This window comes from Somniosus microcephalus, chromosome 8 (genome assembly GCF_052327205.1).
Source record: "Somniosus microcephalus isolate GS21.2 chromosome 8, FLI_Smic_1.0, whole genome shotgun sequence".
NCBI lineage: Eukaryota > Metazoa > Chordata > Chondrichthyes > Squaliformes > Somniosidae > Somniosus > Somniosus microcephalus.
In genome coordinates this window covers 212843669-212915757 of record NC_140994.1, presented here as the reverse complement: position 1 = coordinate 212915757, position 72089 = coordinate 212843669, and the positions used below count along the sequence as shown (strand labels likewise).

The window sequence follows — 72089 nt, the reverse complement described above, 5'->3', positions numbered from 1 at the left end:
GTAACCCTGGCCTCTCATCTCTGACACTTTCCTTTACTCCCCCACAGGACCATCGCAAGCTCCCGTCTCCAGGACGCAGGAGAAGGTTCAGCCTCAGCACCCAGACTCCTCAGAGGAAGCTGCAACCTCTGAGGGCGCAGCATCAGCAGAAGGCAACGCACCCAGCACCAGCGCAGACACTCACACCTCGGTGGGACCTTCGGGACATATAGTGTTGTCACCTGGTGTATCACAGCTCACAAGTGAGCCTCAGCAGATGGTGGAGACAGGGACAGCAGTGGAGAGTCCTAGTCGGAGGGCGCAGCACTCTCCCAGCTCGGCTCAGCTGCATGTTGACCCTCTGCCTCTGGGTCCATCCACAGTATCAGCGGTGATGGCACTCCAGGAAAATATGCAGGAGTCTCTGGCAGGTTTTGTCTCCAGGGTTGCTGCGAGTGTGGAGCGAATGGAGGAGTCCGTCGCTAACATGAGCAGAGCCTTTGTGGAGTCATTGGCGCATCAACGCATTACCACGGAAAGGATGGCAACCTCCGTGGAAAGGCTGGCTACGGCCATGGAGGAGATACGTCGCGCGAGTGTTGAAAACATGGTGAGTGTTCAGACTAGACTGACATCTCTGGAGGAGCGATGGGCAGCTATTGAACAGAGAAACCAGACCTTCATGGCAGTCCCTCCGAGAAGGACTGCCAGTCCCGACACGGGTCCCCATGGCTCCCCTGATGTGCAGCAAGGTGCTCTCTCGCCACTTGCAAGCGCTGAGGGGGACCTGACCCATGAGAGGGATGATGGTGGCAGAGAACAAGGAGGTGGGGGCTCCTCTCCAAGCGCTCAAACTTCCATGCCACTGACAAGTCCTCGGTCAGAGCCCCACCTGAGTCAGCACCCAAGTGAGATCGGCGTCTCAACCCCTGCACAGCCGCAGGAGCAGCAGACTGTTGCGCAGCCCTTACAGGCTCGCAACCCCAGAGGACGCCCGCCAAAGGTGTCCAGACAGGAGCAGCAAGGAACTGAGCAAGGGGCCTCCACATCTGCTGATGCCACTGGGGAACCACTACGTAGGAGCACGCGTAAGAGAAAGAAACTGCACAAATAGTCACAAGGGTAGTCACTTGGGTGGAATTTAATGTGTTATGGTTGAAAGCCATCAGAATAATGGTAATAAATCATCTGTTGGCTACTGCTGTAGTTGTGGCGTGTGTCATTTTGCGAATGGAACTTTCACTTTGAGGTCAGTATGGTGGTCACATCGCTAGAAGTCAGCTGGTTCCTGGCTATTGTCAGTGCTCAGGTAAAAGGATGCGAGGCAATAGTCCCTCATGGGCGAGGCTCAGCAAATCTGCCCAATATGAGCGCGTTCCTTGCATGCCGGCCACCAATGTTCTCGCACACTGCTGCCGCTGGTTGATGAGCCTCTGCAAGATGTTAGTTTTCGCTCTCCTCCTCCCCCTCCTCCTCATCTGAGGAGGATATGTCAGGAGCCACTTGGTCCTCGGCCATCTGCAAGCCACGACGCTGTGCCATGTTGTGAAGCACACAGCAAACCACAACGATTCTGGAGACCCTGGCTGCTGAGTATTGCAGGGCTCCACCGGATCTATCCAGGCATCTGAAGCGCATCTTCAGCAGACCAATGGTCTGCTCGATCATGGCTCTGGTGGAAAGGTGGCTGGAGTTGTAGTTCTCCTCAGCTGCGTTGGCTGGCCTCCTCAGCGGCGTCAATAGCCACGTCCTCAAGGGATAGCCCTTGTCTCCAAGTAGCCATCCGTTAAGTTGGTGTGGCGGACTGAATAGCGAAGGCACAGTAGACTGGCGCAGTATGAAGGAGTCATGGCAACTGCCAGGGTGCTTGGCACAAACATGCAAAATTTCCTTCTTGTGGTCACACACCAGCTGAACGTTGAGGGAGTGGAAGCCCTTGCGGTTGACAAAAATACCAGGATTGCGATGGGGAGCCTTAAGGGCCACATGTGTGCAATCAACGATGCCCTGCACCCTTGGAAAGCCTGCAAGATTAGCAAATCCAACCGCTCTCGCCATGACACTTGCTCGATCCTTGGTGAAATGGATGTGATTGTGCGCGATGGCAAAGAGGGCATCGGTTACCCGCTTGATGCAGGTGTGTGCGGCCACCTGGGAGGTGCGCTGATGTCTGCCACTGATCCCTGGAATGAGCCTGAGGCAAAAAAGTTGAGTGCGATGGTGACTTTGACGGCCACTGATAAGGGGTGTCCAGCTGCTCCTCTGGGCTCCAAGTCTTGCTGCAGCATTGCGCAGATGTCAGCCACTATCTCTCGCGAAAGTCGGAGCCGCCTTTGGCACTGCTGCTCAGACATGTTGAGGTAGCTGACCCTGCGTCTGTAGACCCTGTTTGGGGGGTATCTCCTGCGCCGACGGCCTTCCATGCACTGGCCCCTTCTGGCCTGTGCATCCTCAGGTGGGGCAGCAGCAGCTTGGCGCAACTGTTGTTGCTGCTGCTGTTGGGCGGCCTCATGTAATATCCAGAAGGGCAGGACAAAAATGGCTCCCATGCTTCTGGTAGATGCCTCAGTTGAGGAAGCGCTCAGTGAAGGTGGCGAAAGGGGTTTCCCAGGAGGTCACACTGGAGATGGTTGTCAGGCTGCAAACTTCCAGAGCTGTGGGTATGCCTTCTGAAAGATCCCCCAGACCTGAGAGCGCAAAGTTATGCCACCTGCAATTAAAGCCTGTTCAAATCTGCCATTTAATGGTTGAGCTGCAGCTGCTACTCCGCAAGCCAGTTGTGCTCCCGCCACGTTTCAGATGTGTGTTTCCCACCAGGCGTGTTTCACGTGGGACAACGATTAAACTTGCAACTGGTTAGGAAATTGGGATTATAGAGCCAATTGAGGGCTTGTTAAGGGCCTTAAGGGCTTATCCCGCCTCCTGGAGGCGGGACGGAGTCGGGACCAACAGACACGAATTTAGGAAAATTGCGTGGAGGCGGGATGGAGGCGGGTTTGGGCCCGCACGCCAGTTTTGCGATTTTTATCCTCCACACGCCTCCAATCCCGCCTCCCCGGCCCTAGCAAAATCCAGCCCTTTGTCTTTGAACCAGCAATCATTCTGGTCGTGTGTTGATCTGCCGCAGCGATAGCACTTCTCTGTTCCATATGACATTTCGTTTGTGCCATATTCTTGCGGTCTCTGTTGTATCTCTGCAGCGCCCCGAGCTGCTGCTTCATATGATACTGCAATGCTGAAAGCCTTTTCTAGCATAAGGTCCTTTTCAGATAAAAGCCGTTTCTGGGTTCCTTCACTTTGAAGCCCACACACAAACTTGTCCCTTAAGGTATCTGCCAGTCCCGCTCCAAACTGGCAGTGTTTCGATAGTTTGCGCAGTTCTGTTAAATAATCAGCATTGCTTTCATCCTTATGCTGGTTCCTTTTGTGAAACTTGAATCTTTCTGCTATCAGCAGCGGTGTGGGGTTTAAATGTTCCTGTAGTATCGTTACTAATGTCTTCAAAACTCTTTTCCATTGGCTTCGTTGGGGTTACTAGATTTCGTAATAAACCATACACCTTTGCACCCATTAAATTTAACAATACCGACGCTTTCTTGTCATCTAACACCTCATTTGCCTTGCAGTACACCTCTATTCGTTCGACATATGTAGTCCAATCTTCGACTTCATTGTCAAATGCGGTGATACTGCCACTCTTCGGCACTTTGGGTGTGGTTTAAAATGGCGTCTCCCAATGCCTTAAAATGGCGTCTCCCGCGCTTTCCTTCCTCCCCCGCTGCTGCCAATGCCGCTCTTGGCGGTCCTCGTGGCAATGGCAGCGCCCTGTAGGTTACGCGCGCTTCTCCTGCGCTGCTGCCAACACCTCTCTCAGCGGTCCTCGTGGCAATGGCGGCACCTCGCGGGTTTCTGCACGTCTCTCTCTCCCTCTCTTCGACGCTGCTTGGCCCCTGAACACTGGCTGCGCCCTGTGCGCTCTGCCCTCTCTCTCTCTCCTCTCTCTCTCCCCCGTCGACGCTGCTCGGCCCTTTGCTGTGCCGCTCGGTCGGGCTCTAGCCCGTCGCTGTCCGGGAAGGGTCTGCGCACTACCTGTTGCCAGCCCGTTTCGCTGGACCACCTCGACTGGAAAGCCAAGCTTGGCTCTCGACAGCCTCCCCCGCAATTCAAGTCTCTGCTGGATGACTGGGCGGTTGCCCGTGGTCGACGCCAGAGTCTCTGGCCTTGACCTCCAATCCACTGATCTCCAGGAACGAATCCCCGGGAGGTGATGCAGAGTTGCAGGTAGGTTCGAACTTGCCTTGTCACCAATGTTGTGTCCGTGTATAATAAGACACAGACTGCAGGAGAACGGTACAACAGGTGTTTACTCAACGTGGCTCACACGGGAACTGATCTGTACAGATTACTACTCAGTGCTATATACAGGTGTGGCCACTGCCGGTACTGCAGTATACACGAGCTGTAAAAGATAGTTCCCCCCCTTAAAAGGTATATACATTACAGTTGTGGGTTCAAGCTCCACTCCAGAGACTTAAGCACATAATCTAGGCTGACATTTCAGTGCAGTACTGAAGGAGTGCTAAATTATCAGAGGTGCTACCTTTCCAAGGCCCTGCCTGCCCCCTCATATGGACATACAAAATGTCAGGACGCTATTTGAAGAGCAGGGGAATTCTCCCCAATGCCCTGACCAATATTTATCCTTCAACTAATAAAATTAAAATAGATTATCTGATCATTATCTCATTGCTGTCTGTGGGTCTTTGCTGTGAGCAAATTGGCTGTTGCCTTTTCTACATTCCAAAGTGACTATGCTTCAAAAGAACTTCATTAGCTGTAAAGTGCTTTGGGATATCCCAAGGTCGTGAAAGGCGTTATACAAATGCAAGTTCTTTCGAGAATATCATGCAACGGTCAGTAGAAAATAATCACTATTGTTTCATGAATTATGCATACAAATAAAAGAGGGTGTCTCACTCTCAGCTCCTCATAAATATTTTTTCAAATTTTTAAATTAGGACCTGGTCAGAGCAGTTTTTGTGTTTGTTATACAAAGATTTGTTCCCATTTTCAGCACCTACTGGCAGCATTGGGCACACCCAAGTCATCTATATGTAGTATGACAAGGAAAACTTACTATTTGAAATGTTGTCATTTTTTTTGTTTATTCCGACTGGATGATGTGGCTGCATTTTTATATATCTGTAACTGCAATATCTAAGAAAGAACACAAAATAAGAGCAACAAAGAAATTGTTAACTAGAAGGAGGAAAATCCTGGAAAGACTGATATTCAAGCTGGGAGAGAAAGTTCTGAATTAAAGTCCGGGGTGGGGGGGGTGGAAATTGGGTTACTTTGTGCCTCCAGTTAGCGGTAGGTTAGCGGTGGCGGTAGCCAGTAGCGCCCCGCGCCTCCGGCAATGACATCATCACCATGCGCAGCGCCCCGGCGGCAAACTTCAGTTGCGCCCCCTGACCTACTGTCAGACAATATGTCCGACAGGGTCAGGGTGATGTTTTTGCGGCTGCGGCGGCGCAAATTAAAGGGCAGGTGCCGGGCGGCCATTTTTTGGGGGCCGCCTGCCAGCGGCAGCCCCCTTTAGCTTCCTCATGCGAGTGCCGGGCTGTTTTCCTGGCACCCCGCTCCCTGGCAGTCCAGCAAGGCCCTGGTGCGCACTGCGCTAGGCCCCTCCCCAAGGCCTGTAATACCGCAGCGCTACGTGCCGACATGCTTGGCACTGTTGCACGTAGCGCTGCGATATTGAATGGTAGCGCCCCAGGAAGGAGGGGAAGCGCTTCTAGTAGTGCCCCCCCTCCTGCGTGGGGCGCTACCACTCAATTAACAGTGCAGGGGTGCTAACATTTTCAGGGTGCTAGAAGTAGCCCCCAGTGAAGTTAGCGCCCCAAAGGGGGCGCAACCAAATTTCTCCCCCCGGTATCTCCACGATGCAGGCCAGTTGTGAGCTGATGTAGGTCAACATAGGAATTGCTAGACGAAGAAAGACCAAGGTCCATCTAGTTCACCTTCTACAGTCCTGGTAGTCACATGATACAACGATAATGGAGTTGTTTACTAATCATAGTGATCAATCTCTATCAATGAGTCAACAACAGACCCAGACATGAGGCGAAGAAAACCCCAGTAGTGGAGAGCTTTGGGAGCCATAGGTACAAAATCACCCTTTTCCTCCCAAGCATGCTATATTTATCACGTCATGTCTCAAATTACTCATGTACTGTATCCCAACATGTTATCTTCTGAAAGAAATCTATAATTTAGAATGACAGAGGTGATGGGTGTGCAGGACCTGGTGCGGGATAGGATACGGGCAGCAGAGATTTGGATGAGCTGAAGTTTACGAAGTGTGGAGGATGGCAGGCTGGCCAGGAGAATATTAGAATACGGCCGGAATTTTGTGGGGGGTCAGCGGGCGCGATCGGTGGCAGGTCAGGTGGAAAAGTGTTTTTTTTTTCTCTCCAGCAGGTCGGGACTCCGCTGTGAATCCGCCGCCACGCGCCTTTCCTGATGTCAGGTCTGTCAGTGCTGAGCAGACCAGACATGCAGCGGAAGGGTGCCCAATTCAGGTAATCAGTGGCTTGTTTAGAGCTAGTTAAGAATGATTTTCAGCTTACTTTTGTATTTGACAGCTTGCCCACGGGGTCCATGTTGGTCGTGGACCACGTCTGTCAAGCTGAGGCAGGAGTTCAGTGGCCATTGAATTAGCTGTTGAGTTGACAGCTTCGAATGTAAAATAAAAGCTCCCACCTTAGAGATATCTTCCGTCAGGCACAAGCTCTTCCTCACTGCATTTCCACAACAGATTCACCATGCTGCAAGTCTCCATCCAGTCTGACCTCATTACCTCTCTGATCATTGACAGATCGCTTCTGTTATCTCTATTTCACTTGCCATCTATTCATCAGCATGGGTGCCCTTGAAACACTCTCACCTTGGTCCTCAAAATCCCACCACGATCAGCCCCAACATCATCAATCTTTGCCGCAATCATCTGATGCTGCACAGGACAGAGGGCATCAGCACCCGAGCACATTGCTGCCCGGAAGACCAGGGATGGCCTCACCATGGTCAGATTTACTTCACTTGACACTGTACACCCTGGCTGCCACATGAGGCGCCAGGTTGGCACCACCCCACACCAATACCATAAAGCATCCCTACAATGCCCAAGCCATTCCTTTCACACTCATGACCATTGCGGGGCGTAGCATTATGTCTCACCATTCACTGCAACTCACTAAGCCACTTCCAAAAGTGCACACAAGTCTGTCCAAGAAAGCAAAGTGTTGAAAATAAAGGTTTCAATGTTTGACAGCACATTAACAGAAACTTTACATGAACATTGGATAAAACACCCAAGTGGCTACCCTTGTGTGTTAGTTGGTATGATTGGACTAGGATGAGGGTGAGCATGAAGGGTGCCTCGTGAGATGGGGATGTGATAATGTAGATAGAGAGGAATGGGTGGAGGGCCAAGATAAGTTGGTGTAAGAATGTGCAGGAGTAGGGTAGGGAAGGCAGAGTGATGGGGATGTGATGAGAGGCACAGCAGGATGAGGTTGAGTGTGGCTTTGTACTAACATTTCATGATCTACTGAGATCATTGAAATGTTTGTGGCACTGCACCCAGGTCTTCCTGACCACATCCCTGCTTGTACCCTCCTCTGCAATGTGCAACCAGGTTGTATTGATGCTCTGGGGAGGTCTCTTACACCCATGGGAAGGGAGGAAGACCTGCCTGCGTGCTGTGACTCCCTCTATAAGCATATGGAGGGAATCATGGGAGAGCCTGGGTGCAACCCTGTGCCTTTGTGCAGTGTTTGTCAGTGTTTGCAGCACTTCAATGCTGTAGAACACTGACAGCACACATGTCAAAATAAAGTTGGCCATGATCCCTTTAAGGAAACCGGCTGATGACGTGTCAGCAAATGACATCACCAGACCCACTTCCTCTAATTGGCCTGGAAACGCGCTGGGCGGGCTTAACAAGCCCAATCAAGGGAAATTCATTTCATAGAGCGGAATGGAGCCAGCAGTGGGGTCGGGACCCGTCACCGACGTCGCTCGCCGAGGTCAGCAAAGTGGAGCCTGAAAGTGACACAGACAGATGAGAGTTTCAGCAGCAGATCGGAGGAGGCAGGTGATGTTACAGAGGTCGACGTAGGTGGTCTATGTTATGGAAAGGATACGGAGTCAGTAGCTCAGCTCAGGATTGAAAAGGACACCGAATTTGTGAACAGTCTATATCAAACTGAAACAGTGGGGGATGGTATCAATGGCAAGGGCATGGAGCTTCTGCTGGGATTGTAGTTTTCAATCAGCCTTTGTGGTTTGCCACCAGTCTGATGTGTTGTAGAGTTGTGATTTGTGTGGCTGAGCTACGAGTGGTTTAATTTCCTGTTGTCTGTGAACTATGTTGCTACTTGTCAGAAAATACCACATGGGTGAAACCTGAATTCTGGGCACCACACTTTAGGAAGGATGTGAAGGCCTTAGAGAGGGTGCAGAAAAGATTTACGAGAATGATTCCAGGGATGAGGGAATTCAGTTACATTGGTAGACTGGAGAAGCTGGGGTTGTTCTCCTTGGAGCAGAGAAGGTTGAGAGGAGTCATAGAGTTATACAGCACAGAAAGAGGCCCTTCGGCCCATCGTGTCTGCGCCGGCCATCAAGCCCTATCTATTCTAATCCCATTTTCCAGCACTTGGTCTGTAGCCTTGTATGCTATGGCGTTTCAAGTGCTCATCTAAATGCTTCTTGAATGTTGTGAGGGTTCCTGCCTCTACCACCCTTTCAGGCAGTGAGTTCTAGATTCCAACCACCCTCTGGGTGAAAAAGTTTTTCCTCAAATCCCCTCTAAACCGCCTGCCCTTACCTTGAAACTATGCACTCTGGTTATTGACCCCTCTACTAAGAGGAAAAGTTCCTTTCTATCTATGCCCCTCATAATTTTGTACACCTCATTCAGGTGCCCCCTCAGCCTTCTCTACTCTAAGGAAAACAACCCCAGCCTGTCCAGTCTCTCTTCATAGCTGAAACGCTCCAGCTCAGGTAACATCCTGGTGAATCTCCTCTGCACCCTCTCCAATGCAATCACATCCTTCCTATAGTGTGGCGAACAGAACTGCACACAGCATTCCAGCTGTGGCCTAACTAGCGTTTTGTATAGCTCCATCATAACCTCCCTGCTCTTATATTCTATGCCTCGGCTAATGAAGGCAAGTATCCCATATGCCTTCTTAACCACCTTATCTACCTGTCCTGCTTCCTTCAGGGATTTATGTACATGCACACCAAGGAGGTTTGATAGAGGTGTTCAAAATCTGGACAGAGTAGATAGAGGGAAACTGTTCCCATTGGCAGAAGGGTCGAGAACCAGAGGACACAGATTTAAGGTGATTGGCAAAAGAACCAAAGGCGACGTAAGAAAAAACTTTTTTACGCAGTGTATGGTTAAGATCTGCCTGAAAGGGTGGTGGAGGCAGATTCAATCATGGCTTTGAAAAGGGAGTTGGATAAGTATCTGAAGGAAAAAAAATTGCAGGGCTACAGGGAAAGGGCGGGGGAGTGGGACTAGCTGAGAGTCAGCACGGGCTTGACGGGCTGAATGGCCTTCTTCGGTGCTGTAACCATTCTATGACGCCCTCTGGAGCAGTGTTCAATTCTCAGCACCACACCGGAGGAAGGATATATTGGCCTTGGTAGCACAGATTCACCAGAATGATTCTGGGGCATAAAGGATTAAATTATGAGGGCAGGATGCATAAACTTGGCTTGTATACCCTTGAATTGAGAAGGTTGAGGGCTGATCTAATTGAGGTGCTTAAAATGACAAAAGGATTCAATAGGGTAGATACAGAGAAACTATTTCCTCTGGAGGGGGAATTCAGAACAAAGGGGCACAATCTTAAAATTAGACCTAGGCTGTTCAGGAGTGAAATCAGGAAGCACATTGTCACACAAATGGTAGTGGAAATATGGAACACTCTCTCCAAAAGGCTGGGTCAATTGACATTTTCAAGACTAATTGATAGATTTTTGTTACGCAAGAGTATCAAGTGATATACAGGAAACTCTTTGGTATCCGGCACCGACGGGACCGGGATGGTGCCGGTTGACTGAGAGGATTATCTACCGAGGCTATTTTTAACAAACAAAAATAAAAAAATCAGGCAATGTGCAGTATACAGTAATTGGGTACTCACCTACGGAATGTTGTGTTAAATGGATGGTGGAAAATGCTTGATTAAGTACAGTACTGCCAGGTGAGGGTAATCCATAACTCTTTAATGATTTCCGACAGCGCCAAGAACCTGAGTAGTGGCAGTTTGGAGAACTACCCCCACTGACTAACTCGGCCACCACGGGAGACTCTGACTCGGCAACATTTCCGGTTATTGAGGTGTTGTTTTCGGAGTATGAATTTTGCCGGTTAATAGAGAATTCTGGATATTTAGGTGCCGTTTAAACGAGAGTTTCCTGTAGATCAAAGGCGGGTAAATGGAGTTGAGATACAGATCAGCCATGATCTGATTGAATACAGACCAGGTTCAAGAGGCTGAATGGCCTACTCCTCTTTCTGTGTAACACAAAGTACTGTTGCAAAGATATTTGTTGGAAGAAGTTGCAGATGAGTTTCTAAGTATTATCCTTTATCTTCACTACAAACCCACACCTTTAACCCAATAGACTGTCTGCTTATTCAATATTTGCTCATTTACTGAAATCACTCTCCCTCCCCATTAATCTTTGAAAACAATCATTTATTTATGCTCAAAACAAGCCTCTATGAAGAAAACATAAAATTAACTGCAAGTCAGAACATTATTTAAAGCTCCTCGAATTGAAAGGCTTAGCTAAAACAGAGCAATAACCTGGTTCATTTGCTTTAGTTTGTATGAGATATGTTAGCTAAATGTACAACTTGCATTTATATAGCGCCTTTAACATAATAAAGTATCCCAGGGCGCTGGACACTGAGCCACATTAGGGCAGCAGACCAAAAGCTTGGTCAAAATGTGGGGGTAACAATACCCGAGTGGTTATGGTGCCGAGTTCAACTCTTACCGAGAGGGAAGAGAATTTTTTTTTTTTTTTTTTAAACATAGGAGGGCAAGTCTCATGTTGCAAAGTACAGTATATCTTTCACTGACTTGTTTTACAGAATCATTCCCCACCTGAGGATAACAGAAGATGATTAAAGGACAGTAACGGTTTCTCTGTCATCTATGGGCTGTGTAGAATACTGCACTAATAAAATTCTCTTAACTAAATTATCAATGAAAAGACATAACTAGAATACTTTTTACAGTCACAGCCATAGTTACAAAATCCAATGATTTCCCCCCCTAGGTTTTGAGATGTCAGACTGGTGAAGTTGTCCTGTGCTTTCCACTCAGCAGTTGGGCTGGCATAAGTGAGGTAAGCAGGCACTGCTCATCATCTCCATGATGCATTGTCTGGATCCAGAACCATTACCATAGCAGGCGCAAGAACTTCGGCCTCTGCCAGTGAGTCACACAAGTCTGACTGGTGGAAACATTCAGCTGCAGACCACAGCAGGTGGCCAAGATGCTGCCTGCCAAGAATTTTAAAAAAGATTAAGGGCTTCTGCTAAACTTTTATCGAACCTTCGTTAGACCACTTGGAGTACAGTGTACAGATCTGGTCACCATATTACAACATGTATTTATATAATAAAGACTTACATTTATACAGTGCCTTTCACGTTCACTGGACATCTCAAAGCGCTTTACAGCCAAAGAAGCACTTTTGAGTGTAGTCACTGTTGAAATTTAGGAAACGCAGCAGCCAATTTGCATACAGCAAGCTCCCGCAAACAGCAATGTGACAATGACCAGGTAATTTTTGTTGTGTTGATTGCCTTATGTAGCGCCTTTAACGTAGTAAAACGTCCCAAGGCGGTTCACAGGAGCGTCATAAAAAATATTTGACACCGAGCCACATAAGGAGAAATTAGGGCAGATGACTATAAGCTTGTTCAAAGAGGTAGGTTTTAAGGAACGTCTTAAAGGAGGAAAGAGAGGTAGAAAGGTGGGGGGGGGGCCGAATTCCAGAGCTTAGGGCCTAGGCAGCTGAAGGCATGGCCATCAATGGTTGAGTGATTAAAATCAGGGATGCTCAAGAGGCCAGAATTAGAGGAGCGCAGATATCTCAGGACGTTGTGGGGCTGGAGGAGATTAGATAGGGAGGGGCGAGGCCATGGAGGGATTTCAAAACAAGGATGAGAATTTTAAAATCAAGGCATTGCTTAATCGGGAGCCCTTGTAGGTCAGCGAGCACAGGGGTGATGGGTGAGCGGGACTTGGTGTGAGCTAGAATACGGGCAGCTGAGTTTTGGATGACCTCAAGTTTACGTAGGGTAGAATGTGGGAGGCCAGCCAGGAGTGCATTGAAATAGTGAAGTCTAGAGATAACAAAGGCATGGATGAGGGTTTCAGCAGCAGATAAGCTGTGGCGGGGTGGAGACGGGCGATGGTACGGAGGTGGGAATAGTTATGACGCGGATTATTATAAAAGGATATAGAGACACTGGAGAGGGTGTATCCAATAGATTATTCATGGGTCCCCAAAACATTACTGCATCACTGAATCGTCATAACATTGCTTAAGCATATGATCAAAATACTAAGGTCATCAGAACCAAGAGATTTGAAATTACATCAAGATGGTGACAACCTTCCTGGTTTCCCCTTCCACACTTGAAGTTTTAAATGATTTTTTCTCTCCAAAATAAGCTCCAATGCAACCTTTCACCCTAAAGGAGTGTTATATATTTGATCTGCCGAATGGCCTCATGTGCTGTAATCATTCTATGATTCTAAGGAAGGTAACATGAGCATTTATATAGCGCCTTTCATGACCACCAGACGTCTCAAAGCGCTTTACAGTCAATTAAGTACTTTTGAAGTGGAGTCACTGTTGTAATGTGGGAAACGCAGCAGTCAATGCAAGGTCCCACAAACAGCACTGTGATAATGACCAGATAATCTGTTTTTGTTATGTTGGTTGAGTGATAAATATTGGCCAGGACACCGGGAATAACTCCCCTACTCTTCTTCGAAATAGTGCCATGGGATCTTTTACGTCCACCTGAGAGCGCAGACCGGGCCTCGGTTTAACGTCTTATCCAAAAGATGGCACCTCCGACAGTGCAGCACTCCCTCGGCACTGCACTGGAGTGTCAGCCTAGCTTCATGAACCCACAACCTTCTGACTCAGAGGCGAGTGTGCGAGCAACCGAGCCACAGCTGACACTGACAAAACCAAGAAAGTCCACTAAATAATCACTACCTTTGTTTTAGATATGGTCACCTTCTGTATTGATTTGTAAAACATTTTAAAAAACATAAAATAATATACATTATGTTATCTCAGTAATGTGGAGAAAAAAAATAAAAAACTACAATTGTATCCGTTTTAGAAAGACAATCCAGCTAACAAATTTAAAACTTCAAGTATGGTACATGGAGTCACCATTTTGGAAAGGGAATTGCAAACTGCTGTTTTGATCTCAGCATTTTGATCAGTTCAAGCTAAAATTTGCAATAGTATTTCACTAACACTGGGGCCTAAAATTCGGGGGGTTTAGCGCCAGCCATTAAGGCCTACTTTGATGAAAAAATGGCGGCCGACTCGCTTCCGGTGGGTACCGTGGTGGCGGCCGCCATTTTGGGGAGGTTGGTCGCGCTGTCGCTGCCAGTGTTCGCTCCAGATAATTAGATTAGGCAGATCGTAACATCAATGAGTGTGCAACGTTGATTTGATGCACGAACTGCCATGTTGGATGTCGCCACTCCTTTTAATGCCCTCTTAATCACAACCTGCTGACAAGCATTCAGCAGCAGGAAGGAGCCCCCAGCGGCACTATTTGAAGGGATCAACAACTTGCAGATGACATGTTTTTTCAGTTCTACTGGCTCTGTCCAAGTTTCTGCAACCGTTTGGAGTTTTCTAAACTTGTTTAAATTTACTGACCTCACAGGGAGCGTTGCTGCAAGTATAGAATGCCTTGCTTCTCATTTAAAGGCTTCTACTCAAAATAATCACTCCCGGTCATAGGGCCTCTACTTGTAGTCCCCTTCGTGCTCGAGTATGATAGGGAGATGGAGCGGAGGCAGCGAAGAAGAGGACAAGATGCTCACAGAGGGAGGAGGGCGGCTCTCAGCAGGAGGCCTTACCCACCTAGGGTCTTCAAAGAGCACTTCTCGCACCTGCACTTAAGCCAGGAGCAGTGTATTAGGAGATTCACCAAGGAGGTGGTCACAGAACTCTGCCATCTCCTGCAACCAGACCTGCAACCTCAGAGCAGAGAGACGACGGCTCTCCCAGTGACCTTCAAGGTCACCATGGCCCTCAATTTTTTCACCACTAGATCCTTCCAGTCTGCAGCAGGAGGCACAGCTAACATCTCCCAGTTTGTCACCCATCACTGGATCCGGGAAGTCACAGAGGCTATCTACTCCAGGAAAAGGGACTTCATTGTCTTCTCTCTGAAGAGAGAAGCAGGACGAGCGCGCATGTGGCTTTGCCAGGATAGTGGGCTTCCCCGTGGTGCAGGGCATCATCGATTGCACCCGCATGGAATTGTGGGCACCATGCAACAATGCTGAGATGTTCTGTAACCGCAAAGGCTACCGTTCACTTAATGTGCAGTTGTTGTACGACCACGCCCATCACATCATGATGGTTAATGCCCACTATCCGGGCAGCGGTCATGATGCCTTCATCCTGCGTCAGTCTGGTGTGTCAGCAACCTTCCAGCCAGCACGTCAAACCCAAGAGCGGCTGCTTGGAGACGGGGGCTATCCGCGCTTCACCTGGCCGATGACTCCCCTCCTCAACCCCACCACTCGTGGCCAGCACTCAATGACAGCCATGCTACCACAAGGAACGTCATCGAGCAGATCATCGGGGTGCTCAAGCAATGGTTCCGCTGCCTTGACCATTCGGGAGGAGCCCTCCAGTACACGCCAGAGTGGTTGTCCCATTTTGTGGTGGTCTGCTGCATACTCCACAATTGGGCCATCATGAAGGTGCAGCCCTCGCCACCAGGGGTTCCAGGACCACCTCAGGTTCTGGGACCACCTCAGGAGGAGGAGGAGGAAGAAGAGAGAGAGGAGGCAGGCAGCACATCCCCGTTCCGGACAGGCTGTCCGTGAGCACCTCATCAGACTCTGATTCCAGTGAATGAAACCCCAGATCCCCGTTGCTTCCCACTTCCCCATCATACAATTCCTGTCACGGAACATCACAGCGACCTCGTGGGCACAAAGCTGAAATGAGAGCCACCACAAAACACACATTTCAAACATAATTCAGAAATTTATCAAATTCAAATCAAAATGACAATATCAACTATTCACCCTTGTGCATTCCCTTAGTGTCGGTCTTTCGTGTGCCTTTTCCTAGTCTAGTGCTCCCCCAGTGGCTGCAGCATGGCTGGTGGAAGGCTGCTGAGTTTCAGTGGGGGAGACTACAGAGGGCCTTGCAGGACGACCTCAAGCAGCTCTGGACCTAGAAGGACCGGCTATAGACTGGACCACCTCTGCATGGGTGGCAACAATCTGGGCTGGCTAGCTGGCATGCAGCAGCAAGGGGACTGGCGGAGTGGCAGTGGTGGGAGGACAAATGCTGTCATCCTGAGAGGACAGCAGGTTGTTGCTCCACAGGCCCATTGCCACTCCTCCGGGGCAGTGCCTCAGCATTCCTAGCAATCTGTTGGAGCACAGATTGCTGGACTGCGGAGACACCCTGCAAGCCCCTTTCGACACTCGTGGCAGCAGACCGAGACTGCAGGAGAGCAGTCTGCGCTTCCACTGCAGCAGTGAGACATTGGGTCGCTTCTGCCTGTGCTGCAATGGAAGCTGTGAGATCGCCCATCATAATCTGTAGGTCCACGAGGTCTCTCCTGGAGTTGTCCATCATTTCCATCCTGGAAATTATGGGCTCAAAGCCCTGTGCAATGTTGGAGCCAGACTCTTCCATTCTCTTTGACACTGCTAAGAGGCTGTCTGGTAGGCTTGCCATTGCACCTAGCATTTCCATGTGCATGCCATCACCCTTCTTCTGAAGGCCGTCCCATTGAGATCATCATGAGTCCTGCGGAGCAGAACTCATGCTCGAACCCACCCTCCGGGGAGCTGGCTCCCAAGCTACCCTTTTCCCCCTGGCCTGGCTGCAGCTCACTCATGCCTGGTGACTCAACACATGTAGATTCCGCCTCTATACTATGCTTAAGTCCAGGCAGTGCCATTTTCTGAGCTGGTGTCTGCGAGTGTCAGATGCATTACCAGTGTCTCTAGTGTTGGTGTCTCTTCTTCTTCTCCTCCTCCTCCATCAGTGTCTTCATGATGTTCACAGACAGGCTATGCTGGTAGCAGTCCTTGGGTATCTGAAAGCAGAAAGCCACAAGGGTCGGGTTGTGGTGAGGGAAGAGGGGGAAAGTAAGATATTCAAGCATACACCATCAGCAGCTTGTAAGTGAGAAGAGTTTGTGAGAGGAGGGTGAAGTGGGATGTGAGGAGGAGGATTAGGTATGACTTTACCATCATCAACAATGCTTTCAACTTCTCCGCTCGCCATGGACTCCGTCTCAGCCCCTCCAATAATTTGGAACACTGATTCCTCCAGGTCCGTCAGTGTGAATCCTCGCTTGGCTGCCTCCCGTCTGTTGTTGCTTGCAACTGTTGTGTGCCACCTTGAACTGCAAGACAAAGGGAAGTGTGTCAGTGAGTGCAGTGCAATGTGTTTAGGTGATGGTTGAATAGCTGTCTGTGTGTGCAAGGTGTGAGATTTGGGCGAGTGTTGCAACAGTGGCAAGTGTGTGAGGCTGAAGTGAAACCATGATTGTGAGGTATGAATGGTGATAGCTAGAGATTGTTGGTAGGTGAGTGATGGGGGTGTGGTGCATTGGGCAGTGCATGAGGCTTGTGGTGCAGATGGTGGGATATGGCATTTTCTGAAGCCTTCACTCACCTTGACCAACCGTGTGAGGTCATTAAACTTTTTGCAGCACTGGATCCAGGTCCTGGGGACAACTCTCGTCACCATTACGGATCATGCGATCTCCTTCCAAATCCTTCCGCCGATGATCTTTGAAGGCCTCTTGCCCCCATGCAGGTAGGTAAAGGGCAGCCCGCCGCGTTTGTACCCCCAGGACCAAGGCCTGCAGTGTGGCATGCGAGAACCATCTCACCCTTTCTCTAGACTGTTGCGCCATTCCTTCTTCTCAGCTGACAATGAGGCACTTCTGCAACAAAGCACCTCCCCTTTAAGTAGTGGAGCGTGCCTAGGCCAAATTTTACTAGCCGGTAGACTGCATCCGATACTGGGATCCCCGTTAAGCACTAAGCCAATCAGCAGTGCGTTTAGTGTGGAGATGAGCACTGCAATCATGTAAATGAGCAGGCAGCACAAATTTTGCGTGCTGCCCGCACCACTTTGAATGGGAGCAGGCAAATAGTGCTGGTCGAGGCCCCTGCCCATTTTTGGGCCTTATCCAGTTTCTAGGCCTAGCTGTCTTAAATGTACTTTGTAATACAATAATGCATTCGACTGCTATCACATCTAGACATATCTCAATGAAAAAGTACTTTTAAGCAAAAAAGTTAGCAAACACACAAGACAATGATATAAACTGCATCATATCACTCGAGTGTGATTAAAGTGATGGATGGCTTTCCTGCCCCCCCCGACCCAACCTTCAAAAGGAGTTTGGCAAACATTTTGAGGAAGACTCCCAGTATTTTTACCTCCAGGACATGCCCCCAAACACACCCAACAGAATAATTAGACTGATTAGTTCTGATGAAAAGGGTCCCAGACCTGAAACATTAACTCTGTTTCTCTCTCCATGGATGCTGCCTGGCCTGCTGAGTATTTCCAGCATTTTCTGTTGTTATTTCAGAATAATTAAACGACCTGCTTCAAAGTGAGAGATCGTCAATGCCAAATTGTAGTCATTTTGTGCTGTGTATCCATGCCTAGTAGAGACTGCCCCAACTCATTTCATATAGCATCCTTCCAGCTAGTAAGTGCCAAAACTTTCATTCCATCAGTCTGGAACAGATCTAAACTCAATGCCAGAGGTGAGAGGAGAATGTGCTAACCCTCTATGCCAGGGTGCTTTAATGACTCAGTGAGGTAATCAAGGGAATTGAGGAATATGGGGATAGTGCAGGAAATTGGAGTGGAGGTAGAAAATCAGCCATGATCTTATTGAATGGCGGAGCAGGCTCAAAGGGCCGAATAGCTTACTCCTGCTCCTATATCTTATGTTCTTATGTAGGTGAGCCACACCAACAAGGAAGACCTGAGGTATGATCCATGGTCTACACTAAATTAGCATATCCAGCTGTGACAGTAAGTATGCAGCAGTTTGAAGTTTAGGGAGGGAATTCCAGAGCTTAGGGCCTAGGTAACAGAAAGCACATCCACCAATGGTGGAGCAATGAAAATCAAGGATGCGCAAGATGCCAGAATTGGAGGAAAGCAGAGATTTCGGCAGGTTGTAGGGTTTAGGAGGTTACAGAGATAGGGAGGAGCAAAGCCGTGGAGGGATTTGAAAACAAGCAGTGAAATAAACTATTATAAAAATAAGGAAGGACTCGTCATTTAAGTTACTGGCTTTGATAATGTGAGTAAATGCAGCCCATGGTTGTGATACTGAGCCATACAGATCAGTTGATCTTACCTTGGGTAGCAGTAGGGGCAGAACTATTTGGAATCAATGTCACTGGGCAAGCAAGGAGGGAAAGAAAGTCTGAATTCTTGCTCCCAATCATCATCAAAATCCCTTGTGAGAAAATGCATCAGATTATGATCAAATAGCTTGCTGATGCTCACAGTCTAGGTTAACACAAATGCACAAGAGGGCAAGCAAATCAATGGGTTCATGAGAGGGAGAGAAAAAAAGTTTTTAGAAAAAGGAAACAGTTCAATTGCACACAAAAGAAGATTTATTGTATTTTCCAATATGTTAGCAGTTGTGCATCAGAAATTGTAACAAAGATAACACTCCCGTTACAACCTTTAGTTCTATTTTTGCATTAGAATTTAAACCTTTCCTCAAATACTGCAATTGCCAGAATGACACTGGGATGAAATACATGCTGTACAAAAGCTGATAATTCAGTTACATCTTAGTGTATGGCTCGTTTCTATAAAATTGATTGCATGACCACAAGAAGATATTTGAGTGGTCAGCAACCAGTATTGATGGAGGAGCCAGTATTTGTGCAGCATCTTCCAGAGGTACTGCAGCACTCCCATAGAAAGCATACACATGCTACAGGAAACTTTGTGCTATCCGGCACCGACGGGACCGAGCTGTTGCCGTTCCCTCAAAACTGCCGGACAAACCAGCGCTAATGTTGAAACATACGGAGGAGCTCCGTATCTGGCAACAAACCCACAGCTTCTAAACAGTCGGCCGTACTCTCTGTAGCTTAGCAACTGCTTCAGCGAGACCTTGCAGAGCTTGACTGTTGAGAAAAAAAGCAACGAAAAGAAAAAAAACCTAACGAAACGGCTCCTGATTTTTGCCGGTGGCTCGAGCTTGCCGGACATTTAGCCTCTGGATAACACAAAGTTTCCTGTAGTGTTGGGTATAACACTGTATGGTAATATACAATTCACCACTCTTTTTTTTGTGGAAAATTGATGTGAAATAAAACAAAGCAAGTCAGAACCAGGTAAATGTGAACCTCACCCACTTATGGATCAAGTCAGGTTTAGACCTGTGGCACTGAGGTGCAACTTTTCCCTGACTCATTAGATAGACTTTAAACAACAAGAATTAACAATGCACAGATAAATTACAGAAACAAAAAGGGCATGCCAAAGCACAACGTCAGATGACCTCACTTAGAGACATCGGACGACAGGAACAGAAAATCAATAAAATACCATTGTTAGGAGGCTCTCAGATTGTCTATCTGATTTGTATGGTTTTATTTTATTCCTGAATTTCAGGTTTAAAAATGTGTAAATTAAGCTACAAGCAACAATGTGCTTTTTAGGAGCAAAATATGTTGAGAAAACTTAGGGTTTAATTGGGAACTCAAGTGAAGAAGCAGTCTACTCAATAAAACTGTGGGCAATTAATTTTTGAATGTATTTAAATGAAATGTATTTTTTGCAAAAGGGAGGGGCTATACCACGTGCCATGAATCACCCTACTCATTTATGGCAAGAGGCAGGAATATTATCACAAAATACAAATCCTTGAACCTAAATTATAAGATTTGAGAGACAGGAAAGGTTTAGCAATTCACCTTTTGGGGCAATTATTGGGTTTCATCGGGTCAGACCCTAAAATCGGTAGGCCTAATTGCTGAAAGGAATAAATGTGCACTTTATCATCTCCTGAAATCTAGCCAATAATGTTCAAAAGTGACATTATCATTCCGATTTATGAAATTCTACATTTATACCCATGTTATTTTAAACAGCTTTAGGATAACTGTTATTTGGAATAAAAACAGTAAATGCTGGAAACACTCAACAGGTCAGGCAGCATCTGAACCGGTCATGCGTCTCAAATATTAACCCAGCCGTCCTCTTTTTACAGATGCTGCCTGAACTGTTGAGTGCTTGCAGCATTTTCTATTTTAGATTTTAGATTTCCTGCATCTGCATTATTTTGCTTTTTTACATTATTTGGAAATCTTAACAGTTGTAGCGTGGGAAGGAGTTACTAAAGATCATACACAGAAGGATCTGAAATAATGTACGGTTATAGATCGTTACTTTACTCACAGAAGAGGGAATTATCATTCAATAAGCTAAATATGCAGATTAATTGAAAAATTTAATCTATCGGGTACCTTATGGGAAATTCTCTACTTACTGGAGAGAAAGGATGTTCAATACCACATTATTTGAGCTAAAGCACTTCCAACTGCCTGCTATACAGTTTTAACTTAGCTGAATTTTAATATATTTTTTGGCTGCACACCACCACAGAAATTCAAAGCCTAAAAAATTACCACAATTATACCAATAGAAAATGGAAAGCATAAGACTTTAAGCAAAGAACCAGAGTTAGTCATTATCTCTAGATTATACATTACAATGGGACTGACACAGTAACTCAAATGGTTTCCATACAAAGACTGCATGCCATTTTAAACGGTTTTATCATGAGAATTATGACAGGTTTTTTTTCCAAACAGTGCTGCAAAAAAGAAATTAAGTTAACGTGTAGCAAAGCAATTTTGGAATTTAACTTGCCCATTCCAAAGAAAACTCATTTGGAACCATTCATGACAGTTTTAACTTGTGTAATAAGGGAAATGTTCTTACATAGTTTAGGTCAGCCACTGTATGAAAACTATTCGGACGTATGTAATACCTTCTTCCAGTCCCAGAGTAATGAATTCAGAGATGATCAATATTTAAGCACATGGAGCTGTCACAGAAGAAACTTTTGTAAATTGTAAAATTATACACCTGGGGTTGGTGGGGGGAAAATGTAGTGTATTGGAGTGATCTCCACATATGTTGCATCAATGAGATGGGCAACAAAATTAAGACTTTGCTTTAAAGTACCTAGTTTTAAAAGAACTGCTTCTGCTAAAATGAAATGCAGACACACATGCATGTGAATTCATTACAGTACTTCTTTTCACATTTTCATGTCTGATTAAAATAATCTTTGCATACAGATTACAAATATTGTAAATATTTCAACTACAACTAAAGGAACAGATAACTTCAGATAAGGATAACCCCAGATTACACTGACCTGTGTTTTTTGGAGCAAGAAAGTAGATTTAGCCAAAAGGTATGCAGGGGCCAAAATTCCTCTACTTCAACACCACTCCTGTGATGCAAACTGAAGACAGCGGAGTCTCCATGCAGAACCCCTCTTGCATCAAATTTATAAAAGCTCTGGACGGGTGTAAATTCCATCCGCCCCAAGTATGGCCTCCAACATCAGAAAGGGTGAGGCCAGGAATTCCCATACTGGGAATTTCCTCAGTCTCAGCCTCTCTATTGTTTAAAAACTTTGACACAGGTCCTTTGATCGGTTGGAAGTACCCCCCATCCCAGAAGGCCAACAGTGTAATCAATATTGGCCCTTATAAGAGAGGTTGACTGGTACAGAAATAAACTGATGTGCCAGTGGCTCTGGCCTACCAGTGAGTGGCTTGCCAGTATTGCTCCCCCGGCGAGTGCCCAAGATGCACCCACATTGACTTTGCTCTGGCCTTGGATACTTGGGGTAGGCTGGGGAGTGGAGGTCACTCCTGTCCTCTCCACTGCACTTCTGCAGGAATGAGGAACTTTTGACCTAGTGTTTAAAAGATCCAGGAAATTAAAGGCATGTTCAAGCTAAATGAATATGGCCGATACCTGTAGATGGGTCCTCCACCATTTTTTACATACTGAATGTCAACGGTAGTAGTTTCTTTTGTAGACTTCAGTAAGACCACCAGTCACAAGGTAATGTTAAATACACCTCTATTCAGGGCTGATAAACTGGTCAAATTAGACTACATAATTTCCCTTAACTTCAGGCCCAGAACATGGAAGACAATATTTATTTCAAGCCAAGAACTGCACAACAGGGAAATTTTCAAAAAGACGGTACACTAAAATTTCTTTTGTGTGTTTTTTTTTTTTACTTTCTATTAAGCCCAACCATCACAAATACCAGCTGGAAACATACAAATCTCTCCATATGGCTGTGTCGCATCAACCTTTTCAGAAGGTGCAGGGGTTAGGGACCACAATTTCAACCAACAGTAATAAAGTGTGTAATTTTGTTTTTACGCCACATACAACCAGTCTTCACCAGGAAAAAAAAAGACATGTATAGGTGAATTTCAAGTGTCTAAGGGATACAATAAATAGTCGTAATGACATGTTTTGATAATGCATTCTGTTCTTCAAAGGATAATATCCGGAGAACACAATTCGATTTTACAACATTGTTTGGACACATGGCTCAACAAAAAATTGAACACCAGATTCTTCGGGTCGTTACACTGGAAAATATTTGGGATTTACTGATTGTAGGTTTTCCCCATTTCCGGGATTATGCTTCAAATTCGAATCCAAGGCCGAGTTTATGACCACCAGCATTAATATTCTTGCCATCCAGCAGCGCGGACAGGTTTAACTTAATACCTAAGGAGGAAAATGATAAGCCACATAATACTGATTGCATACACCACTCATCAAAAAAAAACATACAATGTGGATAATGAATTTTTATCCAAATAAGCATATTCACAAAATGATCAGTACAAATCCCACAGATAATAAGAATTGGGTTGATACCAATTGGTTTTGCTTCTGTAATTGAGAATTCCTTTAAACCCAGGTAAACTCCAGTATTATTGCTGCACCTTTACAACCTTCTGTTAAATAACATCTCAGGTCCTACATTCCCTATAATGTACAGAATGTAACCTCCACCCACTTCCAAAGTAAAATATTTTTGCTTTGTACTTATTAGCAGGCTGAGAAGGATAAGCATTGATCAGTGGAAATATCCACAGATGTACCCTGTGACTATTTAAAATCGAGGATCGAGTAAAGGAGCCAAAAGTAGGAGACTTGAAGTTAGAGTTGCAGAGAAGAACACTAGAATGAATTGAATGAGAAAAGCTACCTAGCTTATTGATCCCACTCGTACAATGGGCCATGTACAATTTGCACCATCAAAAACATTCCCAAACTTATTTAATCTCTCAAGAGAGGAGAATGAGCAAAAAGGAGCAAATTCTGGAATTTCTCCCTGAATACTGAAGGTGATCCAAAAAAATAACTTCAGGATTCAAACTAACATTACAATCCTCATTATTACAACTCATATTATTAGTTATATTTCACAGATGGTTCAATGGCCTAAGAAGAACCGAAATTATAGTATCCCAGAACTTTCAATTCTATTCTGAACAACACATTCATCCAACTTCTTTTAAAAACAAAGAATCAACATAACATTCTCACCTCACTCCTCCCATTTGTCCTCTCTGCTGGAGGCACTGATTCTTGCTAGTGTACAATTCAGATTTACCAGTAGCCCACCACTACCTCGTCAAGATAGACAGCTTTTACATGTGACAGGAACTATCAGCAGATTATTTGGCAGTCCATACACAACAGAGTTCATTGGATATCAATTAAAGGCAGGAGCGCTAATTGATGTTTTCTCTTCCTGGACACTTAAGGTGCAGAAGCCAATTATAGAGCCCCAGCTGCTGCCATCCTGAGCTCGACTGACAACCAAACCTGGGATCTTCTGATTGGGTGACTTAGATCTTACCTATTAGACCCTGAGGATTATGACATTTTAAAATTGCAAAAATACAAACCAGCATCCCCAATAGCTAAGTGGATGTAAATGCACTGCTTGGTGTGGTACTGAGCCAAACTGACCAGTGAGGCCTCAGGCACAACCCAAGTTTGCATTGTTATCTCAGCTGGGTGGCAGTGAGGACATAAAGTGGCATCAGTGTCACTGGCTATCAGAATTTCATGGGAGTGGTTATTAATATAAAATGTTGACGGATGCCAACTAAGCACAGGTTTGGGTAGGGTCTCCAAGGATAAACACAAGGTGCAGACTCACACATGAAGATTGGGGGGTACCAAAGGGATGCCAGGACTTGTGGAATGCCCTACATGTACAATAGCTTTCAGAAGAAGGGAGGAGGGGAAAAATCCACAATGGAAAGCACTTTCCGGAGAGAGCAAAAAATACTGCAAAATCCTATTTTCCATCATCAATATTACTTTAGAATACTTGCAAAGTTATTTTTAAACAAGACTACATTAGTTTAAGACTAAATGTGGCTCACCTGGTTTCAGCGTTTGAGAGTATCCAAGTCCAATCAAACTCGAATTGTTCACTTTAATCTGTTGAATAAAAACAAATTCCTTCTAAAACAATTCTCCAAAAATTACAGTAACTGTCAACTTTGTATTATTTTATCAGCGGGATATGCTTTGGACTGTAAATACATTAGAATTGTGCTTCCACCCCATTATATAAATATACGTACTCCAAAAAAAAATTATTCAGTATACACTCACCGAGCATGTTGCATCATCATCAATCATGTATTTTGCTGCAATACCAAATCGGGTATTACTATTCCCAGCTGTCCAAGCTAGATTAATGCCAGTTTCAAGATTTTCACTGACTTTTTGATAAACGGAGCCTCCAAATTCTGTACCATCATTCCTGTAATGAGGAACATGCACGTCATTCAGGAGAAATTCACTGATTTCACCATTTTCACAAAAATAAAAAAGTATGAAAGGATTAATAACCGAGGCAAACTTTAATTTTCTTCTCCGATTGTTTATATATCCCACTTTAGATCACCCAGCACTGTAGGTTATTATACAACCACGGCAATTATTTACTGGCCTCTACTAATGTCACTCTGTAATCCAGCCCCGAGAAAATATGGAAGAGCCTGGGGACCCACTCACCCTCTCTCGGAGCACAGTCTTCACTCGAGAAAAGTATAAATATAATAGGCTCATAAGCCTAGATTAAGTGAAGCAGAAAAATAATTGCATTGTCAGATACCCAGTTTCTTAGCAACTTATTGTGGATGTCTTACAGAAGCCAAAAATACTTACTAATCTACTCTGATTAGTTCACTAGTATACACGTACTAGACTTCAAGGGCTAAAAAATTCCTAAAACACCACTGCCCAAACCCACTCACATTTGTAGAAAAACCCAACTGTGTAATTAGCTACTGATCATAGTTGTGCCTCATGGCTTATTTCACTCACTACCCCTCTTAGTCCATCATAATTAACAGTGGATTACTCATTATATTAAACTGAGTTTTGACTTTTAATTAATCAAGTGGAGTCAATATTTCTAACTTTGTAGAAATACTTTATAGTCTAAAAAGGTACAGCATTCCTCAGACAAAGCAAAATAAAATCGGTTCAAATCATGTGACACAATAGCACTTTAGTTCAGCCTACAAGACTCACCATGTAGAACACCAAATGAATTGTAAAACGCTGAATTTTAAAGGCTTCGATACAAAATGTTATGGGTAGCCGTATGGTTATAAAAGTGGATTCAAGCCTGGACCAGCGGCAGGAGTGGGAAGGCAGAGGAATAGTGATGGCACCAGGTAAAAATTAGACGGGGCAAAATACCCAAGAGGGGAAACATAGAAGATAGGTGCAGGAGTAGGCCATTCGGCCCCTCGAGCCTGCTCTGCCATTTAATGAGATCATGGCTGATCATCCAAATTCAGTACCCTGTCGCGGGGATCGGTCCTGGGGCCCCAGCTATTCACAGTGTATGTTGGTGGTCTGGACGAGGGGGCTGGATGTAGTGTCTCCAGGTTTGCAGATGACACAGGGCTGGGTGGGCGTGCGTGCTGTGGGGGGGGTGCCGGGAGGCTCCGGGGTGGTTTGGGCGGGTTGGGTGGTTGGGCGGGGGCATGGCGGATGCAGTGTGGCGTGGGTGGGTGCGGGGTTGTCCACTTTGGTGTCGGGGGCAGGAAGGCAGATTGTTGTCTGGATGGCGGTGGATTGGGGGGGGGGGGGGGGGTGCGGCGGGGCCTGGGTGTCCTTGTGCACCGGTCGCTGGGGGTGGGCGTGCGGGTGCGGCGGGCGGTTGGGAGGGCAGGTGGTATGTTGGCATTCGTAGCGGGAGGGTTTGAGTGCAGGGGCGGGGGTGTCTTGCTGCGGTTGTGCGGGGCCTTGGTGGGACCGCACCTTGGGTGTTGTGTGCAGTTTTGGTCGCCTTGTCTGGGGGGGGGGGGGTGTTCTTGCCGTGGAGGGGGTTCGGCGGGGATTCACCAGGCTGGTGCCTGGGATGGCGGGGGTGGCGTGTGGGGAGAGATTGGGTCGATTGGGCTTGTGCTCGCTGGCGTTTGGGGGGGTGGGAGGGGATCTCATTGAAACTTGTGGAATTCTGGCGGGGCTGGGCGGGCTGGGTGCGGGGAGGGTGTTCCCGGTGGTCGGGGGGTCCGGAGCCAGGGGTCACAGTCTAAGGATAGGGGGTGGGCCGTTTGGGACGGAGGTGGGGGGGGGTTTCTTTGCCCGGGGAGTGGTGGGCCTGTGGAGTTCTCTGCCACGGATGGCGGTGGGGGTCAGTTCGTTGGATGTATTCGGGAAGGAGTTGGATGTGTTTCTTGGGGCTGGGGGGATCGGGGGGTGCGGGGAGGGGGCGGGGACGGGGTGCTGAGTTTGGGTGGTCTGCCGTGGTTTCGTTGGGTGGCGGGGCGGGCTCGGGGGGCCGGGTGGCCTGCTTCTGCTCCTATCTTCTATGTCCCTGCTTTCTCTCCACATCCCTTAATCCCTTTAGCCTTAAGAAATATATCTAACTCCTTCTTGAATATATAGGAGAAATGAAGGGGAGGAGACAGAAGGGAAGGGTCTCAAGAGGGGGAAAAAAAGGTAGAAATAATGGCCTCGGGTCTGGAGTGGCAGTCAAAGTGTGCATGCAAATGGACACAGCTAATTCAGCACAAATCAAAGATCACATGTGGCACCTTCTTGGTTAGTATAATGAAGATTCCACACGAGACAGTGAGCTTACCAACCTGACCATCAGGAGAGCGAGAGTTTATTTTAACAGGAGTGACAACAGCTTTATTGTTGGCAACTGATTTAGAGAATGCCTAGAGTCAAGCAAACACATCTATTAGTAAAGAAAAAGAACTTGCATTTATATAGTGCCTTTCACCACCTCAGGATGTCACAAAGCGTTTTACAGCCAATAAAGTACTTTTTGAAATGTAGTTACTGTTGTAAAATGACACAGTCATCTTCATGGTGACTGACCCAAGTCAAATTCTATGTTTATTATATTGAATTCTGGAGTTCTTACATCAATATTTTACGGATTGTGGTCTGTGACTGTCCTTTTCCCCATGAAAATCACAAATGAGCAGTCCTAGTTATTATCTTTCATAATAGTTTTAAGGTGCAAAGGGATATAGATAGGCTAAGTGAGTGGGCAAAAATTTGGCAGATGAAGTATAATGTGGGAAAATGTGAGGTTACCTACTTTGGTGGGAAAAATAAAAAATCAAACTATTCAAATGGAGATAGATTACAAAATGCTGCAGTACAGAAGGATCTGGGGGTCCTTGTACATGAAACACAAAGTTAGCATGCAGGTACAGCAACTAATTAGGAAGGCAAATGGAATGTTGGCCTTTATTGCAAGGGGGATGGAGTATAAAAAGTAGGGAACTCCTGCTACAACTGTACAGGGTATTGGTGAGATCACATCTGGAGTACTGCGCAGTGTTTTGGTCTCCTTATTTAAGGAGGTATATACTTGCATTGGAGGCAGTTCAGAGAAGGTTCACTAGGTTGATTCCTGAGACGAAGGGGTTGTCTTATGAAGAAAGGTTGAGCCTATACTCATTGGAGTTTAGATGAGAGGTGATCTTATTGAAACATATAAGATTCTGATGGGGCTTGACAGGTTAGATGCAGAGAGGGTGTTTCCCCCCGTGGGGGGAGTCTAGAACTAGAGGGCATAGTTTCAGAATAAGGGGTCGCCCATTTAAAACGGAGATGAGGAGGAATTTCTTCTCTGAGGGTCGTGAATCTTTGGAATTCTCTACCCCAGAGAGCTATGGAGGCTGGATCATTGAATATATTTAAGGTGGAGAGAGACAGATTTTTGAACGATAAGGGAGTCAAGGGAAATGGGGAGCGGGCAGGAAAGTCAAGTTGAGTTGATCAGATCAGCTATGATCTTATTGAATGGCGGAGCAGGCTCGAGGGGCCAAATGGCCTACTCCTGCTCCTATTTCTTATGTTCTTATTCTTAAATTCAGCTCCTGCATACTATTCAATGCACTATGCACCTCCAAAATCAGTTTCTCCTTTATCACATCAACATGTGCTACTGAAAGGGGCATCCTCTTCACAAAGTGGCAAGGTATATCTCTTATGTTTATGGACAAAGATCGCATCATTTTAATGAAAACAAATCATGGCTATTTTGCCTGACCAAACAAGAAAAAGAGCTCTCATAAGAACACTCTTCCTTTAAACAAATTATTCTTAAAACGCTACAGAAATAAATTGACAAGAGGATAACCAGGGAAAGGGTAGGGCCCATTAGGGACCAAAGTGGCAATCTGTGTGTAGAGCCAGATGATGTAGGCGGGGTTTTAAATGAATTTTTTGCATCTGTCTTCACTATGGAGGAAGACGATGTAGACATAGAAATCAGGCAAGGGGACTGTGATATACTTGAACATATTAGCATCGAGAGGGAGGAGGTACTAGCGGTTTTAGCAGGCCAAAAAGTGGATAAATCCCCAGGCCCGGACGAGATGTATCCCAGGCTGCTGTGTGAGGCAAAGGAGGAGATTGCAGGGGCTCTGACACAAATTTTCAGAACCTCTCTGGCCACAGGGGATGTACCAGAGGACTGGAGAACAGCTAACATAGTACCATTATTCAAGAAGGGTAGCAGGGATAAACCAGGGAATTACAGGCCAGTGAGCCTAACATCTGTGGTAGGGAAATTATTGGAAAAAATTCTGAGGGACAAAATTAGTCTCCACTTGGAGAGACAAGGATTAATCGGGGATAGTCAGCATGGCTTTGTCAAGGGTAAATCATGTCTGACCAATCTGATTGAATTTTTCGAGGGGGTGACTAGGTGTGTGGATGAGGGAAATGCTTTGGATGTGGTATACATGGACTTCAGTAAGGCTTTTGACAAAGTCCCGCATAGGAGACTGGTCAAGAAGGTAAGAGCCCATGGGATCCAGGGTGCCTTGGCACGTTGGATCCTAAACTGGCTGAGTGGCAGGAGGCAGAGGGTGATGGTCGAAGGTTGCTTTTGTGACTGGAAGCCTGTGTCCAGTGGGGTACCTCAGGGATCGGTGCTGGGTCCCTTGCTGTTTGTGATCTACATAAATGATTTGGATGAGAATGTAAAAGGTATGATCAGTAAGTTCGCAGATGACACGAAAATTGGTGGGGTGGTAAATTGCGAGGAGGAAAGCCTCAGGTTACAGGATGATATAAACGGGTTGGTCAGATGGGCGGAAAAGTGGCAAATGGAATTTAACCCTGAAAAGTGCGAGGTGATGCATTTTGGACGGACAAATAAGGCAAGGGAATACACAATGAGTGGTAGGGCCCTAGGAAGCACAGAGGGTCAGAGGGACCTTGGTGTACATGTACATAGATCCCTGAAGGCAGCAGGACAGGTAGATAAGGTGGTTAAAAAGGCATATGGGATACTTGCCTTCATTAGCCGAGGCATAGAATATAAGAGCAGGGAGGTTATGATGGAGCTGTACAAAACGCTGGTAAGGCCACAGCTGGAGTACTGTGTGCAGTTCTGGTCACCTCACTATAGGAAGGATGTGATTGCTTTGGAGAGGGTGCAGAGAAGATTCACCAGGATGTTACCTGGGATGGAGCGCCTCAGCTATGAAGAAAGACTAAACAGGCTGGGGTTGTTTTCCTTGGAGCAAAGAAGGCTGAGGGGGGACCTGATTGAGGTGTACAAAATGATGAGGGGCATAGATAGGGTAGATAAAGAGGAACTTTTCCCCTTAGTAGGGGGGTCAATAACAAGGGGGCATAGATTCAAGGTAAGGGGCAGGAGGTTTAGAGGGGATTTGAGGAGGAACTTTTTCACCCAGAGGGTGGTTGGAGTCTGGAACTCACTGCCTGAAAGGGTGGTAGAGGCAGGAACCCTCACAACATTCAAGAAGCATTTGGATGAGCACTTGAAATGCCATTGCATACAAGGCTATGGACCAAATGCTGGAAAATGGGATTAGACAGGGCTTGATGGACGGCACAGACACGATGGGCCGAAGGGCCTCTTTCTGTGCTGTATAACTCTGACAAAAGTAAAGGTTGACAAAATCTATTGTAATTATTTTTTGAAAGAAATATTGAAGGCAGGATTCCCTCTTTAAGAATCATGCTTCACTAATCTATATTTTTTATACAAACTCTCAGTTTTTCCCTTATTAAAAATTCATGCTTCTATTTAGCCCATCACTTAGGCTAAAGCAAACAAGTCAACACCAAGGTGTCAGCCATGGCTCAGTGGTGGCACTCACTCCCACTCCAGAGACTTGAGCACAAAATCTAGGCCAATACTCAAGTGCAGTACTGAGGGAGTGCTGCACTGTCGGAGGGGTCAGCTTTCGGATGAGACGTTAAATCAAGGCCTTGCCTGCCCTCTTAGGTAGACATAAAAGATCCCATTGCATTATTCGAAGAACAGCAGGGGTGTTCTCTCTGATGTCCTGGCCAAAATTTATCCCTCAACCAACATCACTAAACAGATTATCTGGTCATTATCATATTGCTATTTGTGGGACCTTTCTGTGTACAAATTGGCTGCCGCGTTTCCCACATTACAACAGTGACTACACTTCAAAAGTACTCCATGGGCTATAAAGCACTTTGGGACGTCCTGAGGTTGTAAAAGGAGTTATATAAATGCAGGTTCTTTCTTTACCCAACTACTCTTCTGCACACAAAAAAGCTGCAAGTTGAGAAAGATATTTGTAGTCCTCCTCCCTTTTCATGGGGACTAATGTAGGCTCAGAGGTGAGCAATCTTAGAGGTGGACAACAAAACTGCTTCCAATTTGTCAGGTCAACATTGTATTATAAGCATTTCAATGCATCAAGAGCTGCATGAATCAGTAGAACTGTGACGTGACTTTGGAAACTTATCATACAAGACGCATTTTTTTCCAAGACAGTTCTTTATAACAAGTTTTAAGCATGCATCTCCTATCTTTAGAAATGTACTGGGTGTATACCTACACGTTTGTATGGAGCTGGAACTCCTCTGTCTTGAAACCAACAGCAAAGTTACTCTGGGAGACCCTAGATTTTGCAGTTTCAAAGGTCATTTGATATCCTGCTAGCCATCCATCAAAACCAAACACAAAGGCGCCACGTATAGCAGGACCAGCAATGTCAAAGTCGACATCAAGTCCTAAGTTGATGTGTTCCCTCTTGTAACCGGTCTTGATTTTTCCACTTTTCTTTCTGTATTAAGAATAAAATTTAAAAAATTACAACTTATTCTATTCTTTACATTCTGAAGTACAGCTTACTTGATTATTTTCCCAGTTTCAGAAGTACACAATTGACAAAAAAGTTCCCACAAATTTTTTTCTAGTCAGTTTTTTTTTAAAAAAAGGTTAAGTATGTTTTTGCTTCCATTAAGCCAATAATTTTAAATACATAAAATACTGAGCAGAGCATTCAAAACTCATTACATTGTACTGCAAAACAAAAGGATGTAGGACTCATGGACCAGATTCTAGCCATGCTGCTGCAGAAAGATGTACCGCTGAGGCCAGGTGCTTCCTCGAGAGAAAAATTGAAGAGTCATCTCAGGTTGCTCATGTACCTCTGATTTGCTGGTTATACAGCATCATTGGCACAGCCTGGGAGGATACTATCTACCCATCTTCTCAACCAGGGACAGTGGGTGGTTAGGAAAAGCAGGAAGGAAATAGTTTTTAAAAAAGTACTGAATGCACCAGATTAATGAAAATTATATTATGGCCCAGAAATTCGGGTCGGGGGCTTCCCGCGGGTGCAAGCCCCCGATCTGCACTTACCTTACGCGCCGGCCGTTGAGCTGTGGGCCCCCGTGGAATTCCGATCCGGGGCCTGGTCCAGCTGCCGGCGCGCAGTGCTTGCGTATCCCAGGGGCGCAGTTAGTTCGATGCGTCCCCTGGGATGCCAATCGGAGCAGGGAATGCTCCATTCATAAGTCTGACAGGAAGTGCTGTCAAGACTTATAAATACTACGGCCCCAAAACAACACAATCTTCAAATAAATTTTTAAAAAACATCACATTTTTAAAATAATAAACTATAAATTACATGAAATAACTATTTTAAACAATAATTTAAATTTTTGAAAAAAAATAATTTTATTTTCTAATGGGGCTAAAAATAAACTTACCTTGCTTTAAAGTATTTTAAAATAATAAACCTGTGGAAAAAATGTTTTAATTTTAATTAATTCACCACTTACCTTGTAAAAAACAGGCCTTACGCCTGCTTTTTAAATGTCTAAATTCTGCAGGCTTACCCTCCCGGGAAAACCTGTAAAAAAAAAACACGAAGTTCGATGCGCACCCTCTCCCGCGCACGCGTTCGACCTCTGAACCCCTTCGTTCAGAGGAACGGAAGTGCCGGTTTCCCGCACATGCGGGAAACTGGCACTTCCATTGGGCCTACGGGTGAGTATCCCGTGCGTACTCACCCGTGGAGACCCGAATTTCTGGGCCAATATGTTGAAAGAAATAAAGCTATTGATAGAAGTTTAGAAAAAGTAATTTGTCAATTTGTTTTGGCTTTCTTTTTTTTTACTCACCCAGTATTAGGTGAAAACGAAGAGTCAAATCCAATCTTCAAACCTTTCAGAAGCTAAACAGAAAAAAAGTGCAGTTTGCATTCTGGTTGAAAAGGCAAAATAAGCTTACTATGTGTCATTTTTGCTTAGTTACCTGATCTTCAATGGTAACTTCAGTTCCCAAAATATTATCGGTGTTCCATTTCTCTGTGAATGTCAGTCCATAGTCCACCCACTTGAATTTTGTTTCCAGACTGCCAGCGACTTTGCCAGTATCCATGTTGGCAGACCCAGAACTTGTGAACTCCTACAATAGGAAAAAATTACTTAGAAGGCAGCAAAGAGCTCCATTTACAGAATTGTCATCAGTGTCTTAATAGCTTAAAACAACCATCATTTCTGATTAAAGATCAACTTTGCATGAGCCTAGACAGTGAGCGATAGCAGCCTATTCAACTACAGGTGACATTACAGCTATGCTTGATCCTATCTTCACTTCATACAAGTATTCCTAACGTGGGTTTTTGGACAGGAGTGAGGAGCAGGAACCCTGGCTGATTTTTCCCTCCCTAACTAGGAGCACCAAAGCCAATTACAGTGTCCTTGCCACAATTCAGCTGTTATCCATACACTTCAGATAACAAGTAGTTATAAGAAAAGGATTTTGAGCCTTTCCTCAAAGTCTCAGCACAGACTGAAGATCAAACCCAAAACCTTCTTGAGTTGTATGGCTCAACTACTTATTGGGTAAACTCTACAGAGGCTCAAAATCCCTTTCAATACTTTTCAAGTGAACACATAACACATGGGCTCCCAACACAAAACCAGCCTCAGCATGAGACGACTAATACTGTGCAGTTCTTGTATTTAGCCATTACAACACTACATTTTCATACTTTATTGGCCCAAAAGTATTTGTTTGATCTTATTTAACAGGCTTGCATCTTATTTTTTAGCAACAAAAATGTTAACTATTGCAGTTTTTGTTTAATGTTGATCATTCAGGTATCTGCTTATTGGAACACAATTAAAAAAGTTGCATCTATGCTATTTCCTATAAAACCTTGTAATCATTCCAGGAATGGCAAGGAAGACTTGCTAAGTCAGAATTTAACAGACACTCAAACACTTATATTTAAAATGACAAAACATCCAATTATAATTGGTACAATTGCACTTTACATAGAAAAATAGAAACAGGAATAGCTCATTCAGCCCCTCAAGCCTGTTCCGCCATTCTGTAGCTCAACTCCACCTACCCACCTTTGGTCCATATCCCTCAATACCCTTACCTAACAAAAGTCTATCAATCTCAGTTTTGAAATTTTCAATTGACCTAGCCTCAACAACTTTTTGAGGGAGATTGGTCCAGATCTCCACTATCTTGTGCGTGAAGAAATGCTTCCTGGCGTCACCCCTGAACAGCCCAACTCTAATTTTAAAGGTTATGCCTCCCTGTTCTGGACTCCTTCACTAGACGAAATAGTTTCTCCCCATCAAATCCTTAATCATCTTAAACACCTCAATTAGATCACCTCTTAATCTATCTTGATCTTCTATACTCAAGGGAATACAAGCCTAGTCTATGCAACCTGTCCTCATAGTTTAATCCTTATAGCCCTAATATTATTCTGGTGAATCTGTGCTGCACCCCCTCCAAACCAATGTATCCTTCCTTAGGCGTGGTTTCCAGAACTGAACGCAGTACTCCAGATGCAGTCTAAACAGGACTTTATACATCTGTAGCATAACTTCCAACTCTCTTTGCAATTGCCCTTTAGTTAGAATATAGCAAATTAAAGCAGGTAGGTGAATCAGCCACTGTGGAATATTTTCCTCTTACCCTCCTCAGTGGCCAATATGTCTAACAACCAGATGTATTGCCTCATGCAAATCAAAACTGCAATACACAATTCTTAAGAGGATACAATATTCTGACAGACTAGACACAGACCTGAAAGATTGTTTACCAGTACGACATTTAAAAAAAAGCAGATTCAACAGAATGGAATTAAATGAAATGAGGTTATCGGTTACTTTTCTTACTATGATACTTACTAGTCCATTTTCTGACTTAGTTTTCAAGTCAAGCTTTACTAAACCAAATCCTATCAAGAGATCAAAGATAGATTTAAAATGCTCAGATTCCACAAATTTTTAATTGGTCATCCACATTATATGCAGTACATTTACCAATTAAACAAAATCCAAACTTCAACAAATTATAGCTAGAAATGTAATTAAGCATAATATAACCACATTGGCCTATAAATTGCGATCGGAGGCGAATCCCCGGAGTATACCTCCGACCCACGAAACAATTCCGAAGTTACCTGCTGGCGGTCAGGCTGCGGAGAGTTCCGATCTCGGGTCTCCAGGTGGACGGCAGCGTAAAAGCCCATGTATCCCAGGGGCGCAGGCAGTTCGGAAGCGTCCCTGGGATCACGTGGACCCGGTCCTCCAATGACAAAGGAGAATTCCATTGCAATCATTTACGAAGGGAATCCCCCAATGATAAGCAATGGAATCCCCAAATAATTATACAATGTACAGCATTCTAAAATTATACAATGTCTGAATTGCAATTTTATTCACAAGTTCCTTCATTGCACCACCTCAATAAAAATTTAATTTTTGATAAATAATTTTATAGCTAGAAATGTAATTAAGCATACTATAACCACATTGGCCTAGAAATTGCGATCGGAGGCCAATATTTGCATAAACTCATTTAAGTGTTATGTGCATAATTTTGGATTTTTTAACTTTTATTTAAGCGTTATATAAACCCTTTTGCTGATGCAAGCAGGCCTTGTGCCTGTTTTTACCAGCCATAAGAGTTGCGTGGCCAACTGCTGGACAGTTGTTAAGCAAATAGCCCAACTCTGCCCCAGCAAACGTTTTCAGGCAGTTTGGGTGATCTGTCAAGGCGTACCATGACAGATTGCAAGTTCTGGATTTCGCACATGTGGAAATCCGGGACTTCCGGAGCTCTTCAAATGGATTATGACGCCGTACTCAGTACGCCGTCACAGACACTGCAATTGCAAGGCCATTATCTTTAAACAATGACTCATCACAGAAAAGCTTTGCTATCAGTTTGCAACACAGCCACATCAAAACTCGTACGGATGTCTTTTAGCCCAGTTGACTCAACTAAGGAAACTGGATTTCAGTGCACAAAGCTGTTTTACACAATGGAAGTGACCCTACGACCATTCCCCTCTCCCTCAAAAAAAAAATCTCAGGGGTGATGCCAAACCAATTATAGCGTGTTTCATTATGTCACCAAAAGTGAGCAATGCCATATGGCAAAGTGCACTGGACAACACCCTGCTTTCAGTGTAAAGATCCACACACAAACGTTAGAAACAAGCAGTTGCTGCGGACAGTGTCTGGCAAAAACTGTACCATACTTTTAAATATTGAATTCCTTACCATAGCCTTTGGTGAAAACATCTCTGGCTGCTTTTCCAAGGTCTGCGTAAGTTGGTGGAACTGCCATTTTATCTGGAAAAGGAACACAACAGTGATGCTCATCTCAGTGACCACTGTCTAACAATCAGATGTCCTTATGTCAGTTACAACCACAATTTCAACCTGTTGTTTTTAATCTACTAACAACTGTCATTTGAAACTTGCCATTGATTATGACCAAGGCATGATCTTAAACCATAGCCCCGGCTACCTAATCCTGGTGGGAAAATACCATAACATTAACCACAAAAAGCAGGTGGTAATGCAAGGATCCTAGTCAACATTCCCAAGAGCATAATACATTTTGATTTGCAACTGAAAGTGTAGTTTTAGCATGTCCCTATGGTTGGTTAACTAGTGCATAATATAATTTTTGATGTATGTTATTACTTCTTGGTAAACTGCAAGTTTTTCCAAAATAATTGTTACAGAATCACTGCATATTACCTCCTTCAATGTGAATCAAATATCAATCCAGAGGACACTGGTAAATCAACACAGAGGGGCACTAAACTAAATACCTCATTGCAGTTTTTTTTTAAATAAGCTCTCCATATTGATTTCACATCTATATCATCAAGGTTTACATAAGTTAGAAACTATTTATGTATCATCTGAATCCCCTTGATTAGACCAGTACAACAGACATCTTTTCATTTGGGAAGCAAGCAACAAATCAGCTAATATACGAGCAGCTTGTCCAGTTTAGGCTCCCATAACTGAAGGATATCAAGACTCTGGCAACCAAGATAATACGAAATATTGAAGTTTTTAGTTAAGAAGATAGAATTCGAAAGTTAGTTACTTACATTGGAGAAGCAAATGACTAAGAGGTAGGATTGCCAACCATCCAGATTTCCTGGGAATTACCAGGAATGGGGTATCAATCTCCCGGGCACTGCTGCCAACAGCCCGGGAGAACTTTGCACTTTAAAGTTTCTGTTGCAGTAACGGCCCTCCCCTGTCTGTTACATCACTGACCGCCGCCACAGAGTAACCTCCGGCACAGTGCCATCACAACCTCCCCCTCAGAGAGCCACCCCCTCGCCTTGGGGCAATGGGAAATGGAACCAGCTAGTCGCCAGGAGTCTGGGCGGGAGACAGAGACGCAGCGGGGAGAGGTGCAGGACTAGGGTGCACAGGGATTAAGGAGCAGGGAATTGGGGCTCAGTGGAACACTTAGGAAGAGAGCTCAGGGAGAGAGGGAGACTGTGGAATGGGGTGCTGGGGATTGGGGGTGGAATTAGGAAAGAGGGGGAAACTGAGGAATGGGATAGGCTTGTGGCCCAGCATTTCCTGCAGAGGTGGGAGCAGCAGCAAGGTGGCGAGTGGGAGAGACACCAGGAGAGGAGATAGAGAGGGAGGTGGGGCCTGTTAAAAATACATCTACTGGGAAGCCTGACCGCACCTTGTGTGGTGCAGGGGAATTCTGCCTATAATTACAGGGTGAGGATCAGCGAGTTGTATGATTACTACTCGTTACAGGTAGGTTTGACTATAAATACAGGGTGAATATCTACAGGTTACAAGATTACTACGAGTTACAGGTAGGATATTAGGGTGTTACGCCCATTATTACCAGCTACATATAGACCATAAGAAATAAGAGCAGGAGTAGACCTGGACAACAAGTACCAACACACTATTTGACGATGGAAGCATTACACCCAAAACTGACCTTGCTTTCAACTGACATCTACACATACACCCATCTAGCACGTTGCTGATCTGATGAGAGTCTGCAGATTACAATAACAGTATTTTTAAACTATAAGTTTAAAAACTCAATTTTTCCTTCTACTCCTGAAGCCATTTATTTATAGTGGCGTGCAGTTGCCAGCAGTTCTTTGGCACTCTACTTCAGTGAGCATTCATGTGTAAACTGCAAAAGTTATGGGGACATCACAGCTGAGCCCAATTTTGTCCTCATTCACCAACAACATATCTGCATTTTCAGCAAGCAGTCACTGGATAGTAATTACGAAGGGGCAGCCTATTTGTTCGCCTTTTTAGCCCGGAGGTGCCGAGGTGAACAATAGCATCCCTGCTACCACCTTAGTTTAAATCAGCCAACTAAGCATATAAGGTTCTGGGATAAAAACAGAAAGGAGACACTCAGCAGGTCAGGCAGCATCTGTGAAGTTGAAACAGAGTTAACGTTTCAGGTCGATGACCTTTCGTCAGAACTGGAAAAAAGCAGGAAATGGAACAGATTTTTAAGCAAGTGTAGGGGCTGGGAAAGGGGAGGGGGGGGGGAAGGGGATAAAAGAACAAAAGAGAAGGTCTGTGATAGGATAGAAGGCAGGAGAGGTTAAGAGACATTAAGAGATATTCAAGGCAATTCAAGGCAAAAGGAGATGGTAATGAGACAGGTTAAGAAACAAAGGATGGCTCTAGACGAGGTGTAAATTGCGCTGGCAGAATGAAAGACAGCTGCCATGTGGGAGAGATAGTGGTTCTGGGCCCTGGTTTATGGAGCCCAGTACCACACGGAGCACTGCATTTACTCCGAGCCACCAAGGAAGCGCCACACCTCCCTTTCTAGCACAGCAGTGGACAGAGATCTTTCCAAATGTACATTCTGGTTTCTAGAGTATAACCATTACTATTAAAACAGAAGCATGCAGCACAGCAGAATAAATAATCATCTTGCATCACTGGTGCAATGCATGGTCACTGAATCATCAGTGTTATTGCAGCTCAAACTCCGATTGCATCATCAGAAGAAATACATTGCAAAAGCATGAATCGCCATGTATTTAAATCATCCAAATCACCAAATGTACTATAGCTCATTAATATCATTGCTCAAGATATTTCTTTCATAGTGTTCCACTATTCTGCCCCTGCACATATTTGCAGATACAGGAAACTTTGTGATATCCGGCAACTTTGTGATATCCGGCACCGACGGGACCGAGCTGTTGCCGTCCCATCAAAACTGCCGGACAAACCAGCGCTAATGTTAAAACATACGGAGGAGCTCCGTATCTAGCAACAAACCCCAACAGCTTCTAAACAGTCGGCCGTAGCTTGCAAGCGTCTCTGTAGCTAAGCAGCAGCTTTAGCTAGACCTTGCAGAGCCTGACTGGTGAAAAAAAAGCAACGAAAAGAAAAAAAAACTTACTGAACCGACTCCTGAATTTTGCCGGTGGATCGAGCATTCCGGACAGTTAACCTCCGGATAAACCAAAGTTTCCTGTATTGTGAATGCTATTTCTTAGTTGAACTGCCAAATTGTCTGCTTCAGCAAAGCAGCTCCACCCAGCAAAGAAATAGTAGGTTTTTCCTAGAAGTTAAGTTCTATGCGTCAATATCAGTTGAGCCGGGAATGCAGACTAACATTCAGATCTCTACAATCTGGAGCACTTTTAGAAATTGCAGTATGTAGAAGGATAAAATTCTTCAGCAAATTGGAACAAAATTCCAATTAAAGGCAGTATATACTGTCTATATCCAAACAGGAAATGAAACTTGTCATAAGGATTTTAATCCATGAACATTTGCAATGTTTAGAGATGAGCCAAAGGCTAAACAGCAAAATCAATGAACTTCAGGACTGTATGCTGCAGATGAGCATAAAGAAATGTCAATGCTGTAACTTCACATTTTTAGTTGACATTCATAGCCACTTTTATACTATCCTTTTAATTTGTATTCCTGGAGCCAGCTCACTGCATTGATGCTATTAGCCAGTGGCAGACACGTAGATCAGAGTTAAAACTAGATTTGAGGCTGCCACTGGGCAACGGCCAATGCGGAGAGCTTGCTCCTGGAATTTAAACTTACACAGTATTAAAAGCAGCTGTAGTTGGGTGAAGAGTGACTCTCTTGGTTTAGAAATCCACCGGAACTTCTCTATTACAACATTTTAATCACCCTCTGCTATCCATTATTCTATATATCGTGTATATGGCTTCATTAATGAAGAACTTTATATAGCACCTTTCACAACCTCAGGACTTGCCAAAGTGCTTCATTTAATGAAGTACTATTGAATTGACACCCAGATGTGCTGAACCTTAGTGTACTGCTTGACCCTGAACTCCTCTTCCTTCCCCACGTTTAATCCATCAAAACCACTTTCTTCTGCCTCCGCATAACGTGCATCTGCCCCTACTTCAGAAGCCATTATCCACACCTTTATCAGCTCAAGGCTCAAGTTCTCCAACATTCTCTTCCCAGTTTCCCGGTCTCCACAAACTACAACTCATTTAAAATGACACGACTCACATTCTCATCCACACCAAAATCACCCATGTCTTTACCAAGCTCCACTGGCTCCTTGTGCCCCATCCAACTGACCAAGATTTTCATTCTTGCCTTCAATTCCATCCATGGTTTTGCCCCATCCAACCTCAGCTATCTCCTCCAGCTGTACATCCCTGCAGAGATTTGCCACTCATCTGACACCAACTGTCTCCTTGTTCCCAACCCCCTCGGTTTCTTCATCGGTGGCCATCCCTTTAGCCATTGTGTCCCCATCATCTGATATTCTCTCCTCCAGCATTTCCACATTGTCATCTTTGCCCTTCAATCAAGTCTTCCACAAACCACTCTGTTCAGCAATTTATTCATGTCCCCTAACCTTGCTTCCTCTCCAGCTTGCTATCTACTCTGTAAAACACTTTGAGACATCTCTGAAAGGAGGCGACAGAAATATGAACTGTTATTGTTAAGAGCATGTAGACTGTAGGATTAGCATAACAGAACTGTACAAAAGCACCATTAACAAATGCCGTGAGCTATCCATGCTGGACTGATGAACCTCAGTGCTCTTCAGGGGAAACAAGCTCATGTAAGAAAAGGTTTTTATGTTGAAATATTTGACTAAAATGCTACAAGCACACTGTAAATTAAACTACCCTAGTAGCCAGCATCTGAAACTTACTGCTACAGGTGCAGATTGGCTCAGTGGCAAACTAGCAGCATCAACTAGATTTATCGAACTGTGACAAAGTGCAAAATACATTATCGAGCATAATAGAGGGAAGCTCCCCAGTAGATAATAGAAATTGATGGAAAAATCAAGAGTTCCCTAATTTTGTTCTCTCAGACGCTCAATCAATACCTTAGGAGCGTGAATGAAGACAAATGAAATACAAATAGAAAACTGGCTTTAATCTTTTTTGGGTTGTTCAATTGATTTGTCAATCAGGAGATTTGCATCAGTGAGTTCTGCAACAAGCTATTTACCATTTGTTTCTAACCCCAAATTCTCATTTTACTATTTCTGCCCAGGATGACAGGTTGGTGATTTTTTACTTTGTACTCTCCCACTCTAAGTGGCCATTAGGCACATAAAAAACACCAGGGTTGATTCATGCTCAGGCATTCTCCCTTCATACAATCATTTATACCCTAATACAATCTCATGTCTCGTACCTGCTGCATTAGTCTGAAAGACTTTAAGAGACATGCCTAATCATTTCCCAGGAATGGTAGCACAGTGGTTATGTTACTAGACTAATAATCCAGAGGCCTGGATTAATGATCCAAAGATGTTCAAATCCCACCACGGCAGCTGGGGAATTTAAATTCAGTTAATTAAATAAATCTGAACTAAAAAGCTAGCATCAGTAATGGTAACCATGAAACTACCAGATTGTTGTTAAAACCAATCTGGTTCACTAATGTCCTTTCGGGAAGGAAATCTGCCGTCCTGGTCTGGCCAATATATGACTCCAGACCCACAGCAATGTGGTTGCCCTCTGAGCAAGCCACTCAGTTGTAATAGACCGCTACAGAAAACAATGGCCCAGAAATTCGGGTCTCCATGGGTGAGTACGCACGGGGTACTCACCCGTAAGCCCAATGGAACTGCCGGTTTCGTGCATGCACTGGAAACCGGCACTTCCGTTCCCCTGAAAGAAGGGGTTCAGCGGTCAAACTCGTGCACAGGAGAGGCTGCGCGTGCGCATCGAACTTACCCTCCCAGGAAAACCTGCAAAAAAAAAAGTAAGTCTCCAGAAGTTAGACATGTAAAAAAGCAGTCGCAAGGCCTGCTTTTTACAAGGTAAGTGGTGAATTAATTAAAATTAAAACATTTTTTCCACAGGTTTATTATTTTTAAATACTTTAAAGAAAGTTAAGTTTATTTTTAGCCCCGTTAGAAAATAAAATTATTTTCAAAAATTTAAATTGTTTAAAATAGTTATTTCATGTAATTTATAGTTTATTTAAAAAATGATTAAAAAAAAAAAATTATTTGAAGATTTAGTGATGTTTTGGGGCTTGTAGTATTTATAGGTTTGACAGCCCTTCCTGTCAAACTTATGAATGAAGCATTCCCTGCTACCATTGGCTCTCCATAGCCCACGTGATCCCAGGGAACGCATCGAACTAACTGCACCCCTGGGATACGCAAGCACTGCGTGCCAGCAGTTGGAGGAGGCCCAGGATCGGAATTCCACGGGGGTCCACAGCTCAACGGCCGGCGCGCAAGGTAAGTGCAGGTCAGGGGCTTGCACCCGCGGGAAGCCCCCGACCCGAATTTCTGGGCCAATCAAAATAAAACTAGACGGACCACCCGGCATCAACCTCGGCACCGACTTCGGACACAACAATGACACACACAGCCCAGTCGACCCTGCAAAGTCTTCCTCACTAACATCTGGAGACTTATGTCAAAAGTTGGAGAGCTGTCACACAGACAAGTCAAACAACAGCCGGACATAGTCATACTCTCAGAATCATACATTTCAGCCAATGTCCCAGACTCCTTCATCACTATCCCTGGGTATGTCCTGTTCCACCGGCAGGACAGAGGTATGCAGCACATGGTATGCAGTCGGCAGGGAATCCTCAACATTGACTCCAGACAGCATGAAGTCTCATGGCTTCAGGTCAAGCATGGGCAAGGAAATCTCCTGCTGATTACCACCTACCGCCCTCCCTCAAGGCTGATCAGTACTCCATGTTGAACACCACTTGGAAGAAGCATGGAGGGTAGCAAGGGCACAGAATGTACTCTGGGTTGGGGACTTCAATGCCATCACCAAGAGTGGCTCGGTAGCACTACTACTGACCGAGCTGTCCGAGTCCCAAAGGACATAGCTGCCAGTCTGGGCCTGCGACAGGTGGTGAGAATCAACACAAGGGGAAAAACCTGCTTGACCTCGTCCTCACCAATCTACCTGTCGCAGATGCATCTGTCCATGACAGTATTGGTAGCAGTGACCAATGCCGTCCTTGTGGAGACGAAGAATCGTCTTCACACCGAGGACACCCTCCATCGTGTTGTGTGGCACTGCCACCATGCTAAATGGGATAGATTCAGAACAATCTAGCAGCTCAAACTGGGTATGCATGAGCTGCTGTGGTCCATCAGCAGAAGCAGAACTGTACTCATGGCCCAGCATATCCCTCACACTACCATTACCATCAAGCCAGGGGACAAACCCCAGTTCAATGAGGAGTGCAGAAGAGCATGCCAGAAGCAGCACCAGGCGTACCTAAAAATGAGATGCCAACCTGGGGAAGCTGCAACACAGGACTACATGGATGCTATAGACAGAGCTAAGCGATCCCACAATCAATGGACCAGATCAAAGCACTGCAGTCCTGCCACATTCAGTCGCGAATGGTGGTGGACAATTAAACAACTAACGGGTGGAGGTGGCTCTATGAATAACCCCACCCTCAATGATGGTGGAGCCCAGCACACGAGTACAAAAGACAAGGCTGATCCATATCAGCTGCCTCCTGACATCCCCACCATCACAGAAGCCAGTCTTCAGCCAATTCGATTCACTCCACGTGATATCAAGAAACAGCTGAGCGCACTGGATACAACTATGGGCCCCAACAACATCCCAGCTATCGTGCTGAAGGCTTGTGCTCCAGAACTAGCAGCGCCGCTAGCCAAGCAGTTCCAGTACAGCTACAACACTGGCATCTATCCAACAATGTGGAAAACTGCCCAAGTATGTCCTGTCCACAAAAAGCAAGTCAAAGCAAATCCGGCCAATTACCGCCCCATCAGTCTACTCTCAATCATCAGCAAAGTGATGGAAGGTGTCGTCGACAGTGCTATCAAGCGGCACTTGCTCAGTAATAACCTGCTCACCGACGCTCAGTCTGGGTTCCGCCAGGACCACCCAGCTCCAGACGTCATTACAGCCTTGATTCAAACATGGACAAAAGAGCTGAATTCCAGAGGCGAGGCGAGAGTGACTGCCCTTGACATCAAGGAGCCCTATTAAATTTGAAGGCAATGGGAATCAGGGGGAAAACGTTCCACTGACTGGAGTCATACCTAGCACAAAGGAAGATGGTTGTGGTTGTTGGAGGTCAATCATCTCAGCCCCAGGACATCGCTGCAGGAGTTCCTCAGGGCAGTGTCCTAGGCCCAACCATCTTCAGCTGCTTCATCGATGACCTTCCCTCCATCATAAGGTCAGAAGTGGGGGTGTTCGCTGACGATTTCACAGTGTTAAGTTCCATTCGAACTTTCCAGATAATGAAACAGTCCATGCCCGCATGCAGCAAGACCTGGACAACATTCAGGCTTGGGCTGATAAGTGGCAAGTAACATTCGCGCTACACAAGTGCCAGGCAATGACCATCTCCAGCAAGCGAGAGTCCAACCACCGCCCCTTGACATTCAACAGCATTACCATCGCTGAATCCCCCACCATCAACATCCTGGGGGTCACCATTGACCAGAAACTTAATTGGACCAGCCACATAAACACTGTGGCTACAAGAGCAGGGCAGAGAATGGGTATTCTGCGGCAAATGTCTCACCTCCTGACTCCCCATCTACAAGGCACAAGTCAGCAGTGTGATGGAATACTCTCCACTTGCCTGGATGAATGCAGCTCCAACAACACCATCCAGAACACAACAGCCCACTTGATTGTAACCCCATCCACCACCCTTAAACATTCACTCCCTCCACCACTGGCGCACCGTGGCTGCAGTGTGTACCATCTACAAGATGCACTGCAGCAACTCGCCAAGGCTCCTTCGACAGCACCTCCCAGACCCACGACCTCTACCACCTAAAAGGACAAGGGCAGTAGGCGCATGGGAACACCATCACCTGCAGGTTCCCCTCCAAGTTACACACCATCCTGACTTGGAAATATATCACCGTTCCTTCATCGTCGCTGGGTCAAAATCCTGGAACTCCCTCCTAACAGCACTGTGGGAGAACCTTCACCACACGGACTGCAGCTATTCAAGGCAGCAGCTCACCACCAACCTTCTCGAGGGCAATTAAGGATGGGCAATAAATGCTGACATTGCCAGCGACGCCCACATCCCAGGAACGAATAATAAAAATGTAATGGCTTCTCTCACCTGATCTAGCACTGCATTCTCTTTCTTAATCTAGATTTGTTTCCACCTGCAATCAGACACTTTCTGTGAAGGTCCCACCAGGTCTGAAGAGACCGGTAAACTTCTACTAACATAAAAAGGGGGTGGCATTTTCTGATTTTTTTTTTCTTGCACTAGTTTGACCAGCTCCTTTAATCTGTGCCCATTATTACGCTGTGTCTGACATCTTGTGGCAGTCACTTTTTGTGATGCCTGCAGAGTTCTTCTCAAGTGTCTCTATGTATCACCTGCTTGGTTAGAGATCTTGGGTGGAGTATGATTTTCTCATCTACATTATTAGCTCAAGTCATCCTATCCAGACTCGTAAATTTGCATAGCAATTGGAAAAATACAAGCACTGCATATCCTAGCAATACCAGATTTCATGTATATTTCATACATAACTTCAAAGAAATTAATCTAACAGTAAATATGATGGTCTAAAATTCCACCAAAGTATACATCAGGCTCTTAATTCTCTTAGAACTGCAGAATAACTCCCATTTATTCTGTATTATTCTACAGCGGATACATCAGCCTTGGCTTAGTGGTAGCTCTTTTGCCCGAGTTAAAAGATTCTGGGTTTCGAGACTTGAGCACATCATCTAGTCGGACACTCCAGTGCAGTAGAGGGAGTGCTGCACTGTTGGAGGTGCCATCTTTCGGTTCAAGCATTAAACCGAGGCCCTGTCTGCTCTCTCAGGTGGACATAAAAGGTCCCATTGCACTTTTATGCACTTTGGAGCCGGTTATAGCGTTATACTGACATAAGCCTGGGAGCAAGTCACCTGCCTGAACTCTTGGTTGGCAGCACGAAAGTAGAAAGAGAAACAAATTTAAACAGAGAAAATCAAGAAGCACATAAGTACTTTTCTAAGAAAAGCTGCCAAGTTGCATGTGCATTATATTCCTTTTTTGTTTTAAATCCTGAAATTACTAGAGCAGTAACATATCTGGATATGGTAGTCGAGTAGTTATGTTACTGGACTAGTAATCTAGAGAATGCGAGTTCAAATATCACCATAGCAGTTTGAGAACATGATTTCAGAAAACAAGGAATTAAAAAACTGGTATCAGGAAAAGTGATCATGTCGCTGTTGTTTTGTAGTAAAAATTTAATTGGTTCAGTAATGTCCTTTAGGGAAGGAAGCCTGCTGTTCTTACCTGGTCTGGCTTATATATGCATCTCCAGTCCCACACCAATGTGAGTGACTCTTAACTGCCCTTGAAGTGGTCTAGCAAGTCATTCAGTTGAATCAAACTGCATGCAGCGGTTCAAAAAGGCAGCCCACCATCACCTTCTCAAGACAATTAGGGTGGGCAATAAATGCCAGCCTAGCCAGTGACGACCACACCGGAGAATGACAAAAAACTAGCGTTGCAACTTGGTTAGTCGCAACATGAAATACACCAGCTAATCACAAGCATCATCTAATGATTTGGATGCCAGCTCTCAGTGACATTACTCCTCAAATCCCTCTGCTCACATGAAAATCACATGAAAATCAGTCTTGAGGGCAGCCTATGGAGTAACGCCACACAAAATTCTAAAAATTTCAAATAGCATTGCGATGTCTTAAGGAGCAGATGCAATGGAGGACACAGGTACAGAAAACTAACAATATTTGAATGTATTCATGAATAAAGATGTTATAATTGTTTGCTGAATCAAAGCCTAGTATCTCTTGCCAACTTAAATGCTTATCTCAGCTTTCAGAGAAAAATACAACATGCAATGATGGAACATCACAACACTGCAAATAACCAGTGTAGGCTGCACTTCCTAAATAAAAAATAATCTGATTTGTTAAACAAACCTAAACATTAAAAAGGACATGTGTATAGGTATTGATGCTTGCTATTTCCTCCCTTTGTTAATATTCTGTATTTCAAAATTACAGGTTAAAGGCAGACATTTGGAGGACCCACCCCACCCTCTTGACGCAAAACCATGAAGGTCCTTTCCGGTGACATTATGAATACTGGGCTCTTAGCAGCATTCCTCATACTTATCACACCAGGAACAGGTTCTAACTGAAATGTTTAGGTGTGAGCAATTGGAGACCTTGATCACAAATTGCTGACATAAATACACCACCAAAGGAAAGTTCACTATCTGTATTGAGCAGTCTCAGGACTCATCATCACCCACATTGGAATTAATGCAGGGGAGAAAATGTTAGGCTTACAAGGGGAGTGTTCTTTACGAATAGCATTTTTATAGTTTTTGTACAATAACAATCTCAACGTTTCAATCGGAGATTCAGACATGGATATTTGCAAATGTCATCCCACTCCTACCACATCGGAGAAGCTACTTGCCCATTCCAAGCTGGAATTCTTCTCCTTTTACGTGTAGCAAAATGAGATGCAAGGCTCAACACGCTGGGCAAACGAACAGGATCGAGTATATTTACAGTAGAACTTGTAATAAATGTAAAAAGAAACTAAATCGTTAAACTCAAGGGTAGATTTTACGAAAACAGCAGGAAGGACGTATATTTACAAATACGGCGATACTTAAAAACACTTACAATGTTACAAAGCCTTTTGGCCAAGGGACATGCAATAGCTGTCAGCGTCCCAACCTTCTATGCTCTTAAAGGTCACACGCCAGCCGCCATACAATAAAGCCGCACATTGACCCTCCTCCAAAATTACACAGCCAGCACCGTGAACCAGCTCTGCTCCTCCATGGCGTGAACCTCGAGGCAGAGGGAAGGGTTAGGGTTAGGGTCACGCCGGGTAAAGCGGGCGGGCACGATGCCTTCTCCTTACTCATGGCCCCGGCCTTTTAAAAAAAAATCGACTCAGCAACCTCCAGAGTAGCACGGGCTTCCCCCACTATCCCTGAATATAAATGTGTGTGTATATGGTGTTTCGGCCTTGCTCCAGTGTAGAGGCTGCGCAAAGGCCCATACGTACCGCTGAAGAGAATACACCGACTGGGGGATCCAGCAGACGGCAATCTCCGACCAACCGAGCGAGCGAGCGACAGCACACACCGGCCCAGAGAGGGAGAGCGCTACTGCCCATGCGCGGGACAGCTGTGGAGGTCATGGAGGAGCGCACGCGCAGACAGGGAGCGGCGGCGGCGCCTGCGCTGCACTTTAAACAGGCGAAGCGCCAGCCACTAGTTTGGGGTGTTGGAATGCTCCCCCTTTACATAGGATATGCAGCACACAAAACAGGCTATTCGCCCCAACCTGTCCACGCTGGCGTTTATGCTCCACTCGAGCCTCCTCCCGTCTTTCCTCATTTAACTCTTATCCGCATTTAACTCTTATCCGCATAACCCTCTATTCCCTTCTCCTGCATATGCTTATCCAGCATCTGCTATTCGCTTCAACCACACTCTGTGGTTGCCACAACACAGAGTAATTTATGATGAAAAGATATTTACAGATGAGCTCAATCGACCTATTGGCCCATATTTGCTGTATATAATTGTTAGGCACTTTACAGCCTTCTGGACTCAATATCGAGTTCAACAACTTCAGATCATAACCTCGGCCCCTATTATATTTTTATATTTTTTATCCACACTTTTGGTTTGTGCCTTTTCCTTTTTTTCCTCTCTCTCCCACATGGTAGCTGTCTTTCACTCTGCCAGCGCATTTCACACTTCATCTAGAGCCATTGTCTGTTTCTTTACCTGTCCTATTACTATCTCGTCTCACCTTGAATATCTCTTAATGTCTCTTCTTTCATCCCCTCCCCCATTTCCCAGTCCCCAAATTGCCTTTTGTTTCATTTCCTGCCTTTTCTCTCAGTTCTGTAGAAGGGTTTCGACCGAAACGTTGACTCTATTTCTCTCTCCACGAGAAACTCCAGTATGATTTGGACAGGTTGGGTGATTGGGCAGAAGCATAGCAGATGCAATATAACGTGGATAACTGCGAGGTTATCCACTTTGGTGTCAAAAACAGGAAGGCAGATTATTATCTAAATGGCAATAGATTGGGAGAAGGGGAAGTGCAACGAGACCTGGGCGTCCTTGTGCACCAGTCGCTGAAAGTAAGCATTGCAGGTGCAGCAGGCGGTTAAGAAGGCAAATGGTATGTTGGCCTTCGTAGCGAGAGGGTTTGAGTACAGGAACAAGGATGTCTTGCTGCAGTTGTACAGGGCCTTGGTGAGGCCACATCTTGAGTATTGTGTGCAGTTTTGGTCGCCTTATCTGAGGAAGGATGTTCTTGCCATGGAAGGAGTGCAGCGAAGATTCACCAGGCTGATACCTGGGATGGCAGGAGTGACGTATGAGGAGAGATTTGGTCTATTGGGCTTGTACTCGCTGGAGTTTAGAAGAATGAGAGGGGAATTCATCGAAACTTATAAAATTCTAACAGGACTAGGCAGACTAGATGCTGGAAGGATGTTCCCGATGGTCGGGGAGTCCAGAACCAGGGGTCACAGTCTAAGGATAAGGGGTAAGCCATTTAGGACAGAGATGAGGAGGAATTTCTTCACCCAGAGAGTGGTGAACCTGTGGAATTCTCTGCCAAAGAAGGCAGTTGAGGCCAATTCATTAAATATATTCAAGAAGGAGTTGGATATATTTCTTAAGGCTAAAGGGATCAAAGGATAGGGAGAGAAGGCAGGAACAGGGTACTGAATTTGGATGATCAGCCATGATCTCATTGAATGGCGGAGCAGGCTCGAGGGGCCGAATGGCCTACTCCTGCTCCTATCTTCTATGTTTCTATGTTTCCATGTTGCCTGGCCTGCTGAGCTTTTCCAGCATTTTCTGTTGTTATTTTGGATTTCCAGCATCCGCAGTATTTTGCTATCGTACTAGTGTTCCTTTCTTTTCCTTCTGCCCTCTCAGGTGGACGTATAAGATCCTATGGCACTATTTCGAAGAGCAGGGGAGTTAACCCAGGTGTCCTAGCCAAAATTTATCCCTCAATCAACATCACTAAAACAGATTTATCTGGTCATTATCATATTGCTGTTTGTGGGAGCTTGCTGTGTACAGTTTGGCTGCTGCGTTTCCTACATTACAACAGTAACTACTCTTCAAAAGTACTTTATTGACTATAAAGTGCTTTAGGACATCCTGAGGTCGTGAAAGTCTTTTTCTTTTTTTTTCCACTGTGCCCACGAATCCATTCCAAGTTTTGAAGAAACATTAACTTTCCTGCTCTCAAGTGCTGCCTGACACGTTGAATGTTTCCATGATTTTCTGTTTTTTAACATCTGCAGTTTTTTTGCTTTTTGTTTAATCAAGTACAAGTATTCACTCTGTGTGAAGAACTTCCTGATATCAGTCCTAAATTTACTTTTTACTAGTTTGAACCGGTGTCCCTTTGCCCTACTCTCACAAGTTAATTTAAAGTAATATTCCAGATTTACCTTTTCCAATCTCTTGACTGTCTTATAAGATCACATCACGACCCTGCCCCCTCTTCATACCCAACCCTCTTTAAAAAACGCCTCTGTGACCAAGCCTTTGGTTACTCCTCCAAACATCTCCTTCTTTGGCTTGGCATCCATTTTTTGATTATGTCTTTGTGAAGTACCTTGAGACACTTTTCTATAATAAAGGTGCTATATAAGGGCACCTTGTTGTGTGGTCTAACCAAACAACAACAACTTGTATTTATATGGTGCCTTTAATGTAGTAAAACGTCCCAAGGCACTTCACAGGAGCGTGATCAAACAAAATTCGACACAAAGACACATAAGCAGATATTAGTACGATAGCAAAATACTGCAGATGCTGGAAATCCGAAATAACAACAGAAAATGCTGGAAAAACTCAGCAGGCCAGGCAACATCTGTGGAGAGAAAATAGAGTCAACGTTTCGGATCAAACCCTTTGTCAAGAAGATATTAGGATAGGCTTGGTCAAAGAGGTAGGTTTTAAGGAGCGTCTGAAAGGAGGAGAGAGAGGAGAAGAGGTGGAGAGGCTTAGGGAGGGAATTCCAGAGTTTAGGGCCTAGGCAGCTGAAGACATGGCTGCCAATGGTGGTGCGATTAAAATCGGGGATGCACAAGAGGCCAGAATTGGAGGAACACAGAGATCTTGGAGGATTGTGGAGCTGGAGGAGGTTACAGAGCTAGGGAGGCCATGGAGGGATTTGAAAACAAGGATGAGAATTTTAAAATTGAGGTGTTGCCAGACAGGGAACCAATGTAGGTCAACGAGCACAAGGGTGATGGGTGAATGGGACTTGGTGTGAAATAGGACATGGTAGCAGAGGTTTGGATGAGTTCAAGTTTATGGAGGGTGGAAGATGGGAGGCTGGCCAGCAGTACATTGGAATAGTCAAGTCTAGAGGTAACAAAGGCATGGATGAGGGTTTCAGCAGCAGATGAGTTGAGGCAGGGGCAGAGACGGGCGATGTTAAGGAGGTGGAAGTAAGAGGTCTTGGTGATGGAGCGGATATGGGGTCAGAAGCTCATCTCGGGGTCAAATAGGATGCCAAGGTTGCGAACGGTCTGGTTCAACCTCAGACAGATGCCAGGGAGAGGGATGGAATTGGTGGCTAGGGAACGGAGTTTGTGGTAGGGACCGACAGGACAATGGCTTCGGCCTTCCCAATGTTTAGTTAGAGGAAATTTCTGCTCCAGGACTGAATATCAGACAAGCAACATGACAAATCAGAGACAGTGGAGGGGTTGAGAGAGGTGATGGTGAGGTCAGTGTACTTGTGGAACCTGACTTGTTTTCAGATGATGTCACCAAGGGGCAGGATGTTAATGAGAAATAGGAGGGGGCCAAGGATAGATCCTTGGGGGACTCCAGAGGTATCTGCGCTCACTCGGAAGTCGAGTCTCTTCGCCGGGAGCAAGCGCAAGGAGCGCACGTCAACCCAAGTACCCCACCTACCCGCCCCTTCAACCACCATCTGCTCCACCTGTGACAGAGACTGTAGGTCCCACATTGGACTCATCAGTTACCTGAGAACTCATTTTTAATGTGGAAGCAAGTCATCCTTGGTTCCGAGGGACTGCCTAAGAAGAGATGGCTTTATTGTTGGGCCCTTCTTGTTTATCTGAGTGGTTGAAACTGTCGAGTATACTTACTACCAAATCCATAATATATTTTTAAAATTCTACGCTTCACGTTGGAACAGCAAAGTGCCGATCCAAAAGTCCTGGTTGTTCCATGGAATGGACACTCAGGGAGCACCATCAATGGTGCAGGTGCCCATTCTGTTTATGTAAATTCCTCCATTCTTGGAATTTGGGATGGGATCACATGCTGGGCCAGACGGGTGGGCGGGATGTCCTGCCCTGTTGCAATTCCAGTAGCGCAGAAACTTGCCAGGAATTTTGGTGTTAGCAACATTAACCCCTCTGGATTTGAGAATGTCAACATTTTCATGTGCTCAGTCCTGTTGCTAGAAACCCAGGATGTTTTTACCCCTCAAATCTGGGTGCGCCAACAATTCAATGCATATTTTTTGCAGGAAGGGACTTAGTCAGAAAAGAGTTTCCCAGAATGCTTCGCAGTAATGTGCTTCCTGAGATTCAGATAAGATTCATGTTCCAAATAGGTGTTGATTCCTCTGGTTATACTATTTTGGAAAAAGGCTTACAAATCCTGTTAGTTGAACGAGAACTAGTTCAGGTGAGAAAAAACAAAGTCCACCTAGGGATGTGTGCACAGTTACCACCACTCTTGCCTATTTACAGATAGATAGATGGAAAATATTAAAGCTATCACCAGTACGAGGCATAAATCCTAAACAAAGGAGTGGCATGGTTAGTAAGTTAGATTCCCAGACATAAACCAGGAAGATGCCCATGGCAGAAATTCTACTGGTTGGAATTACAGAAATACGAATTCAGAGAACAGAGATAGATTCCAAGATAGAAATGTTGATAACTGGGGATAGAAATTCCCTATCAAATATTAACTATAGCCTACAAAGAACAATCAGGTCAGCTACCACTTCTAGCTTGTCCTCAGATCTCAAACATAGAAGATAGGAGCAGGAGTAGGCCATTCGGCCCCTCGAGCCCACTCCGCCATTCAATGAGATCATGGCTGATCATCCAAATTCAGTACCCTGTCCCTGCTTTCTCCCCATATCCCTTGATCCCTTTAGCCTCAAGAAATATATCCAACTCCTTCTTGAATATATTTAATGAATTGGCCTCAACTGCCCTGTGTGGCAGAGAATTCCACAGGTTCACCACTCTCTGGGTGAAGAAATTCCTCCTCACCTCAGTCCTAAATAGCTTATCTCTTATCCTTAGACTGTGATCCCTGGTTCTGGACTGCCCCGCCATCGGGAACATCCTTCCTGCATTTAGTCTGTTCAGTCCTGTTAGAATTTTATAAGGTTCAATGAGATCCTCTCTCATCCTTCTAAACTCTAGCGAATATAAGCCTAATCGACCCAATCTCTCCTCAAAGGCTGATTGAGAATCTGTCCGGAAATTATATGAATGTGCTGGATTTCAAACAGGCAAAGTTCCAACAAAACTCCGAAGGGATCATTTTCCAACTTTGTACTCCCAACGGTGAGCTTCACCTGTCAGCAACACATATCATCAATTTGTGTAGATTCTGCACATGAATTTCCAACCATTTAAACGAAAGTTCCGAAGCTGGAAAATTAAATTCAGAGTCTCCATAGTGAATGCAACTTGGGGTTTCAGAGATTACAAGTGGCTCAGGAAATAGGACAAAAATTAGATTCTTGAAAATGGACTTTTCTTGTTCAGTTTAAATGTAGAATAAAACCAGAGAGCCCATTAAAATAAATTAACTGTTTGGCCAAAAAGAAGATAAAGGAAAGGTACATGTAGTTACATAGTGATAATATTATATTGAAACATCTCATTGCTCTCACACACTTGGGTAGATCTTGGCTTTGTGCGATAGTGTAAAATTGGTGATAGCGAGTCAACTGCCTGTTTTACATCTCTCCTGATTTATATTTCCATTCCATCTACCTCCTTGACTTTCTTTCGGAGTGCAGTAACTGTTGTTATACAGGCAAACACAGCAGCCATTCTGTGTCAGCAATGTCACACAGATAGCAAAGAATTACCAGTCAATCTGAAGTTTTTTTAGTGGTGGTGGGTGAGGAAGGAATATTAGTTAGAACATTGGAAGAACTTCTTCCTTATCTTTGAATTGTGCCATGAGATCTTTATTATAAGAATTTTCTTTACCCAGAGAGTAGATATGTGGAACATACTGCCAGAAGAAGCAATTTGTGCTGTTTTGATTATTATCTTCAGAAAGGAAATGGATAAATAATTTGTTGGTTTGGGATTGAAGGTTATAGCAGTGGAATAGGCTCAAGGGGCTGAATGGCCTACTCCTGTTCCTATGTTTATATAAGCATGCACTGATGATCAAATATTGCTCAATGGGATATGATGATTCCTGTCTGGAGTGGGGTGGATGTGTGTTGACTGTGGAGAGCAGTCAGACAAGGCTAACTAAGTGAGATGTGGGCAAATATTAGATAAATATTTTAGTGATTGGTTTGATTAGCTTTTTGGTTCAGCAAGTATTTATGCAGAACTTTCCCTTAGGAGATCAAATTGCTGATACCTGGTCTGTGGAAAGAGCAGGTTTGAAGAGCTAAATTAACTTTTCTTGTCCTGTGTCACCTTATGTTCTTATCTGTAGCTGTATCAAAAGAAAGCTATTCCTAAGCAGCCTGACATTAAGTATCGTCTGATGTTCCCTCACTTCTGTCTTCATGTTACCATTTTTGAAGTTATTGTTTGCCTTTGAAAGGTCAGCTAGTTATAATCTCACTCAGACACCAGGGGCTGGATTTTCCGCCCGGAGGCGGGATAGTGGTGGGTTTGCTGTTCTGCGGGTTCAAGTCCTGCTCCCAGTTGCAACCACCCTACATTAATGATTTTCACGAGATTGGCCTCATTAAGGCTGACGTGCGTGCTAGCCGGCCCAATCGGTGGGTGAGGGTCAGCTGCTTGCGCTTGATGACACGCTAGGAGCCTGTGGAGGAAAAAATCAGTAGCTTTGCGCCTCCCGTTAGCGCTAATGGGGCATAAAGCAACTAGCGCCCAGGCGCGACAATGTTTGCGCTGCTCGCAAAATTGACCAGAGCTTTTGCGGCGGCGCTAAACTCTACCGCCACGATCTCCTGCACCCGCAGATCGTGAGGTCGGTTGAGCGTGCAATGCCCTGGTGGCGCCCCGGACCGGATATTGAGTGGCGCCCCCTCCCTTTCTACCTGCCGCAAGCAATGACAGGGAGAGTGGAACGTTTTGCAGTCGGGAAGGGGCTGGAGGGGCGCTATTTAAAGGCGGCCTCTTCCTGCCTTTTTTTGTGGGCGACATTTTTGCACCACTCATTCTGAGAAAGAGAGAGATTTTGAGAGAGAGAGAGAGAGAGAGAGAGACTTCTGCAGAGAGTCAACGCTGTGTGAAGTCGTTTTGGCTACTGAGCATCACTTTGTAGGTTCTTTTGGATGTGACCTTCATTGCTTCGATTGTCAAGAGTCTATGGGGGCTACACTGATTCGGGGCGTCGTCCTGCACCTGCAGAATCGGAGGCATCAGAGACGCAGAGAGAGAGTGGCAATCATGGCCAGAGGGAGGAGGACCAACAGGCCTCTGCACAGGAGATCTTACCCTCCCAGGGTATTCTGGGAACAATTCTCCTTCATTAATTTGTCTGAGGAGCAGTGTTTGCGCAGGCTGCGCTTCAGCAAGATGGTGGTCACTGAGCTCTGCCACCTGCTGCAACCAGATCTGCAGCCTCAACCAGGACGTCTCTGTCGGTGGCAGTGAAGGTCACAGTGGCTCTGAATTTTTATGCCAGCGGCTCCTTTCAAGCAGCTACTGGGGACATCGCCAATATATCCCAGTTCGTGGTCCATTGCTGTATCCGGGAGGTGACAAATGCCCTCTATAAAAGGAGATGCCAGTACATCTCTTTCCTGATGACCCGGGCCAAACAGCATGAATGCACATTGAGCTTTGCTAGGATATGTAGTGTATGTGCCTTTAAGTCAGAACTACTTTTACAGCTCCTGTATACTGTAGTACCGGCAGTGACCACACCGGTATATAAGCTTTGCGCATGCCTCTGTACCCCCAGTCTAGAGGCTACCCTCCACCAGTAAAGACCTGTTATTTGTTAATGTACAGCATCCGTGTGATTATTTAATAATAGTGTAGTAACCTGGGAGGTTATGAGTAACCTGATCCACCAGGTGGTGCTGTGGCAATTGCTCTCCTGAGTTAAGTCTGGTCTGTACTGTTGTACTCTTTGTTTATGCTGCCTCATGGCAGAAGCTTTTATGTGCAAGGGTTGATTAAACCATGTTAAGGAGTTAACCTGTGTCTGTCTCCATCTATGGCCAGCTCAAGATACCACATATGGCGACGAGAATAAAGGACGGAAGAGATTTGGAGTATTCGGAAGAGGTGCTTGGGTTGGTTAGCAAACTAGTCGGAAAAGCACGAGGCTAGGCCGCGGGAGTCGAAACGGAGTTTGATTTTTTGGCTGAAGTGCCCGGACTCCAAGGATGGCAGGAACGGTAGGCTCCGTGGTACCTTTTGACAGCAAGTCGCAGTCTTGGGAGGAGTATATTGAAATACTGAGCCATTTCTTTATGGCAAGCGAGGTGGACAGTGCTGAAAAGAAAAGGGCCATTTTACTGAGTTGTGTGGGAGCGCAAACCTATACACGGATGAGGAATCTGCTGAGCCCGGAGCGGCCAGGAGAAAAATCTTTTGATGAGTTGGTGAGTCTACTAAAGAATCATTTCAATCCGAAACCTAGTGAAATAGTACAGAGATGGAAATTCAATTCGAGGATTAGGAGGCCGGAAGAAAGCGTTACCGAGTATGTGGAGGAGCTTCGGAAGCTCACACAGGACTGTAATTTTGGAAATGCGCTCACAGTCATGTTAAGGGACAGACTAGTATGCGGAGTTAACGACGACAGTATACAGCAAAGGTTGCTGTCAGAAGAAGGATTAACGTTTGAGACGGCACTTAAAAAAGCACAAGCCATGGAGACGGCTAACAAGGACATTAAGGACTTAAACAGTATGAGCAAGGAGAAATGGAGTAAACCAGGGGGAGGAGCTGTTTTCAAGATGGAAGCTGGTGCGAAAAGTCCACCAGTCGGGGTTGGGGATTGCTACCGATGTGGTGGGACGAGCCATTATGCAAAGGACTGCAGGTTTGCAAAGGCAAAGTGCCACAATTGTGGAAAAATAGGGCACTTAAAAAAAGTCTGTAAAAGGGCAGTGAGTGAGAGAAGCAGTGCTAAAGGGGCAAAGCATGCAAAAGGGGGGAGGGAGAAGTACACAAAGCGGGCAAATTACATACAAGAGGAAGAGTCTAGTGAGTCTAGTGAGGAGGTTTTCACTGTATACAGTATAGACACTTCAAGGCCCAACGTACCCCCTCTCACTCAGTATTTGATAGTGAACGGAGGTCAAGTAAAGTTTGAGATTGACACCGGATGTAGTGTAACCATAATGTCGCAGACTGAGTATGCCAAGCTATGGGGGGAAGCAAAAGTACCAGAGCTAGGTACATGCCCCATTAGTCTCAAAACCTACACAGGACAGAAGGTGGACATTTTGGGGGCAGCCGAAGTACAAGTGGAACAAAAAGGAGTCACCAAAGAGCTTACGGTGGTAGTGGTAGCAGGGTCAGGGCCAAACCTGTTAGGGCGAGGGTGGATCAGTGAGTTGAGTGTGTACTGGCAGGCAATGAATAAAATGGAGGACAGTACAGAGGCACTGCAAGAAGTGCTGATGAAGCATGAGTTAGTGTTCAAGGACGAACTGGGCACCTTAAGGGGAGCCACAGCCAAGATTCATGTAGCCAGTGATGCCACGCCTCGTTTCTTTAAACCAAGGTCGGTACCTTTTGCAATGAAAACCAAGGTTGAGGCAGAACTAGATCGCCTGCTAAGGGACAAAGTAATAGAACCAGTGAAATTTTCAGACTGGGCGGCACCAATAGTCCCGGTATTGAAGCCCGACGGTAACGTAAGGGTGTGTGGTGACTATAAGTTAACAGTGAACAGAGTATCATCACTGGAACAGTACCCCATTCCGAGAATATAGAACATGTTAACATCGCTCGCTGGGGAGAAAGATTCAGCAAACTGGACATGAGTCATGCGTATCAGCAGATATTGCTAGATGAAGAATCAAAAAAGTTTGTCACAGTGAACACGCACAAGGGGCTGTTCACGTATGCCAGGTTACCATTTGGTGTCAGTTCTAGCCCAGCAATATTCCAACGGACTATGGAGGGCATTCTGCAGGGCATTCCAAAGGTGGCCGTGTACTTAGATGATATTCTGCTAACAGGAAGTGATGATCAGGATCACTTAAAAACACTGGACAAAGTGCTACAGCGGCTGGAAGAGGCGGGGCTACGCCTGAAACGGAGTAAGTGTAGTTTCATGAAGAAGGAAGTTACATTCCTGGGACATCGGGTGGATGCCACAGGCCTCCATCCATTACCAGAGAAAGTGCGGGCAGTGCAGGGTGCACCTGCACCCACCTCAGTGACTGAACTGAACGCCTATCTAGGGCTCCTGAATTATTATAACCGGTTTCTTCCAAACTTATCGATGCTGCTGGCACCCCTGCACAAACTGCTGAGAAAGGAGGAGCCATGGCGTTGGAGGCCAGAGCAAGCGAAAGCGTTTCAGCAGTCAAAGGAGCTACTTCAGTCCAGCAGGGTGTTGGTGCATTACGACGAGAAGAAGGAGCTGATAATGTCCTGCGACGCATCACCCTATGGAGTGGGGGCAGTGTTGGCCCACCGCATGCCAGATGGAGCGGAAAGGCCCATCGGGTTTGTTTCACGCACACTCACAGCTACGGAAAAGAACTATTCACAGCTTGATAAAGAGGGGTTGGCCATTATATTTGGAGTAAAGAAATTCCATAAGTACATATATGGGAGGAAGTTTGTAATCAGTACTGACCACAAGCCTCTTATTAGCTTACTGAATGAGATGAAAGCGGTGCCTCAAATGGCATCACAGAGAATAATGAGATGGGCAGTAATACTAAGAGCCTATGAATATGTGCTCACGTACAGAGCCGGCAAGGAAAACGGGAACGCGGATGCTCCCAGCCGCCTGCCCCTCTCAAAATCTCCTCGCAGTACTTCCCCTGAGGAGCACGTCCTGATGCTGGATCAGGAGATCAGTCCCCTGATGACTTCAGCGCAAATCCAGGGCTGGACAGCCAAGGACCCCGTTCTGTCAAGGGTCCGTGAGTATGTGTTGAAAGGCTGGCCAGATCACCGTGAGGGACCGGAGTTCGCGTCGTACAGACAGAGACAGCACGAGCTCAGTGTCCAAGATGGATGTGTGCTATGGGGAGCACGCATCATAGTCCCAGAGCGGGGACGCTCTACTTTGATGGAACAGTTGCATCAATCGCACCCAGGAATGACTAGAATGAAAGAACTGGCTAGGAGCTACCTGTGGTGGCCTAACTTGGATGCTGAAATTGAGTCAAAGGTAAAGTCATGCACTATATGTCAGGAACAGAGGAAAGCACCTGCCGGGGCACCACTCCATCCCTGGGAGTGGCCCAGCAAACCCTGGAGGAGAATTCACATAGACTATGCGGGACCTTTTATGGGCAAAATGTTTTTGGTGCTGGTAGACGCTCACTCAAAGTGGATCGACGTTTATCCAGTGAGCTCTGCAATGACTGATGCCACACTGAATTGTCTCAGGAACAGCTTCAGCATGCATGGTATTCCAGAAATGATTGTATCCGACAATGCACAGTGTTTTGTTAGTGAAGGGAGCAAAGAATTCATGGTAAGGAATGGAATCACACATGTCACCTCGGCTCCATATCACCCAGCCTCAAATGGGTTAGCCGAGCGAGCCGTGCAGACTTTTAAGGAGCTCATGAGGAAGAGCTCAGGTGACACCCTGGAGACCAAGCTCAATAGAGCCTTGTTTAGTTATCGTATAACACCCCAAGCTACCACAGGGCTTTCTCCGGCTGAGTTGATGATGAGGAGAAAGTTGCGGTGCACGTTAGACCTGATACACCCAGATCTCAAAAGCAAGGTTGAGACAAAACAAACAAACCAAAAAGCGTACCATGACAAACATACTAAAGCTCGCCATTTCGCCATAGGGGACTCTGTGTACACCCGGAACTTCGGTTATGGACCTAAATGGATACCAGGACTAATCCAGGACATTACAGGACCTGTGTCGTACTCCGTGTTACAAGGGGATGGTCGAGGGGTTTGTCGGCATGTGGATCAGCTTTTCAGCCGGCAGCAGGGGGAACTGCCTCAGATGGAACAAAGGGCAGTAGAGGAGGCTGTTCCAGGACCCAGCATGGCTTATAAGGTGCCAGTGGACACTGGTACTGCCAGGCCACAGCGGGACAGAGTAAAACCAACATCAGAGACTACTCCAATCTCAAGTGCGAATGAATCTGAGAATCCACCACAAGTGGAATTAAGACGTTCACAAAGGATTCGCAAGCAACCAGAAAGACTTATACAAACCTGTTAAATTAGTCAGGGGTTAACCATGGTTAGAGCATACTGGTTAATTAAAACGTAGTACCTAGTAAGGGTTATTGTTTAAGAATTGCATACGGCAATCTTAAGGGGGGAGGAGTGTAGTAACCTGGGAGGTTATGAGTAACCTGATCCACCAGGTGGTGCTGTGGCAATTGCTCTCCTGAGTTAAGTCTGGTCTGTACTGTTGTACTCTTTGTTTATGCTGCCTCATGGCAGAAGCTTTTATGTGCAAGGGTTGATTAAACCATGTTAAGGAGTTAACCTGTGTCTGTCTCCATCTATGGCCAGCTCAAGATACCACAAATAGCATATCCACTGAACCACGGATCCAACAGTGGCGACGAGTGTCGATTCGAATCTACCTGCAACATAAAAAAAAAAATAGTCGAGACCAGGAACATGGGCGTCAACCACAAGCAACCGCCCAGCAGTCAGGCAGAGATCCAACTTCACAGGGGAGGCTGTGGAGAGCCGGGCTTGGTTCCCCAGCCACAATGAGCAGTAAGAGACCGACGACAGGTCCAGCACAGACCCTTCCCGAGCACCGGTGGCTAGAGCCGACCGACGGCGGAGAGAGAGCCGAGCAGCGTCGACGGGGTAAGACAGGGGTGAAGAGCGCAGGGCGCAGCCGGGGGTTGAACACCGAGCGGCGTCGAGGAAAATAAAACAAACCGGAGAGAGAGAGGGTAAGAAACAGCCGGGTTCTAGACAGGGCGGCGTCAAAAAATATAAAAAGAAGAACGCGCAGAGCACAGCCAGTGCTCACGGGCTGAACAGGGTCTGCGGGGCGAAGAAACGGGAGACGCCATTGAGCCGCGGAGAAGAAGGAAGAGCGCGGGAGACGCCATTTTTAGAAGCCGCAGCGGAGAACAAGGGCGAGCGCAGGAAGGAAGGAAAGCGCGGGAGATGCCATTTTGTGCCAGCGGAGAAGAAGGGGAAGTGCGGGAGGTGCCATTTGTGATAGTTAACGCACACCCAAGGATGCGGAAGAGTGGCAGTATCTCTACGTTCGACAATGAAGTCGAAGATTGGGCGACATATGTGAAACATATTGAGGTGTACTGCAGGGCGAATGAAGTGCCAGATGCTAATAAAGCACTGGTTCTGTTAAATTCCATGGATGCAAAAACTTATGGGTTACTGCGAAATCTAATAACCCCAGAGAAGCCGGTAAACAAGAATTTTGAAAGCATAGTAGAAATCCTACAGGGCCACTTAAACCCCACACCGCTACTGATAGCAGAACGATTTAAGTTCCATAAAAGGAACCAACACAAAGACGAAAGCAATGCTGAGTACCTAACGGAACTGCGCAAGCTATCGAAACACTGCCAGTTTGGAGCGGGACTAGCAGACACGTTAAGGGACAAGTTTGTGTGTGGGCTACAAAGTGAAGGAACCCAGAAACGGCTTCTATCAGAAAAGGACCTTACGCTGGACAAAGCTTTCAGTATGGCAGTATCACATGAAGCAGCCGCAAGGGGCGCTGCAGAGATACAACGGAGACCGCAAGAATATGGCACCAATGAAATGTCCTATGGAACAGGGAAGTGCTATCGCTGCGGCAGAACAACACATGACCAGAAAGATTGTTGGTTCAAAGACCAAGTGTGCAGACAGTGTGGGAAAGCAGGACACATAGCAAGAGTCTGCAGGTCTGGGAAGAAAACCAACAGTAAGAAATCTCCACAGGAGAAGTACAAAAAGGTACACCAGGTGATGGACAGTGGTTCAGATGAACAGAAAAGTGACACAGACTCCAGAAGCAAGGAGCTGGGTTGTCTGAAACTACATAAGGTAACCGAAATGGAGGATCACCAGACTATCTGGGTTACACTCAAGATAGACGGAGTCCAAGTGGAAATGGAATTGGACACAGGGTCAGCTCTAACAGTCATAAATCAAAGAGACTACAAGCGGCTATTTTCACGCATACCCTTGAAAGTTACAGAGATTGTCTTGAAGACGTATACGGGGCAAAAAGTCTACCCCAAAGGAAAAATAAGGGTGAAAGTGACATATAAAGGCCAGGAAATACCTAAAATGGATATATATGTATTGCCAAATGGAGGACCACCACTGCTAGGACGTGAATGGATCCGGAAGATACAATTAGATTGGCATTCCATACAGGCACTGAAGGTTGAGGCCAAAAAGGATGACGACGTCACACCTGGACGACTGTCAAAAATGCAAACTGACGCAAAAGAAGTGTTCCAGGAGGGACTAGGAACACTAAAAGGAATAACAGCAACGATTAAAATAGAGGAAAATGCAAGCCCAAAGTTTCTGAAGGCCAGACCAGTGCCTTCTGCGATCAGACCAGCTGTTGAAGCAGAGCTGGAAGGGTTGGAACGTTCAGGAGTACTGTCCAAAGTGGACTGGAGCGAGTGGGCTACACCCATCATTCCTGTAATGAAGAGGTCGTTGAGTAATACGCCTGGGGAACCAAAGAAGGTCCGCATCTGTGGGGATTTTAAGGTGACAGTGAACCCAGTCCTTCACACAGTGCAATATCCGCTTCCACGAATTGAGGATATTTTCGCCTCGCTATCTGGAGGTAAACGCTTCACCAAAATTGATCTAGCCCAGGCGTACTTGCAAATGGAGGTAGAAGAAGCTTCGAAACATTACCTTACGATCAACACTCAAAGGTCTCTATCAATACAACCGGCTGGTGTTTGGAGTAGCCTTGGCTCCGGCTATCTGGCAAAGGGCGATGGATCAGGTCCTGCAAGGGATTCCAGGGACCCAGTGTTATTTGGACGACATCTTGGTCACGGGCGAAAATGACGGTGATCACCTCGCCAACTTGGAGAAGGTGCTCACCAGATTAAAGGAGTATGGGCTACGAGCTAATCGCCACAAGTGCGAGTTTTTCCAGAAACAGATCTCGTATTGTGGCCATGTCATCGATGAAGAGGGGTTACATAAGTCCCCTGACGAGATTGAGGCAGTAGTCAAGGCTCCAGCACCGGAAAATGTGTCACAACTGAGGTCATTCCTCGGGCTGGTAAACTACTACCACAAGTCCTTACCAAATTTGTCTACGGTATTACACCCGCTGAACACCCTACTGCAAACAGGGGTACCATGGAAGTGGGATGACGAACGTAGACGAGCTTTCCAGAAGTGTAAGGAATTGATCACATCAAAAGAGGTGTTGGCCCATTTCAACCCAGCACTACCTATTCATTTGGCATGTGATGCATCACCCTACGGTATTGGAGCAGTGCTGTCGCACAAATTCCCAGACGGGTTGGAGAGGCCAGTAGCCTTTGTGTCTCGGTCACTAACCTCAGCCGAGCGCAACTATGCCCAGATTGACAGGGAGGCCCTCAGCCTAGTATGGGGAGTAAAAAAATTCAACCACTATCTGCATGGGCAGAAGTTCACCTTGCTGACTGACCACCAACCACTTGTCTCCATCTTCAATCCTAAGAAGGGCGTTCCAGTGATGACTGCACAGCAGTTACAAAGATGGTCCCTGTTTCTAGGGGTGAATCAATATGAAATAGAATATAAAGGCACGAAACAGCATGGGAACGCTGATGGGCTATCGTGCCTGCCACTGCCTACTGTGGAGGAAGCACCAGCAGTGGACCCTATCGAGATATTTTATTCGTCAATAATTGAACGATTGCCAGTAACAAACGCGGATATAGAGAAGGAGACCTGCAATGATCCGACGCTGTCACGGGTATATGAATTGACGGTGAGGGGATGGCCAACACATGGCGACTCACTGTTGCCAGCATTCTCATCCAGAAGAGAACAGCTGTCAGTATGCCAGGGGACAGTGATGTGTGGATCCAGAGTGGTGATTCCACCCAAGTTAAGGGAGAGAGTGCTAAATGAACTACAGGAAGGTCATCTGGGGGGAGTGAAAATGAAAAGCCTTGCTAGGGCTTATGTGTGGTGGCCGGGAATCGATCAACAAATCGAAGACCTAACTAAGAGCTGCTTAGGATGCCAGAATGTCCAAAATGCACCACCACATGCCCCTCTACACCCATGGGAGTGGCCCTCCTCTCCATGGCAATGGGTGCATATTGATTTCGCTGGTCCATTCGTGGACTCAATGTTTTTAATAGCAGTGGATGCTCATTCAAAGTGGCCTGAGGTGATAAAAATGTCTTCAACCACTACAGAGAAAACGATCGCAGTCCTACGGACCATATTTTCCAGAAACGGTTTGCCAGAGCAGATTTGCTCTGATAATGGACCACAGTTTGTGTCCGACAAGTTCCAAAAATTCATGAAAAGGAATGGGGTAAGGCATTACCCATCTGCCCCGTATCATCCAGCCACAAATGGATTGGCTGAGAGGTTCGTACAAACCTTTAAGAAGGCGATAAAGGCCATGTGCGATGATGAAATTCCACTACAGCATAAGATGGACAATTTCTTATTAGCCTACCGAAACGCGACACATGCAGTTACCAACCAGACCCCGGCCATGATGTTCTTTAACCGAAGGTTGAGATCTCGTCTGGACTTGCTCAGACCAAATGTGCGAAGAAATGTTGAGGACAAACAATTCCAGCACATCAATGAGAAGCCGACAAGGAGCTTAAATGTCGGGCAACCAGTCTTGGCCCGTGACTATCGAACAGAGAAGTGGCAACCCGGAACGATATGTACAAGGCAGGGGCCATTAATGTACACAGTGGATGTCGGGGAGAACATTGTGAGACGCCACGTTGATCAGATCTTAGCGTCACAGGAACGCGTCAACCCCATGTCTCGAGTACCTGGGGATGAACCCGACATACCGGTAGCATCTACTTCAGACCCAGTAGCAGTGGAACCTGATGAACTACCCAATGAAAAGGGGTCAGAATCGCCTCTGCACCAAGAACAAGAACCTCTGGAAAGGCGCTATCCCAAAAGGGTCAGGAACCCGCCCCAAAGACTGAATCTATAAATGGACTTTTGTTGTTTAAAGTATATGTTGAAATGTTAATTGTTATTTGAATATTAGGGGTATTACTAATCTAAAAGGGGAGGAATTGTAGTGTATGTGCCTTTAAGTCAGAACTACTTTTACAGCTCCTGTATACTGTAGTACCGGCAGTGACCACACCGGTATATAAGCTTTGCGCATGCCTCTGTACCCCCAGCCTAGAGACTGCCCTCCTCCAGTAAAGACCTGTTATTTGTTAATGTACAGCATCCATGTGATTATTTAATAATAGCATATCCACTGAACCATGGATCCAACAGGATAGCGGCCTTCTCCATGGTGCAGGGCGCCATTGACTGCACGCATGTGGCATTGCGGGCACCGCATGAGAATGCAGAGGTTTTCCAAAACCGCAAGGGGTTCCACTCCTTAAATGTGCAGTTGGTCTGTGACACAGACAGCTGATACTCGCTGTCAATGCCCGCTATCCTGGCAGCAGCCACAATGTTTTCATCCTGCATCAGACTGGTGTGCCAGAACTTTTCCAGATACCGCATCAGCCAAGTGGTTGGCTCCACGGGGACAAGGGTTATCCACTCTGCACCTGGCTGATGACACCGCTCCATAACCCCAACACCCCTGCGGTATAATGAGAGTCATATCGCCACCAGGAACATAATTGAGCAGACGATCGGCGTGCTCAAGCAATGGTTCCGCTGTCTGGACCACTCAGGAGGAGCCCTACAGTACTCTCTTGAGCAAGTCTCCCTCTCATAGTTGTTTGCTGCATGCTTCACAACCTTGCAATCATCAGGACCCAGCCAATGCCACCAGGTATTGGTGCACCACCGGAGGAGGTGGAGGAGGAAGAGGAGGAGGAAGAGGAGGAGGATGGTCAGCAGCAGCACCAAGGCGGGAGGGAGGCCCACAATGTTGAAACTGCAAGGGCCGTCCGTCAACGGCTGATAACAAGCCGCTTCTAGGCCCCTACTCAGAAGATGGCTCCTGGCATGGAGAACAACATGATGGAAAGCAACCCACAACCCCTATAGCTGGCCAAGGGTGCAATGATTCCAAAGGCCAAACATGTACATTTTGAAAACAACAACTTTTTTATTTACAAACTCTGTGTGTGTCATTTATTCATGACAAACTAATAGAAACAAACACAACAAATCATTACTTAACATAACTGGTTCTCACAACCTAGAGATAATTTCCAAAACACTAAACAAAAGTTATCAAACGAACCTCGCCCTTTAATAAAGACATTCCCAGCATTTCTTGAGACCTCCTACTTTTTGCCCTTCGAGGGTGATCTCCATGCCTTGTGCACTTTCCTCCTTCCCACCCTACTGCTCCTCCGTAATGGGGTCCCAGTGGCTGCAGCAAGGCTGGTGGAAGGTTGCTGAATGTCAGAACCTCAGACTACAGATGCCCTTGAAGGACGCCCTCGACCAGCCCTGGGCCTGGAGGCCCTGGCTGCAGACTGTACCAACTCTGCATGGGCGGCAGCAGTCTGGGCTACAGGCAGTGGCAAGTGCAATGGGGAAGTGACAGTGGTGGGATCAGTAATGCTGTCATCCTGAGAGAGGACAGTAATTCCCTCCTCGACCAACACACTGGCACTCCCACGGGGCAGCACCTCAGCATCCGGAGCAATCTGCTCGAGCACAGATTGCCGGCCTGCTGCAGCGCCGTGAGAGCCCCGGTGCAATGTGGCCGAACCAGCGATGATGGCAGCAGTCAGTGCTTGAGTGACCTCAATCTGAGACTGCATGAGACCAGTCTGAGATTGGATCACGGCAGCCAGTGACTCAATTGCAGCACTAAGCAGTTGTGTGCTCCAGCGGAGTGCTCCACACTCCTTGCCAGTTCATCAATGCTTTCAGGCACCCTTCCCAATGCAGCCATGAGCTAAGTGTGCATGTTCAAGGCCTGGGTATTTATTTCCGTGATGAGGCGCTCCTCCTCTGTGTCCAGTGCAGCAAGACTCGCTTGCCTACTCTCCCTCCGGGGAGATGGCCCTTGAGCTTCCCTACCCCCATGGCATTGCTGCAGCCCGCTGGGTCCCGGAGCTTCACCCTCATCAGATCCTTCCCCCCTGCTCCCCTCCAAGGAAGACGTGGTCCCAGTGTGGGCATGAGCTCCCTCGGGAGACGCTGGTGCTGAGGCTCCGGCTTCCTCTTCCTCCTCGCCCGCGGCGTTGCTCCCACTGGCTGCTTGAGGGCCCATCTCCTCAGCTGGTGAATCACCATCTGAAAGCAGGGAGGTACAAGAGTGGCTTTACCATTGGAATAAACGGGTCTGTTTCCGAGTGGCAGGCAGTGACTAGTGGGGTACCGCAGGGATCGGTGCTAGGACCCCAGCTATTCACAATATATATAAATGATCTAGACGAGGGAACTGGATGTAATATCTCCAAGTTTGCAGATGACACAAAGCTGGGTGGGCATGTGTGCTGTAAGGAGGATGCAGAGAAACTCCAGTATGATTTGGACAGGTTGGGTGATTGGGCAGAAACATGGCAAATGCAGTATAATGTGGATAAATGCGAGGTTATCCACTTCGGTGGCAAAAACAGGAAGACAGATTATTATCTGAATGACAATAAATTGGGAAAAGGGGAAGTGCAACGAGACCTGGGTGTCCTTGTGCACCAGTCGCTGAAGGTAAGCATGCAGGTGCAGCAGGTGGTTAAGAAGGCAAATGGTATGTTGGCCTTCATAGCGAGAGGATTCGAGTACAGGAGCAAGGATGTCTTGCTGCAGTTGTACAGGGCCTTGGTGAGACCATACCTTGAGGATTGTGTGCAGTTTTGGTCACCTTATCTGAGGAAGGATGTTCTTGCCATGGAGAGAGTGCAGCGAAGATTCACCAGACTGATAGCTGGGATGGCAGGAATGATGTATGAGGAGAGATTGTGTCGATTAGGTTTATATTCGCTAGAGTTTAGAAGAATGAGAGGGGATCTCATTGAAACTTATAAAATTCTAACAGGACTAGACAGACTAGATGCAGGAAGGATGTTCCCGATGGCGGCCGAGTCCCGAACCAGAGGTCATAGTCTAAGGATAAGGGGTAAGCCATTTAGGACTGAGATGAGGAGGAATTTCTTCACCCAGAGAGTGGTGAACCTGTGGAATTCTCTACCACACAAGGCAGTTGAGGCCAATTCATTAAATGTATTCAAGAAGGAGTTAGATATATTTCTTAAGGCTAAAGTGATCAAAGGATATGGGGAGAAAGCAGGGACAGGGTACTGAATTTGGATGATCAGCCATGATCTCATTAAATGGCGGAACAGGCTCGAGGGGCCGAATGGCCTACTCCTGCTCCTATCTTCTATGTAGGACAGGGGGGTGTAAGAAATAGCTGTTAGATTCAAAGATGGGTTTTAATTCTTAGAACAGAGACTGACAACAAGCAGCTGGGAACAGATAGTAGAAATGCCAGCAAGGTCGAATATCAAGCATCAAAAGACAAATAGAAGTGATAAGGGAATCGTAAAATGCAAGGAAACAGGGAGGATTGCACCTGCTAGATAACAAGGAGCCACGAAGCCATAAAATGCCCTTGAAGAAACTTGACAAAACACTCCTCAGAAAGATAAGAGGGAGGCCTTGTCAGTCATGCAGAAAGGGACGGTGAGGGTTGCCTTCCCGCTTCACAGTTGGACAATAGGATGGGGATCAAGTGATTGACACCAGGTGATTACCAGCCCACCGAAATAACTATAAATATAGACGACCGAGAGAGGAAATCAGGCAGTCAGGGGCGAAGGCTTCTCCGAGGTGGCTACGGCCTAACACCTTGGTTAAGTTTAGCCTCTGAGGTGGCTGACGGCCTCACACCTCCAACAGCTTGAGAGATGACCCAACGGAAGTGACCACTGCAGCAGACTGCAGGAATCCAGCCAATCCGAGACCACCGTACTGCCTCCCCGTCCGTCCGGTCATGTCATTCCGATTCGGGAGTCGTAGATCGCTCCTACTGTCACGGGTTGTATGTCTATTATACTCAGCTTAAACCATATGTAATATCTGATTATGCTTTAAAACTGTAGCTCTTTAATAAAAGCCTTGCAACTTCTAAAACCATGTTTGGGTAATCTGTGTGAGCCTGTGATCCTGAATCTTACATTGGTGTCAGAAGTGGGATGACAGAGTTAGGAGTTGTAAGGTTCCGGTTGGGATGACCGGAGGGACCAGTCAAACACGCGTGATCGTTGCTTAGACTGTGTATAGTGTTTTTTTCTCTCTGAAAGAAGGGAGCGGTAAAGAGCTTGTTGAAAGGTAAAACCAGAAATACAATGGTGTTGGCATATCACCGGGAACAGTTGATAGATAGCCTGAAGGAGGTAAAGCATAAAGTGCAGGAGAGAGAGGGAGAGATAAAGAAGGAAAAAGATCTAATTAATGGAGTCAGGCACTATATATTGGGTTACTTTTGTGAAAATAAAAGATCTTCTAAAATAATGATAAATAAAAAGTGTTAATAACTTGGACCAAGTGAGAATGTTTGATCTATGTTTTCAATCTTAAATATTGTACTGGACAGTAAAGTTCCTCCAGGGCTCATGAATGAGATATGAATAGTAATTAATAGGATGTGTAAAATGGAGAGAGGAAATGAGTGATGGTGCGAGATAGAAACAGGAGAATTATACCACCAATTGAGAATTTTCAAAACTTTCTAGTGAAAGTCAGGAAAGTGTAGTTAAGAATAGTAAATTGATAGCTTTCTCTTGGAGACATTTGTGTCCCTGCCTTTGATGAACTTTTAAGAAAACTGAATTTGATAGTCTGGCCACTACCCAAGACATCGGGACCATGCAGAGGAAGATGAGCAAAGATCTCCAGACGACGACAATCTTTTGATAAGATACCTGAAAGCCCGAGAAAGGCTTGTATCGGATGGCACGATATGGAGATACCGGTATGAGTGTGCAAATGTGATTCATTACGTATGAAGCAATTACCATTTAGGAATGTATGTTGAATTTGCACTGAAGAATGGGTCTCAGACATGCTCAGTTACTTGACAACAGCAAGACATGAAATGGTTAATGTGGCTCAGGAGAGCGAGCCAACCTTTAAAGCATTGACACATACTCCATCGAGAAACTATCTAATTAATGAAACAATCAGAATAGAGTTAAACACACGGGTACCTGTTAGAGGGATTGAAATTGAAGTTGAAGTGGAGAGTTACATGGAATCTGGATTGGTACAATTGAGGGCTAAGGAGAAATCATGTTTAGTAAGAATTATCCACAAGATGAATGCGAGTAAAAGAGAGATCTGGAGAATCTTTTAAGTCCATGATTTGTTGATTAGATGTTAAACTGTAATGTCACTTGAAATGATTGTAAGACTGAATTTAACTGTGACTGTAATAATTGTGTTTTGTAGGTAACAGGGTGTGGGAAAAACCAGTGCGAATCCAGTATGAGGTGATTTGTGGTGCCTCCTGTGTCACTACTACTGCAATTACTATGCTTTACGGGTCTAACAGGACCTGTCCCATCAACCAACACGTTTTTAAGTAT

At 45.7% G+C, this 72089-nt stretch overlaps 1 protein-coding gene across 1 annotated transcript; it reads right to left on the bottom strand.

Moving 5' to 3' along the window:
- Window positions 1–18959: 18959 nt before the first annotated feature.
- Window positions 18960–49199, bottom strand: vdac1 (voltage-dependent anion channel 1). Its single transcript, XM_085995695.1, has 9 exons — window positions 49072–49199; window positions 36784–36855; window positions 35404–35453; window positions 33500–33652; window positions 33367–33419; window positions 31794–32021; window positions 25069–25219; window positions 24834–24891; window positions 18960–23154 (listed from the first exon to the last, which is right to left on the bottom strand). The coding sequence occupies exons 2-9, from the start codon at window positions 36848–36850 to the stop codon at window positions 23063–23065; spliced, it is 852 nt and encodes a 283-aa protein (XP_085851821.1). The 5' UTR covers window positions 36851–36855; window positions 49072–49199; the 3' UTR covers window positions 18960–23062.
- Between the last annotated feature and the right edge of the window lie 22890 nt (window positions 49200–72089).

Coding starts and splice junctions, on each gene's coding strand:
- vdac1 (XM_085995695.1), bottom strand. CDS start 36,850: ATGGCAGTTCCACCAACTTACGCAGACCTTGGAAAAGCAGCCAGAGAT. Junction 35,454..36,783: donor TGTTTTCACCAAAGGCTATG/GTAAGGAATTCA, acceptor ATCTCTTGATAG/GATTTGGTTTAGTAAAGCTT. Junction 33,653..35,403: donor CTAAGTCAGAAAATGGACTA/GTAAGTATCATA, acceptor TTCCTATTGTAG/GAGTTCACAAGTTCTGGGTC.